Here is a 71057-nt window from a genome sequence, read left to right as displayed (position 1 = left end):
GCAGACACCAAAGAACAAAAACCAATACTGTGTGATCACCTTCCCCACATAAACGCTGAAGATGAATGTGTGCATAAGTAAGTGTGGTGAAAAAGGCTGATGGTGCCCGGCTATCAAGTGATATAGCGTCCCGGGTCTTAAAGGCTTGAAAGTAAACAAGCAGGCCCTGAAGCAACAAAGCCCACATGGAAGCATCACACCAACATGTGTGATCATGAAGTGCTGAGGGGACCAGTTTTCAAGCAACAAAGGCGGGAGGGGGAGTATATCATCGTGAATGAGGGGAGTGCATGACGGGGGACCTATGCCCACCTGTAGACAACTGCACATCCCTTGCGGAGGGGTAGTGGGAAGGAGATGAGTCACTCAGGGTTCAGTGTAGCAATAATGAAACCCACAACCTTCCTCTAGTTATTAAACACATCCTCCCCCCACCTCTCATGATCCCAATTCTACCTTGCAAACCTGGTTAGACCAGAAGATACACAGCGCTACAGATGGGAACTAGAAACACAGGGAATCCAGGACAGATGAACCCCCCCAGGACCAGCGGTGAGAGTGGCGATACTGGGAGGGAAGTGTGTGTAGAAATGGGAAGCCGATCACAAGGATCTTCATATAACTTCCCCCCTGGGAGATGGGCAACAGAAAATTGGGTGAAGGGAGACGCCGCGCAGTGTAAGATAAGAGAAAATAATAATTTATAAATTATTAAGGGTTCATGAAGGAAGAGGAGCAGGGTGAGAGGGGGAGAGGGGAAAGGGGAAATGAGCTGATTCCAGGAATCGAAGCGGAAAGCAAATTTTGAGAATGATGAAGGCAACAAATGTATAAGTGTGCTTTACACAATTGGTGTATGTATGGATTGTAATGAGTTGTATGAGCCCCAATAAAATGATTTTAAAAAAGAAAAAGAAAGAAATGTCTATAAATGAATGAAGGCAACATATGTACAAAATGCCTGATGCAATCAATATGGATTGCAACAAAATTTATAAGAACTCCAATAAACGATTTTTAATAAAAATGTATATATAATAAATATTTTCCTAATTTATATAAATGACTAATAAGAATAAAATTAAGCAGCCTGGTTTTTTTATAGGAAAAAATAATGATAAAAGAACAAATGAGAGATTCAGCAGGAAGCAATAGATAGGAAAATATTATAAGGAAAGTTTTCTCTTATATGGAATGTACATTCTCTTACATGACAACAATCAGAATATGCCATAAGAACCTCAGACCAATACTAGAATAAAATAGAGGAAAACATTCCCAACCCTTCAATAAAATGCTATATGCTTTTGATGATTTTTACAAAAGGTCAAATTCTTTAACAAAATATGTTGTTCATTCAAATTTTTAATTATGCATAAATTTATGTCTACTTGCATTACATCTCATAAAAAGGCATAAGAATTGTTTTTGCTCTATCTAAAACTAAATAGAAGATAGTGAAGGTGAAAAAATAGCTTTCGTGAATGTTGCTTTGAAATACAAATGGCATTGTCCTAAGAAATTATAATGATTTAATTTTTTTTTAACAATTTATTGTGGCTGATACAATTGTTTACACAGTTCATACATATACATACATCAATTGTATAAAGCACATCTGTACAGTCTTTGCCCTAATCATTTTTTTCTCTTTTCTTGTTTTACATTTTATTAGGGACTCCAACAACTCTTACCACAATCCATACATATACGTACATCAATTGTATAAAGCACATCCATACATTCCCTGCCCCAATCATTCTCAAGGCATTTGCTCTCCACTTAAGCCCCTTGCATCAGGTCCTCTTTTTTTTTTCCCTCCCTACCTCATTTTATTAGGGACACATACAACTCTTATCACAATCCATACATGCATCAGTTGTGTAAAGCACATCCGTACATTCATTGCCCTCATCATTCTCAAAACATTTGCTCTCCACTTAAAGCCCTGTCATCATGTCCTCATTTTTCTCTGCCCTCCCTGTTCCCCCCTCACTCATGAACCCTTGATAATTTGTCAGATCTTACATATTTTGTCTCCCTTCACCCACTTTTCCATTGTCCATCCCCCAGGGAGGAAGGTATACGTAGATCCTTGTAACTGAGGTCTCAGAGCAGCTGGGTGTGATGCAGGGGAAGCTCTGGAAGCAGCTGCAGACACTGCGGGAGTTGGCAGCCCAACAGTGAGGGTCACTGCATCCGTGGGTACCAGAAAACTGGCTGGGTTTGCATATTCCCCTAGATGCTACCCCTGCCTTGAAGAGAACCGTGACAGAGCCCTGTAGACATGTGTCAGGAAAAGATGAGTCCTTCACTGTTTCCTCTTCCCACAAACTTTTGAGGAGAGCCTGCAGGGCAGGGGCTCGGCTCCCTGGCTCCAGTCACCTGCCCTTCCCCACAGCCACACCCTCGCCAGCCCCAACTCCCCATGCCCTGGATTTGCTTCTTGAATCCAGAGGAGCAGCCTGGGCAAAGACCATGAAGAACCTTGTCCTTCAGGCAGCCCCTTTGATTGGGTCCCTTGACCTCCAGAGTGTGGACACATGCACACTAACTGTTGGGGGACTCAGGCTGTCACCACAGGGGCCAGGATCTGAAGAGGATGCTGGCACTGCAGGGCTTCCTGAGGGAAGCCGAGGACTTGCAGAGCTGGCTGAGCAGCCAGCAGCAGGTGCCCAGAGGAGAGAGGACTATGAGCACACCCTAGTGAGGAAGGGGCTAGGGGCAAAGAAGGTGCCCTGGAGCCGAATGAAGACGGGTAGTGGAGGGGGGCTGCATGCACAAGGGGCTGATGGGGAACTTCAGTCTGGACTGAGGACAGCTGTGGCTTCCTATTCCCCTCTCTGCGTAGAGGGGCAAGTTCTGTGGCTGTTCAGTCCTGCCCTGCCCTGTCACTCACTGAGTCACAGCCCACCAGCCAGGGCCCCCTGTGACCCCTCTCCTCTCTTCTCAGCTCCTCTTAACCAAGTTTGCAATGTTTCGGCACCAAGGGAAGATGGGTGGCCACCAGGGGGCAGCCTGCCCCACTAGCGGAGAGCAGCTGGAGTCCTGGCCCAGCACTGCCTCCAGGGCCCAGCAGTGGTGACAGGACCTACAGTGAGTACCAGCAGCCTGGATCAGGGGTGAGTTTGGGAGGAGGTGCTGGGCATGGGATGAAGAATCTTCCAGGGAGACCCTTGCTGTGATGCGGCTCTGCCAAACCACTGTCTCTGGAGAGGGTCTGAGTTCAGGGAACCCAGGGCAGCCCCTGCTGTCTGCGGCCTGTGGAGGAGGCAAAGCTGGGTCGGTGGATCAGGGAGCCTGGTCACAAAGCCCACTTAGCATGGTCACTTTCCCAAGCCACGGGCTCCCTGCACCTGGAGGGGCGTTCTGGGAAGAGTTGAGCTGGGCTGAGGATGCCCTGCACAGACCCAGGCTGACCCAGGTCACAGTACAAGCTACTGCGTTTCCAGCCCAGATGGAGCTTAGGCGAGATCCCGATTTGCCCATGATCCTAGCCCAGAGGCTGGCCCGGAGTCTCAGGGGGTCGGCATTTGCTGCATGCAAGAACCATGGAGGGGTGCAGCTTCTACCTTTGAAGGGTGTGCAGTCTCCTCCAAACACACAGCATGCCTGGGTGGCACACAGCGTGGCTACCTGCCGTGTGCCGGGCTTTAGAATATCCCCACCTGCTGACTCATGGGGATCCTCCAGAGGGTTTGCAAGTCAGTAAATCTTTCCAGGATCAGGGAACCTCTTATTTCTCCTGAGGAGCAGTTAGTGGGACTGAACCATGCAACAGCACAACACTTCCCAAGCAGGCCTCCTGGAGCATCGTTAGAGCAAGGGGTAAACTGCTAGTGATAATGGGCTCCTGGGAGGAGAGTTTGCAGAAAGGCCTAAAGCGCCGAGCAAGATCTCAGGACGGTGGCCCTCTGGGAGCTTAGGACAAGTTCTAAACCCAGCCAGGAAGCTGAAGGGCTGAACAGACAGAAGCTGAGGGGGAGGAATGAGCATGCTGGGATAACTGCTGACCCCCGCCTGGGGGCAGGGCTGCCTGGTTGGAGCTGTGGGAGCAGACTCAGGCCAGACCCCACCTGCTCTGAGACGCTGAGGCCACCCTCAAAGTTCACAGCCAACTGTCTCACGTGCTCGTCCGTATCCAGGTGTGTTCCTGGGGGAGGGGGTGGCTTCTACAAGTGCTGCCACCCCAGGCCCAGAGTCCCAAACTCAATACCCGGGCCCTTGGCACCATGCTGTCTCAGGAGAAAGCCACAAGCCTCCGAGATGCTGTGTCCCACTGGGTGGAGGCCCCCCTGAGGAGACATGGATCGCACCAATGAATCACACAATCTGCCTCTGACACCTTGAGGCCTCCTCACCCCCCACTATCATCACCCAGGTGCCGCTTCCCACTCTGGACTAGAGTGCATAGGTATTAGCAAGAGATAAAACTCACGACACATGGAACCCAGGAACAGGTATGGGAATAGAGATACCAAAAGGGTAGGGGGAAGGGAGGTAGAGGATGGGAGGAAGGGGAACCGATAGCAATGAATGACATATAACCACACACCCCTCGCAGGGAGAGCAGCAACAGAAACCTGAGGATAAAAGAGACAATGGTCGATGTGAGATATGAAAATAATAACAATCTATAATCTATCAAGGAACCATGAGTGGGGGAGGAGGAAAAAAAGAGGAGCTGATCCCAAGGGCTCAATAGAAAGTAAATGTCTAGAAAAGAATGATGGCATGTTCCAGATCTGTGGGGACACAACCGATACTCTCCCCTGGGTGGGTTAGTACCAGAGGATGTACAGCGGTGCAGTGGGGATCTGGAGGCACAGGGAATCTATGACAGATGAACCCTTCAACACCAGCGGTGGGAGTGGGGACACCAGGAGGGAAGGGCATGTAGAAAGGGAGAACCGATCTCAGAGATCTATGTGAAACCTCCTCTCTGGGAGATTGTCAAGGGGGAGGCGGGTGAGGGGAGACGCCGGGGAGTGTAAGATAAGATATAATAATTATTTATAAACTATCAAGGGACCAGGGGTGGGATCGGGGACGGAGGGGGATGGGGGGGGGGGGAAAGGGAAACCGAGCTAATTCCAGGAACCCAAGTGGAAGGTAAATTATGAGAGTGACGAGTGCAACGAATGTATAAGGGTGCTTTGCTCATTTGATGTATGTACAGATTGTGATAAGAGCCTTATGAGCCCCAATAAAAAGATTTTAAAAAAAAGAAAATGATTAGGGCAAAGAATGTACGGATGTGCTTTATACAATTGATGTATGTATATGTATATGTATGGATTGTGATAAGAGTTGTATGAGCCACTAATTAAATGTAAATAAATAAATAAATAAATTTTAAAAAAAAGAAAAGAATGATGGCAATATACGTATGACTATGTCAGATACAATTGGTGTATGGATTGTAACAAGAGTTGTAAGAGCCCCCAATAAAATAAATAAATTTAAAAAAAACCACCACTCTCTCCTCCTGCCCCTTCATCTGCTCCCGTGTGCTCTGATCAAATATGTCCATCTCCCAGAACTACAGCGTCAATGTCGTCCTTTGGAACATATTCTTTTCGGGGGAGGGGCAGGAATCCACTTAATTTATGGTGCTGGGGCCAGACTCCCAGACCTCTCCAGAGTGGAGCACAGCCTGGCCCACCAGGCCGTGATGATGATGTTCCTGAGTAGAGCAGCCAGTCCACAGAGAGAACAACATGGCTGGCCCCACTATGAGACATGATGCCCCTCAGTGACTAAGGGCGATACAGGGGACAGCACCGTAGACACAGTGTGGGAATTGCACCTGACCTGATCCCACCACACCGAGGCAAATCACTGGGGGAGTGCAGTGGAACAGCAAGGGAATGGAGTGGGAAGGTCCCCAGGGAATGCTGAAAGTGGACTTTGGGGCCAGGGCGTGGTGACCCAACAGACTGGACTGGAAAACGCTCCTAAGGGCCAGCAAACGATCCCTGAACTAACTACAAGCTTTTCTCTTGTGAACTGTTTTGTTCTGTTCTTTGTCAGTGGTTTGTTTTTGTTGTTTTGTTGTCTGGTTGTATACTGTTGCTTTGTTTTCCTCTGTCTAGTTTTCGTGCATGTTAGTGACTCCACAGGTCTGTCTGAATAGGACAGGCTGGATGAATTATCTGGAGGAAAAACAACGGGACCGACAGTTCTGGGGGGACTTGGGGTGGGGGGTTAGGGGGGGTAAGGAAGTGGTGTTAACAAAGCCAGGGACAAGGGAAAAACATGGGACCCCAAATGGTAGAGAAGGGGGAGTGGCAGGCCTGGTGGGAAATGATAAAGGGTAAGGTTGCTTAGAGAAGAGGTATACTCTAGCCCAGGTGGCGATGAAGCATGGTAGTAGGGCAGGAGGAAAGTCAAGGGAGATGGAGGAAAGAGCTCGGAGTCAAAGGGCATTCATGGAGGTCTAGACAAAGACATGTACATGCAAATATATATAGGAGGATGGGGAAATAGATCTATGTGTCTATATTTATAGGTCAAGTATTAAGGTGGCGGAAGGACCTTGGGCCTCTACTCAAACACTCCATCAATGCATGAATACCTTCTTTTATTAAATTGGAACTCTATGATGCTCACTCTCCCGACACGGCGGCTGGAGCCAAAGTGGGTGAACAAGTAAATGTGGTGAAGAAAGCTGATGGTGACCGGCTATCAAAAGAGATAGGAAATGGGGTCTTAAAGGCTTGAAGATAAACAAGCGGCTATCTAGCTCAGAAGCAACAAAGTCCACATGGAAGAACACACCAGCCTGTGTGATCGAGTGGTCCCAAATGGATCAGTTACCAGGCATCAAAGAACAAAAAAATCATATCATTGACTGCACACCTCCATGATAGGATCGCTGAAGACAAATGGGTGCATAAGCAAATGTGGTGAAGAAAGCTGATGGTGCCCGGCTATCAAAAGAGATAGTGTCTGGGGTCTTAAAGGCTTGAAGGTGAACAAACGGCCATCTAGCTCAGAAGCAAATAAGCCCACATGGAAGAAGCACACTGGCCAGTGCGATCACGAAGTGCTCAAGGGACCAGGTATAAGGCATCATGCAAAAAAAAAAAAGATATAAGTGTGTGTATGTATGTGTATATATGTGTATATGTATATATGTATGTGTATAGATGTATATATATATCATATTAAATGAAGGGGGAAGTGCAGAGTGGAGACCCAAGGCCCAAGTGTCGACCAATGGAGATCCCCTCATAGAGGGGTTTAGGAGAGGAGATGGGTTAATTAGGGTGTGAGGTAGTATCGATGAAGAACACAGCTTTCCCCCAGATCCTGGACGCTTCCTCCCCCAACTACCATGATCCGAATTCTACCTTGCAGAACTGGATAGGACAGAGGCTGTACACTGGTGCATATGAGGGTTGGATGTACAGGGAATCCAGGGTGGATGATACCTTCAGGACCAAGGGTGTAAGGGACGATGCTGGGAGAGTGGAGGGTGAGTGGGTTGGAAAGGGGGAACTGATTACAAGGATCCACATGTGACCTCTTCCCTGGGAGAGGGACAGCAGAGAAGGGGGGAAGGGAGACTCCGGATAGGGCAAGATATGAGAAAATAACGATGTATAAATTACCAAGGGCATATGAGGGAGGGGGGAATGGGGAGGGAGGGGGGAAAAAAAGAGGACCTGATGCAAGGGGCTTAAGTGGAGAGCAAATGCCTTGAGAATGATTGGGGCAGGGAATGTATGGATGTGGTTTATACAATTGATGTATGTACATGTATGGATTGTGGTAAGAGTTGTATGAGTCCCTAATAAAATGTAAAAGAAGAAAAGAGAAAAAAAACACCAAAAACCTCCATCTGCACAGTGAGGCAGTGAAGGGACAAGTGTCCCGAGTCCCTCGGCTCTCACACAAGGCCACCAAAGGCTACCTCTAAGTGGGGGTCTGGCAAAGTTGTGGATGGGTGGGCAAAGCTATCAAGCGGCCCATGAGGGATTTCGTTGGGCCTGGAGAACTGGGTGGGCAGGAGGGGTGGCGGGCAGAGCTGAGGCCGAGTAGACACTTGGTAAGGCTGTGGGATTGAGCGGCAGAGACATGGAGGTTTGGACATGAGTGGTGGTGGACTCAGGCCGGCTGTGACGCTGCCTCGGTACCAGGTCCCCTCACCCCGTGCTCTCCCGTGCTCTCCCAGGCTCCAGGTGCAAGACTATGCCTCCTGGGCAGCCAGTGTGCAGTGAGATTTGCAGGTGGTGGAGGAGCCCCAAGACCCCGGCAGTGGAGCCCAAAACTTCAGTGTCCACCAAGAGCTGCGGGCCAAGCTGGAGGCCCAGAAGGAGCTGCACCAGTGCGCCACCCAGCGGGAACAGCAGGTGCTCCAGGCTACAGGGCCGTCCATCTTGGAGGTCGGCTCCCCTTTCTGGCCCTTCCCCAGCCCACTGAACCCCCGCACCCTGGCCCCACAGGGCCAAGCACCTTTCTTTTCTATTTTTTAAATCATTTTATTGGGGGCTCGTGCAATTCTTATCACAATCCATACATACATGCATTGTGTCAAGAACATATGTACAGGCTCTTCCTCTAACTGTAGCGGCCTGAGGTGACCTGCTAAAATGGTTCGCTACTCATTTGACCCAGAAAACCCTAAAAAATCCTGCAAATACAGAGGGTCGAATCTCCGGGTCCACTTCAAAAACACCCATGAAACTGCCCAGGCCATCAAAGGCATGCACATCTGGAAAGCCACCAAATACTTGAAAGACGTCACTCTGCAGAAGCACTGTGCCTTTCCGACGGGACAATGATGGTGTTGGTAGATGTGCCCAGGCCAAACAGTGGGGTGGGACCCAGAGTTGGTAGCCCAAAAAGAGTGCTGAATGTTTGGTTCACATGCTTACAAATGCAGAAAGTCATGCTGAACTTAAGGGTTCATTTGTGGATTCTCAGGTCATCGAGCACATCCAGGTGAACAAAGCCCCCCAGCTGCACCACCGGACTTAAAGAGCTCTTGGCTAGATTAATCCACACAGGAGCTCCCCCTGCCACATTGAAATGATCCTGACTGAGAAGGAACAAATCGTTCCCAAGCCAGATGAGGAGGTTGCACTGAAGAAAAAGATTTCCCAGAAGAAACTGAAGAAGCAAAAACTCATGGCTTGGGAATAAATTAAGCTTAAATAATAAAAGGTTTTTTTTTTTTTTAAAAAAGAACATATGTACATTTGTTGCCATCATCATTCTCAAGAAATTTGCCTTCTACTTGAGCCCTTAATATCTGCTGTTCATTTTCCCCCTCCCTCCTCACTCCCCCCTACCTCACGAAACCTTCATCATTCATAAATTAATATTATTTTATCATATGTTGCACTGTCCAAAGTCTCCCCTTTCCTTCTTCTCTGCTGTCCCTCCCCCAAGGAGGAGGCTATTTGTAGATTCTTGTAATCAATTTCCCCTTTCCACCCCACATTCTCCCCACCCTCCAGGCATCGCCACTCTCACCACTGGTCCTGAAGGAGTCATCTGTCCTGCGTTCCCTGTGTTTCCAGTTCCTATCTGTACCTATGTACACCCTCTTATCTAGCCAGATTTGTAAGGTAGAATTGGGATCATGAGAGTGGGGGGAGGAAGCATTTTAGAAATAGAGGAAAGTTATATGTTTCATCGTTGCTACCCTGCACCCTGACTGGCTCATCTCCTCCCCACAACCCTTCAGTAAAGGGTGTCCGGTTGGCTACCAATGGGCTTTGAGTCTCCACTCTGCACTCACCCACATTTTCAATGATATGATGTTTTGTTCTTTGATTCTTGATACCTCATGATCCCTTCGACAGCTCGTGTTCACACAGGCTGGTGTGTTTCTTCCATGTGGGCTTTGTTGCTTCTGAACTAGGTGGCCACTTGTTTATCTTTGAGCCTTAAAGATCCCAGATGCTATATCTTTTGACAGCCAGGCACGATCAGCTTTCTTCATCACATTTGCTTATGTACACGTTTGTCTTCACTGATCGTATCAGGAAGGTGGGCACCCACTGATACGATTTTTAGTTCTTTGATGTCTGATAACTGGTCCCTTCTACACCTCGTGGTCAGCCAGGCTGGTGTTCTTCTTCCATGTGGGCTTTGATACTTCTCAGCTAGATGGCCGCTGATTTTTCTTCAAGCCTTTAACACCCCAGACGCTATATCTTTTGATAGCCGGGCACCGTCAACTTCCTTCACCACATTTGCTATGCACACATTTTTCTTCAGCAATCGTGTCGGGAAGGTGTGAATCCTGGAATGCCAATTTAATAGAACAACGTGCTCTTGCATTGAGTAAGTGCTTGAGTGGAGGCCCAATGTCCATCTGCTGCCTTAGTACTGAACCTATAAATATATGCACATAGATCTGTTTCCCTACACTCATATAAATATATTTACATATGTACATTCCAGTCTTTGGACCTCTATAAATACCCTTTGTCACCTAGTTCTCTCCTCTATTTCCTTTTATTTTCCTCTTGTCCCAGTATCATGCTCAGCCTTCATTTGGGTTTCAGTAATTTCTCTCGGTTACGTTGCCCTTGCTGAATCCTTACCAGACCACTCACACCCTCCTTGCTACTGATTTTGGATAACTTATTGCTCCCCTGTCCCTGGGTTGTTCAGCACTACCCCTTTGCCACCTTCTCTCCCACTCCCCTATTCCACCGGAACTATTGGTCCCCTTGTTTTCTCCTCCAAACTATTCATGCAGTCTATCGTATCTAGATAGGTCTGTAGAGATAATAATATGCACCAAAAATCAAGTCCTTGCAAGATAGGCAATGAGTGAAAACACAGCAATGACAACAAAAAGGAAACCAATTACCCATAGAAGAATAAATTAATTTTGGAAGGCAAATGCTTTGAAAATGATGAGGGCAAAGAATGTACAGATGTGCTTTATACAACTGATGTAAGTATGGATTGTGATAAGAGTTGAATGAGTCCCTAAAAAATGCTTTTTTAAGAATAAAACAAAAGAAAAAAATTTTAAAGAAAGAAAAACCTATACATAGATGAAGGTCTGGTTTTTAATCTCTAGGCGTGTCCTTCAGTCAGGTCCAATGGGGTACCATGCTTTGGCCCCAGAGTCTGTCCTTTGTACTACCTCAGGGGCTCCTTGCTCTGCTCCCACGGTTGCTGTGCCACACACGTTTAGTGGTTTGCCTCAGTGCCATAGGATCAGTCTGGGCCAGTTCTAACCCTGAGTCTCCAGTGTTGTCCCCTTAGGGCCCTGGGCCATCAATGGACGGTGTGTCTCGTAGTGGGATCAGCCACATTGTCCACTCTGTCCATTGACTGTTCATAGCCGGGATATCGTCCTCCAAGCCTGATGGGCCAGGTTGTGCTCCACTCTCTCTTTCTCCCCCTTCTTTGCTCCCATTTGCTCTGATCAAACATGCCCCTCTCTCCTAGATGCAGCTTCAGTGCTGTCCTCTGAAGTAAATTCTTCTGGGGGCAGGGGCAGTTGTCCACATAGCTGGTATGGGAGCCCAGCCTTCAGGCCCCACCACTGGCTCCCCACTCCGTGCGGGCACACTGCATTCATCTGGCACTGGCTTGATATCTGGTCCCTCTTTCCCTGTGGAAACACAAACAATACCCTCCCCTTGGGTGGGACAGTCAGGCACCTTTTCTCTGGAGCTTCCCTCAGCATCACCTTCGCTTGTGTCCATGCCCATGCCCAGATCCAGGAAAGGCTATGTTCCATGCAGGATGCTTGGGAGCAGGTCTTTCAGGCCTGGGAATGGAAGCAAGGGAGACGGCAGGCCATGCACCGCAAGCAGCTCTTCCTCAGACAGTGTGGAAGCTGGACAAGATCCTGCAGGCCCAGGAGACAGCTCCCCTCACCACACACAGACACCCTGACCCCAGGACCTCCAGTACTCCTGTAGTACCACCCCAATCCCCCTTGCTTCCTGGATCACTGGCTGCTATTCTGATACGGAGCTCAGATAGTGTGTCTTCCCAAGTGGCCAAGGGGACACCTGAGCCTCAGGTCACTCAGGGCCATCTCCTCCCCACACCTGGCTCCGGCCAGCCAAGCCCTATGCGGTTTGGTTGGAAATTGATGGGGCTCCTCCCCACCTCGTCAGAAGTTGGGATGTTCCTAACGGCCCCCAGGTTGGAGTGCTCTTCTTCCTCAGGTTCCTTCCCCTCCTGCTCAGCACCCACCTCCCCACCCCCAGCCGCAGGCCCCTTGATGCACCCCAAGAGAGCCCAGGCTGTAAACTAAGGTTCTGGCAGATGTTGCTGTCTAGGGTTCCCTTTGAACCACCATCTTTGCCCCTGATCCCCCCCCCACCTCTGTGTCACCTCCATGGCTGCCCCAGGTCTTCCAGGAAGCCAGTGCCCTGGAGGGCTCTGTGGAAGAGGTGGATCGACTGATCCAGAAGCATGGCACCTTCCAGAGGTGCTGAGCACACAGGAAAGGGAGGTGATGGCCAGGACGGTCATGGGCGTGACCCTGATAAGGCCGGGGTATCCAGACTGTTGGGGGCACACGGGTGAGGTGTGTATGCACACCGAACCTGTGCTGGTGGGTGAGGGATTACCAAGGAGCCAGGGGCTCAAATCCAGGGCTGGTGTCCAAGCCGAGGTGCACAAGCACCCAGAAGCACATGGGGATGGGTTAGGCCACACGCTGGGGACCACAGATGGCATTTGGATCTGCCCATATCACATGGCCCCTGCTTCCTTCTGCCCAGGAGCCTGGCCAACCCTCTACTGCAGAGCTGTTAGTGAGGGTTAGAGACTTATAGTGAGGGCTATGGGCTGTGAGCCAGCCCCAGCAGGGGTACACTCGGTACTCAGGGCTGGGTCCACCTACCACTTCCCACCTCCCACTACGCAAGCGGCTTCGCTGAGAGAGCAGGCCAGGGTGCTGCCAGGCCCCTGGGTTCAGGGTCTGCTGGGCACGATATGAGAGCGGCCGGCTTGAGTGGAAGCCTTGGGATAAGGTCAGCGACACAGTTTCACACCTCTCTGATTACTGCCGGCTTTCTCAGGGCTGCTAGCCAGGTCAGAGGGCACCCCACCTGAACCCCATTTTACCTTTACAAGTGACCTTCATCCCCACTAGGGGTCAAGGGGCGGCCTGCGGTGGAACCAGATGTGGAGAGTTTAATGGCTTTTCCAGGGGCAAAGCTAGGACTGGAGTCCAGGGCCCTTGATTCTCAGACCCGGCATTCTGATGGGTAGAGTAGACAGGGCCCCAGGGGTGGGTGAGGGGCACCCTCAACATGAGAACCCACCCATGGCTCCTGCCCAGCCACTTCCTAGATCTGAAGACTGATGGGCCTGGGCCCTGTCATCTTGGGTGAAAGAAAAATTATTGTGCTGTCCCTGAGCCTGGTCAGCATTTCACTCCTTGGCACAGCCCGAAGGGTAGACGGGGTCACCGCTTGGGGCCAAGGCAGTATGAACATCAGGGCACTCATGACCCCACCATCACACAGGACGGCGACTGGATCCAGGGGTGGGGCCAGCAGCTGGAATAGCCTGTCCCTCTTGGGGACCAAAAAGAGAAGCTGATGCGGTTTCAGAAACACCTGGCCTATGAGACTGAGACCCCATGGAAGGGAGGCAGGAAGGGAATTGACTGGAAGACCTGGGACCCCTGCTAGGTACTGGTTTTCCATCCAGCAGCCTTGTCCCCAACACCCGCAGTGTCACTGTGCAGACATTAATCAGACTCTGTCACCTGCCTGAGGCCAAGGCCAAGACCAGCCAGGAAGAAAGGATTGATGAGAACCCTGGGCAGAAGGGCAGAGGCCAAGCCTGTAATGTGCCCGTCCCACAGTGTGCCCTTGCTAGGGTCCTGGACCTTGGGAAAGCTCTGGAGAGCATGGAGAGGCTGCTGCACAGACACGAGTCCTTGGAGCTGACGGGCCTCCTCCAAGTTCAGGGGCAGGTATGCCACTGGGTCTAGCATCGGGCCAAGCCAGGGGACCTCTTCTGTGGGACCCTGCGAGTAAGAGCTGAGCCAGTACACTCCCATGCCAGGGGCCTCTTGAGCACAACCTGATCCCCTTCCTCAGCCTCCGTACATCCCCCATATCCCGGAGCAGAAGGCAGCCCTCCTCTGCCAGAGAAGCCTGGGGTCAGCCCGCAGCCTCGGCCACAGGTGCCAACAGTTTATGGACAGTTGGCAACAGCTCCAGAGCAGAGCCCAGAAGTGGTATGGACACCCTTTGGGTCCATTTCTTCACTCCTGCCCCCCTTCAGCAATCAAGTCCCATGCATCTCCTTGACTCCTTGTTTTAGGGTACAAAAGAGACCTTCAGGACAAACAATGTAAAGAAAACATCGATCAAGTCTTAAAAGAGACCACGACCACACAATGACCCAGACACATCATACGTGAAACAAATCCAGGGAGACTCATATGTGTGTAAGAAAGAGGCCTACTGGCGATATCTAAAAAAGATGGAAATAGAGTTACCATATGACCCAGCAACCCCCGCCCCCACCCTTACTGGACAAGAAACAAACCAAGATCAGACATCTGTGCTCCAATGTTCATTGTGGCACAGTTCACAATTGCAAGGAATTGGAAACAACCCAAATTTCCATCACCTGACAATTGGATTAAAAAGCTGGATACCTCTACCAGCAGGGATCAACGATGTAATGTCACACCGGAAGTACTCGGCGCCCCAGCATGGGTCTCTGGGCTTCCTGCCTCGGAAGCGCAGTGGCCGGCACAGTGGGAAGGTGAAGAGCTTCCCCAAGGATGACGCCTCCAAGTCGGTCCACCTGATGGCCTTCCTGGGCTACAAGGCCGGCATGACCCACATAGTGCGCGAGGTCGACAGGCCAGGCTCCAAGGTGATCAAGAAGGAAGTGGTGGAGGCCGTGACCATCATTGAGACCCCTCCCATGGTGGTGGTGGGCATCGTGGGCTATGTGGAGACACCTCGCGGCCTCAGGACCTTCAAGACGGTCTTTGCGGAACACATCAGTGACGACGAGTGCAAGCGGCGGTTCTACAAGAACTGGCACTAGTCGAAGAAGAAGGCTTTCACCAAGTACTGCAAGAAGTGGCAGGATGACAAGGGTAAGAAGCAGCTCGAGAAAGACTTTAGCAGCATGAAGAAGTCCTGCCCGGGCATGCACGCCATCGCCCACACCCAGACACGCCTGCTCCCCCTGCGCCAGGAGAAGGCGCACCTGACGGAGATGCTGGTGAACGGGGGCTCCGTGGCTGAGAAGCTGGACTGGGTCCGAGAGAAGCTGGTGCCAGTGAACCAGGTGTTCGGGCAGGATGAAATGATCGACATCACGGGGGTGACCAAGGGCAAAGGCTACAAAGGGGTCACCAGTTGTTGGCACACCAAGAAGCTGCCCCGAAAGACCCACCGAGGGTTGGGCAAGGTGGCTTGTATCGGAGCCTGGCATCCTGCCCGTGTGGCCTTCTCGATGGCCCACGCTGGGCAGAAAGGCTACCACCACTGCACAGAGATCAACAAGAAGATCTATAAGATTGGCCAAGCCACCTCGTCAAGGACGAAAAGCTTATCAAGAACAAAGCCTCCACCGACTACGATCTCTCTGACAAGAGGAACAACCCCCTGGGCGACTTTGTCCACTACGGGGAAGTGATCAATGACTTTGTCATGCTGAAGGACGGCATGGTGGGCACAGAGAAGCGAGTGCTCACTCTGCACAAGTCCCTGCTGGTGCAGACCAAGCGCCGTGCCCTGGAGAAGATCGACCTCAAGTTCATCGACACCACCTCCAAGTTGGACCATGGCCGTTTCCAGACCGTGGAAGAGAAAAAAGCTTTCATGGGACCACTCAAGAAAGACCGGATTGCCAAGGAGGAAGGCGCATAACAGATGGTACAGCTGGTGGGATCAGAATAAAGACTTCTTTTTCAGTGGGGGGAAAAAACTGTGGTACATACATATAATGGAGTACTACGCATCGCTAAAAAGTAGTGATGAAAATTTGAAGCACATCACTGCATGGGAAGAACGGGAGGAAAGCATGCTAAGCGAAGTAAACCAAGCAAAAAAGGACAAGTACACATTGAGTCCACGGAGGTAAGCTTTAAAAAAAATGCAAAAGGGACATAGGGGAAAAGCTACTGTATGAACATTCCTGTGGTGAGGACCAGGTAATATGGCAGGGACCTGACCAAATTCAGGGATACACATGGTAGACAGATAAAAAAGAGTTGGGGAAAGGAAAAAAATAATAATAATAAATAAATGGGTCGCGGGGTCACAGGGCACTAACCCGCCCAAGGGTGCCACCGTGAACCGGTATATCTCCGATCTGCCTGCCTCTGTGCCTTTGCCTGTGCTCACCCTTTCTCTACTTGGTTCGGTCCTACACCTGTTCTTTTGTGTCTGGCTTATGTCATTACCAGCAGCCCTGCTGGCGTAGTGGTTATGAATTGGACTGTGATTTGCAAGACCGGCAGTTCAAGTCCACCAGCTGCGCCCTGTGAGAAAGATGAAGCTTTCTATGTCTGTAAAAGAGTTGCCATCCCCGGAACCCGTGGGGGCAGTTCCACTCTGCCCTTTAGGGTTACCATGAGTCAGAGTTGACTGCATGGCAGTGAGTTGGGAATTTTATTTATTTCATTCCCAGCATGTCTTTCCAAGGTTCATTTGTGACCTGACATTTATCCCCCTATTTTAATGAAAGGACACCACTCCGTTCTAGAACTCGAACTCACTGACTTGGTCCATCCATCTGTCCACGGACTCAAAGGCGGCTTCCACCTTTCGCTGTCGTAACTATAATGCAGTGATGTCCATAATTTAAAACAAAACGTTTTGACATGATGTTTTTAGGGGACACAGTGAGACCAGAGCATTTGTCCCTGCCAGTGAAGGGACTGGAGGTCAATCCTTTTTTTTTCCTTCTTTTTTAAGTGTCTCTATTCCCATCTACAAAAGATGGGCCCCACTCAGGACTGTATATGGTTTCTCTCCTTGAAACAAAAAAATCCATTGTTGTGCCCATTACATAGAGGTGGGAACGAAGTTTACAAGCTAGTGCCCAGAACCAACACCCACAAGGCTGGTGGCTGGAGGAGGTCTGTGTGCCCACTGTGGCTGCAGGAGGGACAGAGCGGCCTGCAGGGGGGCCACAGGGCCTCAGAGATCTTCCAGGCGAGGCTACAGGAACTGCAGCAGCTCTGGGGTGAGCTGAGGGCCAACTGTAGGAGGAAAGAGACCACGCTCCAAGAGGCCTGCAAGGTAGGACTGTGCATGCCCTGGGCCAGGTTGGATGGGACCCCAGTTTGCCCAGTGCCCACTGCTCACCCCACGTCCTGCCCCAGGCCCTGCATATGGGGGAGCATCTGGGAGCTGGAGAGCTGGCTGCATCCTGCGAAGGGGGAGCTGCGAGTCCCTGGCAGTGGATAGGACCATCCTGGGGTGGATGAGCTCCTGGGGGCACAGGCAGACGTGGAGGCAGCAGTGGCTGAGCATGCTCAAAGGGCACGGAGCCTGCTGGCCCGGGCCTGGGCCTTCATTCCTGAAGGCTCAGCCTCAACGTGGAGGATCCTGTCCAGCTGCTGCTTCAGAAGTAGATCTGCCTGTGCCCCTACTCCTTCCCTGCAGGAATCCCACCCCTGTCCCCAGCACACCCACTCCCAGCGCTCCTGTGACCAGCATGAGGAGCTCACCTTAAGACTGTCACCCCTGCACCACCACCACACCCTGACCCCCCCCACCCCCATCCCTCACCCCCACCCCCCGCACTGACAGCAAGCTAGAGACCCTGCGGGAGCCCTGAGGCCCGGAGCCTCCTTTCCCAGTTCTTTAGGGACACTGATGAGGAACTGGCTTGGGTGCAGGAAAAACTGGCCCTGGCCACAGCCCAGGACAACGGCCAGAGTCTGAGCGAGGTGCAGCACCTGCAGCAGCAGCACCAGGTGCCAGCCCACCCCAGGATCAGAGGGGAGGGTGTCTGCCCCAGCAGGGAGCAAGCACAGGGCCCTGAGTGACCACTGGAGACTACGAGAAGACACAATGTGGGGCCCAAGGAGGAGCTTCTGCCTCAGCAGGCTTTGGTACATCCTGGGCTCTTTGCTGACCATGGAGACAGGGTCCATGTCTATGGGGCCCCATAAGGCTTCAAGGGAGTCCCCCAAGGAATGGCCTGTTCACATAGCAGCCCTGGAGACCTTGCGTACTCCACAGAACTTGGAGCAAGAGCTGCACAGCCGGTCCTGGCCAGGATGGTGGAGGACACAGGGCACAAGCTGCAGGCCGGCACTTTGCCACCCAAGAGGTGGCAGCTGAGGTGCAGCAGCTGGAGAGCGCTATGCGCTGCCTGTGCGCAGAGGCAGAGCAAAGGAGGCTGAGGCTACAGCAGGCTCAGGAGGCCCAGCAGCTGCAGATAGATAGAGGTGAGGGGCACGAAAAGTGGGGGTCTTCCCGGTGTCCAGGGCTCAAGGGGACTCCTATGGGGCACCCAGACTCTCGATGTGCCTAGCAACTCCTCTAAGCGCTCTCTTGTTCCAAGGCCTCTCTTCCACACGTGTCCAGAGATGAGACCCACTGGGTCCTTTAACTTTGCTTTCCTACTGAGGCAGAATGGACCCAATGGCAGTGGGTGTGGGGGTGTCTTCTAAGCCGGTGGCTCTTCTCAGTCGGTTATTGCATTCGAATGTCCTGGAACTTTGAAAAGATATGGACATGCAGCCTCCCATCCAGACAAAATCTGGATCTACAGGGGTGGGGCCTAGGCAGAAGCACCTTTTAAAGCTCTCCTGCCAACCCGGCGGGGAGGAGGCAGCACACCCAGGTCCAGTGGGGAAACAGATAAGCCACTCTGGACAACCGTCTGGCCGGAACCACCGTGTTCTTGTGACACGGGAGAACTTCGTGGGAAAGGGAAAAGAAAAGGCCACAGGGCTGCAGGGGACCTCGGGGAAGGAGCTGTCTTGCTTCCTGAGAACCAAGACTGCCTTCAGAGTAAACTGTGGGAAATAAAAAAGAAACAGGGGGCGGGCTTCTAAAGAGCAGCCAGGTGGGCCGGTGCACTCCTTCTCAAGGCTGAAAACCCAGGTTGGAGGCCATGGCCCGCCCGGCTGTCACCCCAACTCCTGGAGGCAGAATCCTGGCTGGCAGAGCAGGGCTGTGCCCTGGACGGCATGAACACGGGCCTCGTGCACCCTGATGCCATGGTTGGAGGCCACCCAGAGCGAGCTGAAAGGGTTCTGCGGGCACCTGGAGGATTTTCAGAACTCAGACAGGTTGGCAAGGGGTGGGAAACCTAGGGAGCAGGGGGTGGGCAGCCAGAGAGGAGAGGGCAGCAATCCCCCGTGACTTTCCTGATGCAGCCCCACAGTGCTGTCCAGCTGTGGGCGGTGAGGGAGGTCCACGCAGTACGACTATGGGCAGCGGAGGCCCAGGGGTAGAGTCAACTGGAGGGAGAAGCCCTGCTCCTCCACGCCTGGCTGTACAGCAAGGTGGCCACTGCCGACTCCCAGGACTGTGGGCAGGACCTTGAGGGTGTGGAAGTGAGTCGTGCTGGGAAAGTGGATGGAGGAACGGAGGGTAGGGTAGATGCTGGGTGGGCTGCGGGGGCAGGAGATGCCCTGCGGAGTTCTAGAACCAGGACTGAGGGATGTGGGAGCTGTTGGGGCCAGCTGGCCCTTTCATGAGTTTTAGGAGCTGCCTGCACCCTATCCACATTGACCCTCTCCAGCCCCACCTTTGCAGATGCTGGAACAGAAGTTCAAGGTCTTCCGGGAGAAAGGGCAGAGTGTGGGGCTGCCAGGGTGCAGGCTCTGAGGGAGCTGGCAGGTGTCCTGGAACTCGACTCCCCCAGCTCCATGGCCCAGAGTCAAGTCCACAGGAGCTGGGTTGAGGCCACATGGGTGAGGCTGGACAAGGCAATGAAAGCCCGCACAGAGGTGGGTGCCTAGAGGGACAGGCCAGCGACAGCCAAGGGGCTCGGGACACAGGGGCCTACCCCAGATGTGTGTGCGTGTGTGTGCGTGTGTGTGTGTGCTCATGTGTAGGGGTGGGCATGTGGGTGTGTGCATGCGTACTTCTGAGTGTATTCTCGTGTGTGCATGTGTGTATGAAGGGGCATGGCTGACTCCAGCTCCCAGCATCAATCAGCCTTCCCTGTCCAACCATGCTCCTTCCTGCCCCCAGTTTGGAGTCCTTCAGCGCAGGTCACCCCTTGTGGCAGGAGCACGAAGTGGACTCTCCCAATGCTCCCTGAGCACAAGCTGCAGTTTCGTTGGGGGCACAGGCCCTGCTGGTCTTCTTGCTGACCGCCACTCTTAGAGCTCCCTGCCTCCCCTCCCCACACCCTCCTTTCTCGGGATCTGGTGTCTCAGTGCACTGAGCACCTGACAGGTCCTGCAACCGAAATCCTGGGGCTGGGTGGCCCCGGGGCCAGCCCTCTCCACACTGACTGTTGGAGGTGCTACAGGCAGACCCCCTGACAGGCAGCCCACTCGTTCCCTGAGCCGCCGTCCTCATGTGCTCAGGGCTCCCCATATTTTTGCCTTCCACCCAACATGTGTGTCAAGACCCTTTCCTCCCTCGGGCCCTGCCTGTGGCCCCCGGGCCTCATCAGGAACCTGCTGTGATCAGAGGAAACCATCTTCTAACCACCAAAGGGCCAGAAGGCGCGAATGTACAGCGATGATAATAGGTAAAGGTCACGGTAAAGTCACAGAGGACAGGAAAGACAGGGGCAAGAGAATACAATACAGAGTCAGACATGTTTTATTAGGCATTCTCACTTCAGCTCCTCTTGATGGACCACGTGGAACTGGGAGAAGTGGAACCTTTGCTATCTTGGGACATGTATAGGGAGCCTGGAGACACACCTCTTCAGTATTGACATGGGTCACAAGGTGGGTGGTATCTATCATAAGGCCCCTGTACTTGAGCTCACCAAGGTGAGGAAAGCTAATACCTGCATTGGGGGAAGCTACAAAGGGGGCTGGGTGTCACGGTGGGAAGAGAGGGCAAAAGGATCATATCTGCTTCTACACAGAGATACAATCAGCCATGTGCTCACGTTAAGGCAGCCTAGCTGTTAACGGAGAATCCGTGAGAATGATTTTTAAAGTAGGACAATGTACTTGGACTTTACCTCTAACTTACCAAAGTAGAGGCTTTCCTACCGTGGAACACCAGCTTTCCAGATTCTCACTGTTATAAGTTAGGGAATAGAGTCTTCGTCCTATTTCCCTCCGTGTTAACGCCCCACAAATCCCCAAGCCTTTGCTCAAAAGGAGGTGGCCCTGTTCTCAGGGAGAAAGTTGCTGGCCCTCCTTCCCGCTGTGCCCTCGACTTCCACAAGGCGGCGCTCGAGCAGTGGGGCCACATGCAGAAGGTGGTCCTGGTGGAGGGTGCTGTCCTTGGCCACGACCTGGCGTCTGTGGAGGTCCTGCAGCGCCAGCACCGCCTCTTGCAGGGAGGGCCCCAGTCCCTCCCCCCCACTCCGCGTGAACCCCTCTTTGTAGGCAATGGATGGATGAGGAGCCCTCGCCCCCAGCTGACCTCAGGCAGTACTGCAGCCTGCCCCTGCCCCCTCTGCAATGGGGGGTGACGAGCCTGGGCTTGACCTAGGCTGGGGTACAGCCAGGACGGCCTGCAGAGTCCTGGGTGGAGAAGCATTCAGCCTGCTCTTTGCCAGCTGCAGAGGGAGCTGGTGGCTGTGGACGAGGTGGTGGTTCAGATGGGGATGGAGGCCATTCAGGTACACCCTGCGGTCCAGGAGGGCCTGGCCGGGCAGCTGGCTGAGGTGCAGGAGGCCTGGGCCACCTGGACATGAAGGCCTGGGAGCAGGGCCAGCAGCTGGAGTGGGCAGCCCATGGCCATGCCTTCCTCAGGCACTGCCAGGAACTGCTGTATGTGCCACCCCACCTGGATGGGGGCTCGCTCTGACCCATGCGGGTGGGGGCATCCAGCTCTTCCCTGCTTCCTCCCTGTTCTGCCCTCCTGGCCCTAAGACCTGTTCCCATGCCCTGTCCCCCACCCAGCACTCGGGCTCAAGAGAAGCAGGCACTAGTCTATATCCTCAGAAGGGCCAGCTGGGGCCAAGGAGACACTGGGGCAGGAGCTCTGCCTGAGAGCCCAGGCAGTGCGACCGGCGGGGTAGCAGCTGCTGGACACCAGCCACGTCATAGCCCCAGAGATGTGCGCGCTGAGGGCTAGGGCCAGGGTGGTGCGTGGCCAGAGCCCCCTTTCCTGCTTCTCCCTGCTTCACGGTAACCCAGTCCTGCCCCACCCAGGTGACACCCTGCCCCCTCCCAACAGCCCTCTGCCCCCCAGGTCACAGCGTCTCCGGGAGCTGAACAGGCAGCTGCAGGAGCTCCGGACGACCTGGGCCCTTCACCAGGAGCACTGCCTGGTGAGCCAGGACCAGGAGGAGCTTCGGGGAATGCTTGGTCAGGCTGAGGTCTGGCTGGCCTCCTGAGAGGACCTCCTGCTAGACCCTGACTGTGGGGTGAGCAGGGATCCACCCCTTAGAGGGCCACATGCCTGGCACCAGGACATGAAAAGGCAGCTGGCGGCCCAGGAGGAGAAGCTCACCCAGCTCCGGATGTAGGTGAGGGTGTGGAGGGCGGGACTGAGGAGGGGTCGAGGGGCCTCAACCTGCGGTGGAGTCCCCAGAGCATTGATCTTCCCTGAGGGGCACCCCTTCGAGGAAACAGCCACAGGGTCCTGTCCTCCGTGGGCAGTCTGGCTCTGTGGGATCCATCACAGCTTCTTCTGCCCAACTGCTCCCTCCCCTCCTCCTCCTGGTTTCCCCCTTTGAGAGCTGCCCCCAGAGCAAGCCCTGTGGGACACAGAGGGTCACTATGGGTGGAAACCAATCAATAATCTCATGGGTGCAGAGCACACTCTGAGGAACACAGGGGAGGTGACACTAGCTACAGAGAATCTGAGTGGAGCGAGGGTTTGTAATCCTTGTGTAGGCTGGGGGCGGGGCTGATAGGGGGGGGTTGATACCACAGGATCCTGTGGGACTGAAAGTGAGGACCTGAGGGTGGATGGGCAGAGGGAGTGCCCCATTCTCTGAGGCAGGAAGGTGGTCAGCTAGGGTGAGCACGGAGGAAGATGAGCAGGGGCTCTGCAGTCACACAAATGTCACCTAAGAATCTCACTTTAGTATAAAATGTTTGTCTCCATTGCAAAGCCACCTCTAGCAACTAGGATCCCCTCTCTCCCCATCTGGAGCAGACGAGTGAAGAAAATCAAAAACTGAAGCAAAGCAGTCCACAGGACTAACGGACCACCAACACCACAGCCCTCCATCCTTGTCCTGGAGACCAGGAGAGTTAGATGGTGACCAGACACCGCCTCAAACTGCTCTGGTTGAGCTCAAACTGGCAACTTGCGCACAGCTTGAAAGCCAATGGAAGTCGACTTCATGAAGAGAGGGCATTACAAGTTTGACAGGGACTGCTGGAGCCCCGAACCAGGGCCCTTCAAATCCAAAACAGAGCCCAGCTCCGGGAATCACCCCTGCCCAAGCAACAGTCGAGCTGATAAAGTGAACGCATGGCACCTGTGAGGCACTTGCTTCCCAGAGCAAAGGGGAGCATTTGCCCTCAAAGTTCAGGAGGGAGGGAGGGGCCAGGGAGGAGGCAAGAAGAGTGCTGTGTTATATTATGAGGGCTGCAAACAAAATGTGTAGAAATTGTTAAACTGCTCTGCATGTTTTCACTTAAAACAAAAACCCTCTATATTAAAATTCATATATATATATATGTGCATTATATGTGTGTATATATATATATACATATATATATATATATTAGTCAAACCCAAGGTCAGAAAAAGGCATGCCCCGGGCTTCTGCTTGTGGCAAGGTAAGTGGTCTGAAACCCATCAGAAAGACGCGGCTCGGCTGTCTGCTCCCGTAGTGACAGCCTCAGAGAGCCGCAAGGGCCGTCGTGTGCTGTCCTACAGGGCCTCCATGATAGAAATCGACTCGATGGCAATGATTTGAGTGCTTTGAAGGTCAGAAACTGTAGACAGTGATCTATAAACGTCCTTCTCTCCTGTAAGGTGTCTGTAACACAATCAAAGGAAAACAATCGGTCTGCTCCCCAGATCTTCAATGGGACCATTTCCAGGGAGCCTGGCCACACATTTCCAGGCTGTGCCTTCTCAGATCCGCTGGCACTGCTAGGAAGGTTGTGGGCCCTGCGGGGGTGGGGGACTCTCCAGCCTGCTCCCCAGCAATAGAGGCACTAGGCCAAGACTGGAAGAGCCCCGGCGGGGGGAGAGTGGGGAGGTTGAGGCAGTCACTGTGCCCTGCTTCTGACACTCTTCATGTGGCTGTTATGGTCACCCTTGACTTCAGGGAAGGCCAAGGGTCACCAGGGCAGAAAACACTTCCTTTTTATGGTGAGGGCCATATCGGGTCTCAACTCCACTGCTAATTAGCTGTGGTCTCTAGCAAGTAACCCAGCCTCTCGGTGCACCCAGTCTCCCCAGTGCTATCTGGAGTCCCCAGAAGGGCCAGGTACAGCGAGGCTGCTTGCAGCTGGGCCAGAACCAGCAGCTGCCCTCACCGTGCCCTGAAGCCAGAAGCCCAGAACTCAAAGGCTGAGCTTTGCTGAAGGTCGTCCGACAGGGCCTCTCAGCTTAAGTAAGCGGTCCCAAGCTCCAGGCTGCACAAGTTGCTCCCTGGAACACGTGGCCCAGGCCCCCAATGTGGGCACACAGAAAGCCAGTTCACCTCTCAGGACAGTGGTGGTGTGACTGGATGTGGACACGCCCGCATCGCCCACTCGGGGCTCCTGGAGCAGGGTCCCCATCTGCTCTGCACCTCCCGCACCAGACACTCACTGCCCTGGGACTAAGAGAAGCCTCACCCCCACCCGCCAGGGCAACCCATAGTCCCCGGGCAGCTTCTGGACCATGTCACTCCCTTCCCCAGACTTGACGGCTGTCCCACCCACGGGCTCAGCCCTCTGTACTCATGCCTTTCCATGTGTGCATGTGTGTGTGCGGGCGCACCTGTGATAGATGTTCACGTGTTTTTGGTAGATGCGTGTCCATCGGTGTGGTGTGTGTTCATCCAGGTGTGTTTATGGTATACATGCCTGTGGTATGTCCATCCATGTGTGTGTGTCTGTGTGGTGTGCGTCCATGGGCACACACACACATCTGCAGACCCGTGCGATCCTTCAGCTTCCTGCTGCTGGCTGGTCTGCGGAGAAGAGCAGGCCCTCTCATAACGCCTTGCCTACTGGAGCAGCACGGGGTTAGGGCAGCCTCTCTTGGCATAGTCCCAGCAAGCTTGCCTGGACTTGGCCTCCTGCAACTGTGCCCTTTGGCCTGCCTTCTCCTCTTCCCTCTCCAAAACAACCTCGGCTCATGGGCAGCCTGCTGCCTCCCCGTCCCTTGCTGTCACAGTCCCCTGCAGCTTTCCCAAGGCACAGGCCCTGTCGCCCTCCAAGGGGAGAAGAGAATCTAGTCAGGGATCAGAAGGTGGAGGCAGAGAAGGCAGGGCAGGGCAAGGCTCTCTCTCTCTCTCTTTCTCTCTCTCTCTCTCTCTCTCTCTCTCTCTCTCACATGTGCAAGCAGGAGCCCCTGTTCCCCCCTACTCCCACCCCCCAGAATGTGCAGCACCACTGAGCCCACCACCCTCCACCAGTGGAGACATCCTGGGGCACCATCTCTGCTGTAATTGCCCACCTCCACGCACTCTCCCATGGGGTCCAGTTCATGAATGGGATGAATGGCTGGGGTGAAGCCTCATCCTGGACACAGGGGTACTGAGCAGTCACTGACTCTCACTCTGTGCCCAACCTGGGAGTCACTCAGCCATGCATTGGGGGGAAGGGGGAAGGGGAGTGTCATGGGAATCCACGTGGTTACCAATGCTAGAGGAACGTGGGGTATTGTCAGGGAGGTGGTGGTGGGGCAGGTGTGACCCAGGGACCCAACATTCATTCACTGGGCCTCGCTGCTCCTCCACAGGGGTGGGTGGGGCCAGAAGTGACCCTGGGGCTGTAGGTGAGTGGGTGGGCCCAGAAGTGACCCTGGGGCTGTAGGTGAGGACGTGCTCCATCCAGGTCACCACATGGAACCAGCCACAGACTGCCCATGCAGGCTCGCCACAGTCTAGCCAGGCCACCACGCAGCACCCTGGGAACGGGCAGCTCCGGGTAAGAGGCAGCCCTTCCGAGGTCACACCTTCCTAGGCTCTTCCTCAAGGTGCTCTGACCCCCACCCGGCAAAGAGGGCAGCTACTGGCTGGGAGGGTGGCGCAGGTGTGCCCGAAGCAGACACCTCCTACGGGGCATCCGTCTGGGAAAGGGTGGCACAGCACCAAGAGGCTGGCAACTCTTTGCGGGGCGAGGGAGATGTGTCCTTGTCTTGTTTCCTAAACTGGTCTTTGATGGTGGTACCAAAGGTCTCCCCATTCGTAGCAGCAATGACATCCTCAGACCGTTGGTGGGACGAGTCCTGTAATGTGTGCAGCCCCCGAGTCCCTGCGTACAGCATTCAGAGCAGCAGGGCGGGGGAGCCTGGGACCCTCCCCCCAGTGCCAGCACTCTACACCGGGCCCAGCCACCCCGAACCCCAACCCCACCCCATTTGCACCCCGGCTGCCACAGCACCTCTGCACCCCACCTCTCCCGGTGCTTGGAGAAGAGGCCCACTGTGGCCTGCTCCAGGGCCCAGGGCCCAGGACCAGAGCAGCTGCTGAGCTGTGGCAAGCCCGTAGTCACAGCTTCAGTTCACAGTGCAGATGGCCCTCTGTGAGGTGCTGGCAGCCCCTGCCCCATCTGGGGTACCAGGGCATACACCCAAGGCTAGGAAGGATGCTGCTGGGGCCAACCAGGCCCTCCGAGGCCCCAGAACACTGGGGGATGGCTCTCTGAGGCTGAGGCATGGCGTCACTCGGGGAGGGCTGTCAGCGCTGCCTCCTCTTCCGCAGGGCCTCGCGCAGGGCAGCCGGCAGCCGCTGCTGGTTGTTGCAGATGTTGTAGTGGGCCAGGCCCACAAGCTTGTCCAAGTCCTCTTGGCTATAGGTCACTTTCGAGTAGTGGTAGGGGGAGTCAGACGGAGACAGGTTCACCCGGCCGGCCTCCTGCTCCTCGGGTGTCCTAGGGACCCCTGTGCAGAGAGCACATCGTGGGCATGGAGGGGCAGGGTGCTGGGGTGGAGGGCGGGTCTGCTGGGTCGGGGAGGCTGGGACACCAGGAAGGGGGTGGTGGCAAGCTGGCTCACCAGGGGCTGAGTGGTCCCAGAAGGAGTCGTTGACCAGGGGCAAGTGCAGAATGACTGGGGCCTCAGGCCGCCCGGGATCAGAGAACTTGTGGCACTCCCGAGGCTGGCGCTCCTCATCAAGGCTGGGAGAGATGGGCGGGAACGGGATGCACTGCTCTTGGCACATGCGGCCCACCAGCTGCAGCTGCTGCAGGGGCACAGAGGGCAGGAGAGGGCTAACCTTGGGCTCCCTTGGTCCTGGACACTGACGTCACATAGGACCAAGCATCAGTCGGAGTGGACAGCCGTGCCGCAGCCCCTCAGAGTTCCACCAAACGGACTGTAGCCATCGCTGAGGCCAGCCATGAAGGGCACACACCTCTCACTAAATTAACACAGAAACTAAACGCTGGGGTGTCGACGGCCTGCAACCAGCCGGGGTGCAGGTGCAGCCAACCAGATTCACCATCACATACTCTCCCCATTGCGGAGAAAGCCCCCTGATGGAGCGTGAATGAAACCCCAGTTCTTTTCACAGGAGCGCTGGTGGTGAAGCAGTTATGTGCTGGGCGAGGTTCTGCAGGGTCAGCACTGGGAAACCACCCGCTGCTCCATGGAAAGAGGGCCGAGCACCACGTTCCTGAACTTGTGCCTCCACGTTGGTAGCCACAGACTCTCCCTTAACAGCCATGCTGCCTTCAAGTGAGCACATGGCTGGTCTGATCTCCCTACAGAGGCAGACATCCTCTGGCTCTCGCTTCCTGCTGTCGCCCAGCCCCCCTCTCAGCTTCCCCCAATGCAGCTGTTAGGCTTCCTCACTTGTGAGCTCAGCGTTACTGTCGATCCCACCCACCTTGTGGCGTATGTAACTACTGAATATGCATGTCTTAAGGCTACCTGTAACTACCCCAAGATAATACAGATGCTCTCTCTTCCCCCAATTCCACGTGGTCCATCAAGAGGAGCTGAGGTGAGCATGCTATCATAAAACGTGCCTGACTCCTTTATTGTACTCTCGCTCCCCTATCTCTCCTAGCCTCTATGACTTTACTAGACCTTTACTATTTTATCGCCATACAATTGTGCCTACTGACCCATTGGTTGTTAGAGGCTGATTTCCTGTGACAAACTGCTCCGTGGGCATTTTTACTCCCGTAAGCAGTTCGATCTCGGAAACACACCAAGGGGGACCCGGTGAGTCAGCATGGACTCCATGGTGGGGATCCTGGTTTGGTTGTTTTGACATGGTGTGGTGGTTAGATATTATGTCCACTTGGACCTGCGTGAAAGTGCAGGGGTGGAGTCCCACCTGTCACTCAGGTGGAAGCCTGGTGATCCCTCCTTGGTAGGAAGGGGAGATGGTATGAGCCTCTTCCTCCTCGCTGGGATTCTGTCTCCAGGGACGGCCCCATGGGGCCACCAGCCTGGAGAGCCGCCGACTTGGCCGTGTTCACGCCAGCCTGGGCATTATCTGCCTGCAGCTACACAGAGGCTGAGGAAGGTTCTGACTAGCATGGTCTTGAATCACACTGGGCTGGGATGCCTTGCTGATCTAAAATGACTTCTTGATCTAAAGCTCTTTCTTTCTACACAGAGGAGTGTTGCTGCTTTTGTTTCTCTGGACAGCTCAGCCCATAGCATGTGGGTCCCTGTCTCATAGGGTTGGGAGGAAGCCAGCAAGGGACACACTGTGAAGCCGCCCTAGCATCCTCGGGTGCCACTCATCAGCTCCCCCACCTGAAAGGCGGCATTTAAGTTGTAGTCCAGCGACAGGATGAGGTCCACGTCCCGGGTGGGCTGCAGGAGGGGCGGGCAGCTGGTGTTGACAAAGTAGCCCACGTCCAGCAGGCACAGGCGGGGCTCCCCAGGGGTCAGCTGGTTAGGGAGTTCATCCAGTTTGGTGTCTGGAGAGGTGAGCAGGGTGGGAGGGCAGCCTTGAGCACGGGTGCTGAGGACACCACGCTTGCTCCCCTGGTCAGTGGCAGTCACTGGCTGCTCCTGGAAAAAGACTCCGCCCCAGCCCCACCCACCTGGCCCCAGCCCTGAAGCAACCTCCAGCCCCAGCTGAAGGAGAAGGCAGGAAACTCTACTCCCCACATCCCGTGGGGCCACACATGGAAGGCCTGGAGCCAAGGGGTGAGGTGAGGGGCCTGGAGCCAAGGCCCACAGCTCTGGGAAGACATCAGGGGGCTGGGCCCCGGTGGGAGAAGCTACCTTTCCAGGAGGAGAAGTGAGGGTGCTGGAAATAGTCTTTGTGGAACTGGAGACCACGCAGAAAGTTGTGGGTGGCCTGGGCAAGCGGGCGCCACGTCAGGAGGCCAGAGAACAACTCCCCGATCCTCCCAGCCAGGCTGGGTGGCACTTCCATCTTCAGCACTGGGACCTGCTCCTTGTCTGCACAGCCAGGGAGTGGGGCTTGGGTGCTAGCCCAGTCTGAGGGCAGTGACCCCGGAGAGGGAAAGAGCTGAGACCAGTGCCCCCACCACCACACACACACAGAGCTGGGAGTCACATGCCCACCCCCAGCACCAGCCCCGGAGCCTGGGCACCTACCCAAGCTGGTCAGGGTCTGAGCGTAGCGATCCCAGAACGGACTGGGCTCCAAGGACCAGTATAAGCTGTCTTGGAGGCTGGCTGCATATAGGTTGGTCCAGATGCCTGGGAGCGCAGACACAAGGGGACGAGAGCCACCATTCCTGTCACAGCCTGACCCTTCCCTGCTGCCCGCCTCAGTGATGGGGCTCCCCCAGAAACATCCTCCCCTCCCCCATTCTCTCTCCAAGACCCCCTCACCTTCCAGGAAGCAGATGCGGGACTCAGGCATCCTCTTCATCAGCCGCCCCATGAAGAACTCAGAGCCGAAGAGCTCGGAAGGGATAAAGGCACCTTACTTGGAGAAACCGAGCTCGTAGGGGGAGAAATCACACCACTCTGCGGTGGGAAGGGACCGCTGTTGGCCACCACCCTCCTGCCCACCCGAACCCACGCAGGGCAGCCACAAAGGACGGGGCGACTCCCCTCCAGTCCAAGTGACTCTGGGGTCATGGGTGTCTGGATTCACTTGGGTCCCGGACCAGAGTGTAAGGAGAAGGGCATGAAAAACTGCCTCCCCACACCATCCCAACCACCCCTTCCCCCGCCCGGGGCCTCAACCAGCTGCCTCGACCTGCCTCCAAATTCAAAGGTGGACAGGCCGTGCCCCTTAGTGTTGAGGGCATAGTACATGGGGAGAGGTTTCTGGCCGTGCCTCAGAGCCTGTCGCTGCTCCGAGAGCTTGTGGACATCAGGCTGTAGGGAGATACCTCCGTGTAAACCCATTGCTGCCTGGTCTCTGGAGATCTCCCCTCGCCCTGCTACCCAGCAGGGCTGCCTCCAGGTCCAGGCCCGTCCCCGTGGGCCGCCCTTCTGTACCCCATCATGTCGCATGGCCTCATTGATGAGGGCCCAGAAGTTGGTGAAGCAGGCCGGGTGTCCCAGGCGAGCGCGCTCCTCCAGCTCCTGGTAGTACCATTGCAGCTGGCTGGGAGCCAACACGCCCAGCTTGTTCTTGGTCACCTGCGTCTTCAGCAGTACGGTGGCGCCCCCCCAGGTCCTTCTGCGACCACTCTGGATCCTTGTAGAGGTTTTCTAAGGTCCTAGGCAAAGCCAGAGGTCGGGGGCAGACAGGTTCCTCTAAGAGTCCCCCGAGACCTCACACCCCTTCGGACCTTCTCTCCCAGGGCAGCAGCCCGCAGGTGCCTTCCAGCACCATGGAGACAGCCAAAGCCCATGGGGCACCTTGGGCATATCGCACCTGCCACCTGCCTCCTCGCAGACCTTCCAATCTAGTCAGGGAGGCCAAAGGGGCACTGGAGAAGCCTTACCACAGGCACCCCTGCCTCTGCCCACTCACCACCAGATCCCACACTCAGCCTGCTCACCAAGTGGAGCCCGAGGCCCCTGTGATGTAGAAGATGCAGTCCAAGAGGCCCAGCTCCCTGAGGCCGGTCAGCTGCCCATACAGGGAAGTCATTGCCCGGACCCCTCCACCAGTAGCCATGATTGCCACCACTGGGACCTGGAAGGGCAGAGTACAGCTGGGCTCAAGGGAGGCCCTGCGGGGACTTCCAGTTGGTGGAGGGGAGGTCAGGGTGCGCCGGGCAGTAAAAACCACAGGAGGAGAACACAGCAAGTCAAGTGGCCACTCAGTCCCCTGCCCCTGGCCCCACCACCAAGTTAGCGTAGGTCAGAGTCTGGTGGGGACCCATGGAGCGGGTCTGAGTCAGAGCAGCTGAGGAGAGTCATGTCAGGATAAGCTCCTTCAGCAGGGTGGGTTCTTTCGGGTTTTGAAAACTCCAGGGAGCGTACAGGCCACAGGCCTTATCTCCCCATCCCCAGCCTGGGGAGTACGGCGGTCACTTCTTAAAAGACGCAGGCTCACCTCAAAACCCCCAAATCAGCGTCCCTCTCCCCTTGCAAGGAGCTCATTTCCTTAGGAGCCAGCCCAACCAGCAGAGAGGCCTGGCCAGATGTCCACCGAGTTGTCTGAGAGGCCCAGTCTTAAAATCAGCTCCAGGCCAAGGGCCAACGCCCAGAGAAGGGTAGCTACCCCTGGTGGGGCCCATGGTTCTGACACTGCTCAACCGCATCGGGCCCAAGATAACATCAAGAAAGCTCCGGGAAGTACAAGGTGGGTAGGTGGGCAGACGAGAGGCAAACACAAGTCCGCCTTACAACCAACCCTGGTCGGGCAATGGAAGTGTGGAGGCCCACTCAGCTCAACACTCGGCCTGAGACCCCCACACTCCTGCCCAGCCTGACAGACCTCGTCCTCCTGCAGGTCTCCCTCCAGCTGCAGGGCCTGCTGCAGGGCCTTGGCCACCACCTGCTTCCTCCTGCTCAGGAAGGCCTGCTCCTCAGCACACAGCTCGAAGCCCAGGCGCACGGCCAGCTCCCCTGGTCTGGGGGTGGGGTGGGGGGATGGACGGAGAGTGAGACAGTGCTCATCCTCGTCAGAAAAGAGGACACTGGGCCCATCTCCCTGCAAGATCCACGTCCATCTCTTCTCTCCCTTCAGCCTGTGTGCTGAAGCTTGGAGAGTGCGGGGGGGGATGGTGGGCCCAGAGCCACACCAACACGCCCGGCATGACAGCAAGGCCAGCCGGCAGATGAGGGTGTCCCTGTGGCCAAAGGTGGCCCTGAGTCTCAGCTTCTCCCTCCCCTGCAACGCTGGACCAGGGCTACACTGGGGAGGGGGCACAGGGGCTGAGTAGGAACAAAGGCCTTTAAGTTGGGGCTGCTTATGCTCCTAGACACCGAGGGCCAGCAAAAGTTCTTGAAGGCCCAGCCACGTTGCTTCCACCCAAAAGGTTGCTTCCTTCTGGTCTTTGTGCTCCTCAAACCAGGCGTGTTACTCTCCTCAAACCCCACCTCTCTCCCACCCAGTGAGGCCACACGCAGACTAAAAGGCTGAGGAAGGACCCTCTCTGCTCTGAGCACCTTCCCAAGACTGGGAGCTCCCTGCTGCAGCCACCCGCGTGCTTCCGGTCCTCCAGGCCACCCAGCTGCACATAGCGCCCTCCCTCCCCCGGCTGCTCTCCCCCAGCCCAGCCTCTCACCTGTCTTCTTTTCTCAGCTCCACCTTCATCAGAGGCTCCTGCAAACCAGCAAAATACCACTCAGACAGGCTGGCACCTCCACCCCATCTTCGGCCCTGGGATGCCCCAGTCATCTCCACAGGGATGCACCCCCAGAGCCCAGCCCAGGGGCTTGGCCCAAAAGAAAAGGGAGAGAAGGAGTCACCCCCTGCCCCCACCCCCGCACTGGCCTGAGGCCCTGTCCCACCCCCACATCAAGGTCTCTTCCTCTGAGTGAAGAGTACCTGGGACGTAGGGAAGACCAGCCTCACGAGCTGGTCTGATGGCAGGGCCCTGAGTGGCACCTTCAGTTGCTCCTGGGGGGCGTTCTGCAAGGGGACCAAAACTGTACACTTACCCGAGTCTCAGAGCAGGGGTACCACCCGGCCCTGTGGGCCTGAATTCCAGGGGGTCAGTGGGGGGGCACCCTACCTGCAGGTGGATACTCAGCTCCTGCTCCCAGCAGGTGGGGAAGTGGAAACGGAAGGAGTCGCTGCCTACGGTGGCCTCCTGAGATCCCTCGTAGGACCCGGGGACCACAAGCTGAACTTTTCCCTTTGACTCTGGAGAAAGTAACCGAGGTAGGGGTGGGAGGGGGTTCCCTGCCCGTGAGGTGTCTCCCGCCCCTGTGGCTGGCAGAGGCTGGGAGGAGTTACCCCCAGCCCAGCCCCCTCGGAGCAGGGTCATGGGAAAAGACCAGGTCTTGGTAAGCCCGGGCAGTTTCACCCCCAGCCCCTAGCCTTCGGAGGCTAAAGGTGGCTGGCAGCTTCTTCCAGGATGGGCAGCTGAGGAAGGGGGAAGACATAGGCTGAGGGCCAGGGCTGTCCTGGTGACCTGGGAGACTCACCCTTCTGGTCCCCAGCCTCCTTCAGCCGCACATGCAAGCGGGAAAGCTCACGGGCCTGTGTTGGGAAGAGAAGATTCATATGCCGCCCCTCACACGCAAGGATACCTCACCACTACCCTTTCCCCTGCAGCCCGCGGTTCCTGCTCCTCAGTCCCATGTCCTCTGGAAATCATAGCCCCTCCCACTTTGCTCTTTCCTGGTCCAGACAGACTTGCAGCCAGGAGGGCAGGTGAGCAGATGGCCTGAGGGAGGGTGTGTCACTCACCACTACAATCCCAAAGCACTACTATGATCCCAAATCACTACTGTGATCCCAAATCACTACTATGATCACAAAGCACTACTATGATCCCAAAGCACTACTATGATCACAAAGCACTACTATGATCATAAAGCACTACTATGATCCCAAAGCACTACTATGATCACAAAGCACTACTATGATCACAAAGCACTACTATGATCACAAAGTACTACTATGATCACAAAGCACTACTATGATCACAAAGCACTACTATGATCCCAAATCACTACTATGATCACAAAGCACTACTATGATCACAAAGCACTACTATGACCCCAAAGCACTACTATGATCCCAAATCACTACTATGATCCCAAATCACTACTATGATCCCAAATCACTACTATGATCCCAAATCACTACTATGATCCCAAATCACTACTATGATCCCAAATCACTACTATGATCCCGAATTAGTACCATGATCCTAAGTCACCATTACCATCCCAAATCACCATTATGATCCCGAATCACTACTATGATCCTGAATCAATCACTACAATGATCTGACTCACCACTAGGACACCGTTGCTGGTGAGCTGCTCCGCACAGTCTGTCCTGGAAAAGCCATGAGCGGGGGTCAGGTTCTTGCCCCTAAGGAAGCCTAGGCAGTCCTTCCAACCACAGAGGGTCCCCGGGGAAGGACACCAGCCCTGAGCGCACGAGGCTCTCTCCTTCCAGAAGGGACAGATTTGACCCAGAGCCCCTCTCCCTACCTCGCAACCCCAACTCCCCGGACCCCCGCAACCCCCAACTCACACACTCCGCAGGCAGAATTCAACGTCAAACCACTCCCCACCCTGAAAAAGCAAGTTATAAAGGTAAGACGTGTGCATGTATGTGGGCATGCATGTGAGTGGTTGTGTGCACATGTGAGTGTGTGTGCATGTGTATCCACATGGCTGTGCATGTGTGAGTGTGACAGTGGTTGAGTGCGTGTGCTTGCGTGTGAGTGTACCTGTGTATGTGTGTGAGGCTGCGTGTGGGTTGGAATGTGAGTGTGAGTGTGTGTGTCAGTGTGGGTATGTGCAGATTCCAACCTAGTGCCAGCCAGGGGTGCCAATGCGGGGAGGGCTGCTGTCCATAATGTGGCCCCGAGGAGGGGGCCGCTCCTCGGGAAGCAGGTCCTGGTTGACAAGGGCCTCGGGCACCAGGGAAACCTGACCTCATGGTCTGTAAACAAGTTCTTTGAAGAGGGGCATTTAAGCAGCATCCCGTTGGTGGTACCGAGGGTGGCCACCCATGTGGAGTCTTGCCTGCAGGCTCAGCAAGAAGCTCTGGCGCCGGAACTCCCCAGGCAGCAGAGTGCCCACGTCAAACAGCACTGACAGCACGGGGTCGTCGCTGGTCAGCAGGTCCTGGTCAAAGACTTTCAGCTCAACCATGTTCTGGAAGGGGAGCAGCGGGACAGGGACCATGGGGTGGGGGGTGGGGTGGGGGTGGCACTGGGGGTACGCAGGGCTGGGCTGAGGCAGGCCCACCTTGATCTGGCTGTGCACCCGGAAGTGGAAGCTCTGGTTCCAGACAGGGTTTCTGTAGTTGTTGACAGTGCGCGTCTGGAGCCAGTGGTTGCAGGCCGTGGGCAGCCACAGGGTCACACAGAAGTCAGGGAGGGTCACTTGGAGGAGAAGAAATGAGGGCCAATTCTCCCCCAAGCCACGCAGAGTTCACCACCAGAGGGATCCCTGGGGACGCACCAAGCCCCACCCTCCATCACCAGCCCTTGCCCATCACTCTTTGCAGGCCCTCCTCCCAGGACCTCGCAGGCCCAGCCCTCCTGCCACCTCCCACCGTCCCTGCCCTGCTCCAATTGCAACCTCAGTTCCCTTCTCCTCTCTCGGTCAACTCACCCACATCCCTGGCAGGCAGGCTGTGGGCCTGCAGCACATGAATGGTGTGCAGGCAGGTCCCGGGCAACTTGGCCTGCAGAGCAGCGGGGAGGGGACAAGCTTGCTGTGGGATGACATGACCAAAGGCCGCAGGCGATGGAAGGGAGGTTGGGGCACCTGTGAGGGCTCACCCTGCACCAACAGGGCCAAGGCCACCCAGAACCCCGAGTCTAGAAGAGACAGGGCATGTCCATAGGAACTTACACAATGCCCATGACAGGTCTGTCCCAAGGGCTATCCATACATTAACTCAGCCGACTACTACGCTGCCTCATGAGGAGGCGGAGGCATGGAGAGGTGACCCAGCAACTGGCCGGAGACCTAGAGGCAGGATCGCTGTGCTCTCCGCTTCCCTCTCCTGGAACCAGCAGGCTCCCATCTTGCCACCTGTCTGCCCCAGCCCATGCCCTCGCTTACAAAGCTCTGGGTGGGCATACAGAAGGGCATGGAGGGAGAGGCCTGCTAGGACTAAGCTCCTGCTTGCTCACTCGCTCCTCCCTGTGCATCCCACCCCTGGTCAGGGGGCAGTTCTGGAAGCCACCTCTGTGCTGGGGCAGGTGGGAGGTGGCCAGGCCAGGCAGCCCATGGGCGCCAAGCCCTGCGCCCTCGAGGTTCTCCGAGGGCAGAGAAACAAAGGACCCCAGGACTCCATCCCAAACCACCCCGGGCTCTGGGCTGAAGCCCTGCCAGGTGCGCTGGGGCCAGGGAGCGTGTGTCAGCACACCCTTTCACTGGCCTCCCAGCTGCCATTGGAAGTCCCAGCTGCATGCGCCCAGGGGTTCCTGGCAGAGGAAGAACCCGGGAAAGTCACCCATCTCATCAGTCTCTGGCCCCGACAGCCCAGGCAACTGACTCAGAGGGAGCAGGGGAGCAGCCAGGAGCCTCCCCCTGCCTAGAAGCTCTGTGGATCCCCAGCCCTGCCATGCCCCTACCCAAAGCTGGCAAACACGCCCCCTACAACTGAAGACCACCGGGCCACAGCCCTCCAGAGAAAGCCTTAGCCAGGACTCAGGTGGGGAGCAAGGGTCAGAGTGGGCTCCAGTGCCACGCCAGTCTTACCAGAGCCATGAGGCTGGGGGTCCCAGGCGGGGCGAGCAAAGGCAGCAGTAGCCACTGGGCCGAGGACTGTGGGGTTTTAAGCCAAAATCCAAAATGTCCCAACTGGCCTCCCTAGCCCCTCCCACCTGCATCTTCCGCTCCGCCCAAGCCCCACACCCTGCCCAAGAAATGAGGCACCTCAGCCTATACTGGGGCTACTGACACCCTCCCATGGGCTCAAGGTCCCCCACCCCTGCTGGGTTCCTGGAAAACCCACTGCCCCCAGCAGACACCACCTGGGCCTGCCCAGCCGGGTCCTGCTTCCAGGACAGCTCACCAACCACCCGTGTGAGCAGGACAGGAAGGCATGGCTTGGAGGGGCCACAGGTATGGGCAGCCGCCAGAGGTAGGGCAAGGGCAGAGTCCCCACCAACAAGGCTTGTAGCAACATCCAGGTACCAGTAGGACAGGAATGCCCAGTCTCCATTTAAGCAGACCCATAGGAGGGGTGTATCCGGAGCCTATCATCACAGCAGGGGAGTGGCTGTTACTAAAAACAGCTCTTCAAAGCCAGGGCCTGGGCCACCTGGGTCCCCAGAGATGGCCAGGACTGGAGCTCCAGGTGGGCACCCAGGGGAAGGGGGCTCATCTCCCCTTTTGTGGGGGCAGCATGAGAAAGCCAGTTCCTTCTGCAGAGGAGCAGCCCAGGGGTGGGGGTGGGGCAGGTTCTGTCCCCTGGTCCCTGTGCTGGTTAGGAGACACAGGCTCGTCCCCAGGCCACCAACCCCATCGCGAAGCAAACCAGAGTCCCAGTCAACGAGCCCTGGCAGAGAGTTAAAACAGGGTTGGCCTGCCGGCCAGACCGGAGTACAAGCTGTGGTCCCTGGACAGACAGGGAGCTAGCTCCTCTCTCTGACGTTTCCATCTGAACCCTCCCCGCCCTCCTGGAGACACAGAAAGCCACAAGAGGCAGGTACCACATGGAGCCTCCCCGGCTTTATTGAGCATGTCCTTCGAGCGAGCGAGCGGGCCCTTACAGAAACCCTCTCCAGGCCCCAGGGCAGCCAGAAAGGTAGGGACCATCATTATATCCACTTCACAGATTTACAGAGGAGGGAGGACGCAGCAGCTGGCCTCCACCCACGGGGCTGCTTCACCTGCGTGGCAGCTTTCTGGGAACCCTGACCTAGACACCTGCCTGGCACTTCCTGGTCCTCCTCCTATCGCCCACGATAGCCTCCAGGGTCGGTCCCAACCCAAACGGGGTTCTGGGTCAGACAGATTGCAGGGTGTCTCTGTGGGGGCCCATCTGGGGAGGAGCCAGAGTGCCCCCTGAGCTGTGGGGGGGCACGTTCCCTGGGGGCTCCACTAGTCCAGGCCTGAGGCCTTGGTGAGGGTGTCGAGCAGTTGGAAGTAACTATACTTGAGGTCATACTCCATGTCGTACCAGAAGTTCACTGTGGGGAGAGCAAGCACAGGAGTGGGTGGCCCAGCTCTGACCCAGAGCCTCCCCAGCCCACCCGCTGGCCGAGGCCAGCAGCTCCTCACCAGCAATGCAGCCCTGGGACTGCTGCACGTGGTGGACCCACAAGGCCAGCAGGTAGAGCATCTCGCCGGCCTGCATGGTGCAGCGGAGGGCCTGGGCCCCACGGTACTGTGGGTACTGGGACAGATCTGGTGTCAAGGGATCCAGTGGAAGCCAGGGCACCTGGGGACGGAGCAGGACCGGGGAACTCGGCCTTTGGCCTTGCCAACGGTAAGGGCCAAAGGTCCCCCTCCATCCGCCCTGGGAAGCCAGCCCCAGAAGGTGGGACCTTACGGAGGAAGGGGCCACCTTCCCAGGACTTTTGGGGCCCACTTGCTCCTCGGAGATGGATGAGCTCGCCCCTCCCTGAGGCCCAGGGCCAAGATGGACACCTTCTCCATGGCCTCTTCATCCACCACCTCAAAGGTGCCCGCCTCAGTGAGTCGGTAGGTTGCTGGGGTGTACAGCTCTGATGCCAGAGAAAAAGGGGGAGCTCAGCAAAGGGTGCTCCCAGCCCCTCACACCTCCTCCCAGCCTCTCCTGTTGGCTGCCTGGCCCCAGGGACACAGGCAGGGAATCCTCGCTACCCTTCCTCTGGTTTGGGGCCCATGCATAAGGCAGGTCCCAGCCCTACCATAGGGGATGAAGGGTCGGTCGCTGGGCGGGTGTAACAGGAAATGTTTCTCTCCAGAGAGGACACAGTAGAGGTTTTCGTAGTGGTCCTTGTGCACTGCCAACACAAAGAAGGTCCTGGGCAGATTTGGCGGAGCAGGGCACATGAGAGGCAGAACCTGCCCACCCAGAGCCTTGCGCCTCAAGACAGCCAGGGGTGTAAAAACGAGAAAGTCCTGCGAATAAAGATTTCAACCTTCCATCCAAAGTGTCCCCTGATGTCTCCTTTATGCCCAGTACTAGTTCAACTTAGCCAGTAAAGGATCTCCATCCCTCTGCCATGAGCATGGTGTTCTTTTAAACTCCATCCGGGCTCAGACTGAAAACAGCCTCTTCAAAGAACAGCCAGGATCCTGGAGGACAATGAATTTATAAGGGGGGAGGGGGAATCCCATATTTTCTACACAGTTTCTGAAGCCCCCTCATTTCCCTCAGGGAGAAGAACTCGGGAAGGGAGGGTGAGAACGTTTGAACCAACTAGAGGGACTGAATCAATGTCACTGAGCTGTCAGCGTAGAAGCTTGGTGTGTGCTTTTGCTCTGTGTATTCTCAATGACATAGTCAAACCAGACTCCAGGAGATGCCCAGGGGGGGCTGGGGTGGAGGGCATTCCAGATCCCAGCCACCAGGGACTTGGCACTCACCACACACCCCATGCGGGTCATCTCTCCAAAGAGGTAAATATCCACGCATAGGGTTCTCCCAAGTTCACCTCCGGGGCCAACGTGCCCTCTGAGAGATGTCTAGTGCGCCCCCACACCAAAGTCATCCCACCCACCACGCTGCAACGCCGCTCCTCCTCTGTTCGCAGAATTGTAGACCGACCCTCCAGGCCAGCCCCCCACCCTTGGCCCCATCCTGGCTCCTCCCTGTCCCTGCATCCCAGAGACACCTACAGGACGTCACTGCAGCCGCCTCCCCCAGCCAGAAGTTCACCGCCTCTGGCATCTTCCCTGCAGGACAGAGGAGGAGAGTTAGGAGCGGTTGTCCCCTGCAGGTTGGGTCTGGGATAACACCCAACAGGATGTGGGCAGCGGTGCTGCGTGCGAGCGAGGGGCATCCCAGGGAAAAGTGGCGAAGAGGCCATGGTTTGGAGGGCTTGGGGAGTGGGCCCAGCCCCCCACAGGCAAAAGTTAGAGCACTAATCCTTTGCAGTCGGTCAACAGTCAAGGCTTCCAGGACGGCAGGGCCTGACCCTGGCCATGGGGTGGTGGGTGTGGGCCAAGACAATCAATGTCACTGAGCTGTCAGTGTAGAAGCTTGGTGTGTGCTTCTGCTGTGTATTCTCAACGACTGCCCTCTGCCCCAGTCGACCCCTCTCACCCAGAGACTCGGAGACCCAGGGCACGTGGGGCTCCAAATTGGGCAGCAGCTGGGGCAGCTCGGTAAGCAGGTTAGAGCACTGCTTCTGCACGTAGAGCACGCCAGGGTGCCGGGCCCTGCCCTCCAGGACGTCCAACACACCTCACAGGGGCAGCAGGCGCTCGGCTGGCATCACGAAGTGGTCTCCGCGCACGGAATCAGCATAGCCATCTGGGGTCACCGCTACGCTCACCTCCGTGGCGCCCACCGTGGCCCTAGGGGAAGGGACTCTAAGAGCATGCCCACATGCCACAAGACAGCTCGCCCATCACCCTAGCCCAGCCCAGGGCTGCACCCATCTCAGATAGGGGAGTGACCACTTCTGCAGGGCATTACGCACAATGCAGGGCCTGCTGGGGCAGACCCAGTCCCGGTAGAAGTGCAGTGGCATCGGGGCCTCATCCAGGTAGGGCACGGTTGGAGGCACGCCCAGCTCTTAAGTGGGGTGGGAGGTAGATGTTGACATAAACAGCACCCAGACACTTACGGATGAGATGCCCTCTCTGAGCAGGCCACAGGGTATCACTGGGCAGTGCTCACTGGGGAGGGACCAAGAGACTCTGGACCACCAGAAATAGAAGGGGATTTTCAAGGAGGAGGCTGCCGCACGCCTACTCCAGGAGGGGCCACACAGCCCAAGAGCACGTGAGCAACATACTCTGGTGTCAACTTGTGGAGGGGTGGAGTCTAAGCTGTCATTCAGGTTGCAGCTTGATGACCTCATTTGGAGGTGCCCACAGAAATCAATAGCTCCCTTCCTGTGAGACATTCCTGCTGACAAGACACACAGAGCTACACTAGAGCCCTGGAGCCGCAGGGCTCACTTGGAGACCCCTGCTAGCGCTGGGATGCCTCCACCACCACTGGGTCCACAAGGCCTTCCACCCACTGAGCTGTGATCTTCCTGCATCAGCATCATTGCTTGTGTTTCATGAGTAGGAAGAGGGATTTATAGACTGGTATCGGACATATGGGCTAATATCAGACTTAAGGACTTGATCTGGACTGGGCTGGGATGTTTTCTTAATATACAATTTTTCTTTGATATAAAGTTCTCTTTTAAAACACATATAAGTGTCTATGAATTTGTTTCTCTGGTCAACTGGGGCTAACAAAGCGGGACTCCTGCTTGGCCCAAACCCCAGTCCTCCCTGGGGCCAGACCCTTGGTTAGCTTCCCTAGCTGCGGTGGCGGACCTCTAGCGAAGTATAGAAAAACAGCCTCAGGCACCACGCAGGGAGCTCCCCGGGGCTGGGGGCAGCAAGATGAAGGAAGAATGCCTTCCAACTGCGAATATTCACTGAATATTTTGGAATGTGCTCAGCACTTGGCTTGGCCAGTGTGAATGGGTCCTTTCAAGATGCTGACAGCCTCATCGGGGAGACATGCCTATAACCTGAACGCCCTGGGTCTTCCATGATGGTACCGTGCTGTGTGCTGCCTGAGTGGCTTTCTCTTGCTGCCCTTCATAAACATCACTGACTCCCTGTTGTGCTCCTGGCTGGCTCCTCGTCTCACCGAGTCTACCTACAAACACTCCCAACCTCCCTCGCCCTCACCTTCTCCCTCTCCCATGCCACCTCCTTTGGGGCCCCTCCACTCACAAGTCACCCCAAGAGCCTTCCTTCCCCCAGCTGGCTATCCTTCTTCTTTAGGAACTTGTGAACCACACCACCCACCGCCCATCCCCTCCTGGCCCCAGCCCACAACCATTTCTAGTAAACAAACAACAGTTGCCCTCGAGTCGATTCTGGTTCCTGGTGACCCGGGATGTCAGAGTGGACCTTTGCTCCACAGTTTGTGGCCCTGACTTTTCTGAAAAGGATTGCATTGCGTTGGGGGTCCTTTAGGAGTAGGCAAAGTGCACCGACCTTCCCATTAGTAAGACAAATGCTTAACCATGGACACCACCCCGGGGCTCTGAAAAACTCCTCGTTCCCTTCCTGCGTGCATGTCCACTTGACCACCTGCACCGTCAAGCACACTATCTACGGGCCCTGGTGGTGGCACGGTGCTTAAGCACGTGGCTGCTAACCAGGAGGGGGTTGATCTCAGTCCACCAGGTGCCCCTCGGGGGAGACACGTGGTAGCCAATCTGTTTCCTCAGACACAATACGGGGCAGTCCTACGACTCCAGTGACAGGTTTGCAAACAGATTAATATACTATCTACTAAATTGATTTCCACTGGATAGCTGTCTCTGTCCCCGGCTAGAATGTGATCTCCATGAGGGTGGGGGTGTGGGTTACACCTTCCCAGGATGGAGCACAGTGCCCAGCACGCCCATGATACCCAGTACACACTGGCTTAATGACTGGATGAAAGGCTTACAATATCTCCTGCCACAGTGAACTAACTGGTTCCCCTGGCTTAACTCCCCTCCTTCCAAAAGCATTTATCACCCCAGCTCCAGACATCTTCTTGAAAGGCAGTCTCATGTTGTCACTCTGAGCAAACCTCCTTTGATGACTTACCACTTGGAGAATAAAGTCTGCCTGGCCTTGGTAACGGGGCCCAACCCATTCTTCTCCTCTGATGAGCCTCTGCCTGGAGCCGGCCCCTTACCACACACCCTCCCTGCTCCCTGGCCCTGCAGCTCCCTCCATTCTTTCCCTTGGGTAGAGCGGAAGGTCCCCCCTGTGCTTCAAGGCCACTGCCCTCCCCCTGAACCACAAGGTCGCGCGCTTCCGGTGAAGTCATCCGATTAGTCTCACGGTCAGTGGGAAAGTGGGGATGTCTTTAGCTAGATCAGAAATTGGAGCTGAATAGGAAGGTCCCAGGGGACCTGGGAAGGTGGAACGGGAAGAGCTGATTGGTACTTGAAAGTCACTGGCAAAGAGGCAAGAAGGATCCTGCCTAGTAGATACAGGAACGCGGAGGGGTGACACGTGGCCAAGCTGTGCCAGCCCACTGTAACAGGCACCGCGGAAGATGACTCAGTAAACCCCTGAGATTCTCACAGAAATTCTTAACAGAGGTGCTAACTGCTATTTTTAGCCCCTTTATGTTTTCTACTCTTCTTCCATTTTGATTTTCTTGCATTTGAATAGATTTCTTTTGGGGTACGGTCACTCTTCTATCCCAGGGCTTTGAAACGAGAGAATTTCAAAGGAGATCTAGACAATTCCTTTGACCCCATAATTCCACTGCTAGGAATTTAACCAACCAAAATACACATGGGAAAAACGCTTCCCTCTCCCGAGCGCACCAACCTCTCTCCGACTCAGGGTGTTTGCCTTCCGTGAACTGCCCCCGCATGTGTCTGCACACTCCCTCCATCCCTGCCCTTGAGTCTTTGCCCAAGAGCCACCTCCTCATTGAGGCCCGCTCTACTCACCCTATTGAATCTCCATCCCGGAGCCCCTCATTCCACTTAACTGATTTCCCCACATTTATCTTCTAACCTACTGTCTCTTCATTTAGTGTGCCTACGGCTAACTGTAAGGAACCCCGGTAGCTGCTAACAGCAAGGTCAGTGGTTCAAACCCATCGGCCACTCCTCAGGAGAAAATAGACGCTGTCTGCTCCCTTAAAGAATTTCAGCCTCACTAACCCACCCAAGGGGAGCGGGTATTGTTTTTATCTCCACAGGGAAAGAGGGACCAGACTTCAACCCAATGCTCCAAGATGTGAATGCAGCATGCCAGCATGCAGTAGGGAACCAGTGGAGAGGTTTGAGGGGCCGGTCCCAATCCCAACTACTAAATGGACACCTGCCCCTCCCCCCAGAAGAATTTATTTCAAAGGGCGGCATTGAATCTGAAGCTCCGGGAGAGGGACATATCTGATCAGAGCACACGGGAGCAGAGGAAGGGGAACGAGGAGAGTGGAGCACATCCTGGACCACAAGGCCAATGGGACGATATTTCCAATTAGAACAGTCAGTTCACAGAGAGGACCACATGGCCAGCCAAACTAGGAGACATGGCGCCCCTCACTGACTCATAGCCCTACAGGGGACAACAATGGAGACACAGTGTGGGAATTGCACCCAATATGATCCTGCCACACTGAGGCAAAACACTAAAGGGGTGCAACAGCAAGGGATTGGAGTGGCGAGGTCCCCAGGGAATGCTGAAGGTGGACTTTGGAGCCAGCATGGTGCCCCAACAGACTGGACTGGAAAACACTCCTAAAGGCCAACAAACAATCCTTGAACTAACTACAAGCTTTTTTTTCTTATTGTGTTTTGTTTTGGTTTTTGTCATTGGTTTGTTGTTGTTTTGCTGTATATTGTTTCTTGGTTTTGCTCTGTCTTGTTTTTGTGCATGTTATTACCTCCTCATGTCTGTCTAAATAAGATAGGCTGGATGAACAATCTGGAGGAGAAAACAATGGAACCAACAGTTCCGAGGGGACATGGGAGAGGGGGAAGTGGGGGGAAAGGTAGTGGTGTTAACAAACCCAGGGAAAAAGGAACAAGTGACCCAAATCGGTGGTGAGGAGGGTGTGGGAGGCTTGGTAGGGCATGCTCAAGGGTAATGTAACCAAAAGGAATTGCTGAAACTCTGGTTGGGACTGAGCATGATAGTGGGAAAGGAGGAAAGTCAAAAAAGGAAATAGAGGAAAGAGCTGGGAGGTAAAGGGCATTTATAGAGTTCTAGACAAAGACATGTACATAGGCAAATATGTTTATATATGAGGATGGGGAAATAGATCTGTTAGGTAGCTTAGCCTAGGTAATTGGGAAGTCCATTTACGCATGCCCAGGAGAACCAGCAAAGCACAAAGCTGGATTTTCCCGCCAGTGGGTGGAGATGGGCGTTACACCTGGAGCAGCCGACCTGGGCCAGGTTACTACAATTCAGCCAATGGGATCGACCTGGGGTCGTTCACCACGCCTCCCCCAGGAACCCTTAAGAAGGCAGGAACCGAGAGGGAGAGGGTCTGGTCATCTCCGTGGGAGGGGAGAGATCCTTGCGTGTCCCGGAGCAGTCTCTGCCAGGCCGCATGGTCAAAGGAATCCTATGGGTGCCGCGTAAAACCTGATGCTTCTTTGAACTTTCATTAAATTCACTTGGATCACGAGCCCGGCTTCAGCATAAAATCTTTCTCGCGCGGAGCCAAGGACCAAGGCTGAAATCTAGTCCCGGAGAGAGAGACCTTACAGATCTATGTGCATATATTTATAGGTTTAGTATTAAGGTAGCAGAAGGACTTTGGGCCTCCACTCAAGTATTCCCTCAATGCAAGAATACTTTCTTCTTTTAAATTGACACTCTATGAGGCTCACCTTCCTGATACAACTGCTGAAGACAAAGCGGGTGAATAAGCAAATGTGGTGAAGAAAGCTGATGGTGCCCGGCTATCAAAAGATAATAGCATCTGAGGTCTTAAAGGCTTGAAGGTAAATGAGCGGCCATCTAACTCAGAAGCAACAAAGCCCACATGGAAGAAGCACACCAGCCTGTGTGATCAAGAGGTGCCGAAGCCATCACTTATCAGGCATCAAAGAACAAAAATTCATATCATTGTGTGCTCACCTCCCTGATTTGATCGCTGAAGACAAATGGGTGCATAAGCAAATGTGGTGAAGAAAGCTGATGGTGCCCGGCTATAGAGTCACGCTCTTAAAGGTTTGAAGGTAAACAAGCAGCCATCTAGCTCAGAAGCAAAAAAAAAAGCCCACATGGACAAAGCACACCAGCCTGTGCGAACACGAGGTGTTGAAGGGATCAGGTATCAGGCATCATCAGAACAAAAAATTATATCATAGTGAATGAGGGGTGGAGTGCAGAGTGGAGACCCAAAGTCCATTTGTGGGCCACTGGACAACACCCCCTTACAGAAGGGTCTCGGGGAGGAGACAAGCCAGTCAGGGTGCGATGTAGCAATGATGAAAAATACAACTTTCCTTAAGTTCCTAAATGCTTCCTCCTCCCCCACTATCATGATCCCAATTCTACCTTGCAAGTCTGCCTAGACCACAGGATGTACACTGGTACAGATGGGAACTGGAAACACAGGGAATCAAGGGCAGATGATCCCTTCAGGACCAGTGGTGTGAGTGGTGATGCTGGGAGGGTAGAGGGAGGATGGGTTGGAAACGGGGAACCAATTACAAGGATCTACATGTGACCTCCTCTCTGGGGGATGGACAACAGAGGGGTGGGTGAAAGGAGATATCGGACAGGGAAAGATATGGCAAGATAATAATTTATAAATTATCAAGGGTTCATGAGGGAGGGGGGAACAGGGAGGGAGGGAAAAAATGAGGACCTGATGCTAGGGGCTTAGGTGGAGAGCAAATGTTTTGAGAACGATGAGGGCAATGAATGTACGGATGGGCTTTACATAATTGATGTGTATATGGATTGTGATGGGAGTTGTATGAGTCCCTAATAAAAAGATTCTTTAAAAATATGTTGTGCTTCCATACACCAGCAGCAAACAATCGGAAAAGGAAAGAAAGAGAACAATTCCATTTCTAATACCATCTAAACAACTAAAGGACTGAGGAATATTTTTTTTAATAAATCGTTTTATTGGGGCTCATACAACTCTTATCAGAATCCATACATACATCAATTGAGTAAACACCCTTATACATTCGTTGTCCTCATCATTCTCAAAATTCGTCTTCCACTTGGGTTCCTGGAATCAGCTTTATCCTTTTTTTCCTCTCCCCTCCCTCTCCGCTCCCCCTCCCCCTCCCCCATGAACCCTTAATAGTTTATAAATTATTATTTTATCTTATCTTACACTGCCCCGCGTCTCCCCTTACCCACTGTCGCATTGCCCATTTCCCAGAAAGGAGGTTACATGTAGATGGGACTGGGGAATAATTTAATGAGGGAGACAACTACTAAAAATACTTCTGAGGGAATTTAAAGAAGACATAAATAAATTAGAAGGCTTAATATTGTTAAGATGACAATATGACCAAAGTGATCTGCAATCCCTATAAAAATTCCAACAGCTTTTATGTTCCTTTTAGGGGAACGGAAAGTCAATTCTCAAATTCACATGATTGCAAAGGGCCTCAAATAGTAAAAATGATCTTGAAAAAAAGAAGAACAAAATAGGAGGTTTCAAAATAAAATAAAAAATAAATTTTTAAAAATAGGAAGTTTCATCCTTTCCAATTTAAAAATGTACTGTAACGTTGTTAGGCAGACTAGCGCAGGGATGGGATGTCCCTTAAGCCATGCCCAGAGAGCCAGGCAAGGGAACAAAGAGCGGCACACTGCACATGCTCAGAGGCTCAGGTTTCCCACCAGTGGGATTGGGTGGGTGCTAAACCTGGATCGGCCCACCTGAGCCAGGTGAATTCAGTTCAGCCAATGGGGTCCATCTGGGGTCGTCCACCACGCCTCCCCCTGGAATCCATGAAAAGGGAGGGGTGGGGGAGGGGAAGGGGGAGAAGGGAGAGAGAGAGTGAGAGAGAGAGAGAGAGAGAGAGAGAGAGAGATCTAACAGAGAGCAGAGAGTCGCAGGGAAGGAGAGATCTTTGCGTGACGCTGAGCAGCTTCAGCCAGGCTGCATGGTCGGGAGGAGTCCTATGGGTGCTGTGTAAAACCTGAAACTTCTTCTACCTCTCATCAAACTCACTTGGATCACGAACCAGGCTCCGGCGTGAATTCTTTCTAACGAGGTACAACTCGATCTCCCGAGAGATCTAACAAAGCCACAATCATCAAAAGAGTGTGGTATTCCTAAGAGGGCAGTCCAAGGAGTAGAAATGAGAATCAAGAAATACACCCGTACACCTATGGTAACTTGTGATTTGACAATTATGTGAATGGGGGAAGACCCACTTATTCAATACACAGTGCTATGACCACTGAGTCGCCACATGCAAAGGAATGAAGGCAAATGGACCGATACCTTACATCATGTATGTGGAATTATAAAGAGAATTCTCCCCAGATTTGTCTCCCCGAAGACATGTCAAACACTAGAGCCTATTTGCCATCATATCGTGGGAGACCAGATGCTTGGAGACATCCTCCCTGAAGGCAGTCATTGGCCAGACAACTGTCTGCTCCCAGGGCAGGTAGAGGTCCACCCCTCCCTGCTGTTAAGGACAATGGGCTAGTTCTCCCTAAATGCTTGTGACCATTAGCTTGGTTCCCATAGGAAGAGTTTACACCCTACTGATAATGGTTTCTATGGAGACCCAGAAAACAAGTCAAACCAGCTCCGTGACATTCAAAGTTAGGCTGCCATCCTGAATCTAGGATCTGCCCTTGTCACATGTGTGCCCCCAATCCCTCCTCTTCCTATTGTGTATATCCCTATATTGCCCCCCTCTCATTGCTGTATACCCTATAGTGCAACCCCTTCCTGTGATGTATGTCTTTACCTGTAATTACTGGTCTTGCACATCCCCCAAAGATATATAGGCCTGGGTTATGTGTCTTTGTAGTCAGAACTCCAGAGCCTCGGAGCACTCTGCTGATTTTCTTTAGATGCCTTTCCTCCCACATACCCAACAACCCGTTCCCCTATTTTAGCATTGAAAGTCCCTCCACCCAGGCCAACTGGTTTGATCATGTATTCGATTTGCATGCAGACCCTCCCCTCTCCTGAGGGGTAGCCTCAGTGAAGGCACTGACAGGCTCAGAATCTTGGTTTCCTGACCTGTGCGTGTGCTGGAAAGTTTACATGGGATGATAAATAATAACACGGATCGCAATGAACAATTATAAGCACTTACTATGGGCCAGACGTTGTTCCTCAGTGCTTCTAGCAGGCACACAAATGCCATGTCCTTGGGGCCTACAAGAACTCAGATTCCACTTCAGCAGATCTGAAGCAAGCTGTGAGAAATGGAGTTTCTACAACAGTGAGGACCAGGATTCTACGAAGGATTGAGGCATTCAAATGACCGTGATGGCAAAGACCATGTATTGAGTATACTGTGGGTGGCCAAAAGAATGAGCAAATCAGTCCTGGAGGAAATTGAACCAGGACATTCTTCGAAGAATGTTCCTAGAAGATAGAATGGCAAAATTTTGTCATGCTGATTTTGGACATGTCGTTAGGAAAGACCAATTGCGAGACGAGAACAGCATGTTTGGTAAAATAGTGGATCTGGGGAAACTCTTCATGACACAGACTGGCACAATAACCGCATCAATGACCTCAAACCTGCCAATGGGCAGGAAGATTGCATAGGATCTAGCAGTAATTTGTCCTATCCGGCATAAGGTCACAAGGAATCAAATTTGCTTTGCTGGCGACTAACAACAACAAGGTCTTTCTATCATTCAATCTCAACCTCGAACACACAACCTAAGAATTATTTTTCACTTCCCTTGTACACACAGCAGAACAAAGGGGGTTCAATGATTTTTCCGAGGTTATAGAGCTAGAAGGACATAGAGCCAAGACTGGACAATGGAGCGATTTGACACCAGAGACATTAATCTTAAGCAGGACCTTTGTCTCCCACAAAGATCATAGGCATATCCATAACGGACTTGGCACAAGCTCTTCCACATGGCAACCTTTCAGCAGATAGTTGATATCTTAGTGCCATCCAGTTGACACCAAATCAGCAACTGTATAGGGCAGGGTAGAACTGTCTATGTGGGTTTCTGACACTAAATATTTACAGCCGTAGAAATCCTCAACTTTCTCCCACAAAAGTCTGTATGATCGTTATTAATTGGGTCAGAAGTCACTTTAATGGTGACCAAATCCTTCCTCTTCTTGGATTCAACATTATACCCCACTGCTTCTAATAGCTCCTCTACCCAAACCAAAACAGGCATGAGAGAGTTGATTCTGACTCATGGTGCCTTATGTGTGGATTCCATAGGACTTTCAAGACTATAGGCTTTAATCAGGTTTCCAGGCCTTTCCTCCATGGTGCCCCTGTGTGGGTTCCAACTGCCAATGATTTGTTGAATAGTTGAGTGTGGAACTCTTTGCCCTCCTCCAGGAACTCCAATACCCTTGAAGCTCTCTATTCACAAAGGACTGTCCTTCCAACCTAGGTTCAGAGTGCTTGTCTTCTCTCTCTCGTTTTCCTTTTCATCAAGTTGTTTGGGACTCCCCAGGAGTTGGGTCCCAGGGATATATTTATATGTAATTATGTCCCTGTCATCTACAACATGATCATGATAAATGGAGAAAATACTGAAGTGATCAGTGCTATCTTCTTGCTGCGATCCACAATAAATGATCACGTGAGCCCAAGTCAAGAACCCAAAGGACGTATTGCATTGGGTAAATCTGCTCTATGAGACCTCTTCCTTTTTAAATTTTTTTTGCAGCTGGGAAAGAGAAAGGGGAGATGGGCTCTTCTCCCAAATTGGCATCCCTGCCAGGGCACCCCTACTCAAATCTGGCCAACTTCACTCCCGAATAGAGTTCCCTGCTACTCCTGTAGAACTGCCCCGTGGAAGGACCAATGGTCTAAAGATTCAGAATGGAGAAGACAAGTACCAAAAGCCATAGCCTAGCCCTTCACAGCCAGAGTGTGACCCCACAAGGGCCCCCACAAACAGACACTTTCTAGGGATCTTAAGTTGTTGGGGCTTAAGGGGAGGGGAGTGAGGCTCTAGCAAGCTAGGATCCCATTCCAGGCTGTGGGCACATATCCCGAGCCCTTGATGGGGAGGCCTCACATACCCAGTGGGTCCAATGGAGTTCTGGGTATATGGGCCTGTGGGAAGGAAGCCACCTTGAGGGCTGGACCAACCCATAGTATCCCAAATTGGATGGGGTGCAGGGGCCTGGGCAGGATCCCCCCTCCTTTCCATCCCTCATGACCAACCAGACTAACAAAGTCTTGGGCAGGGAGGGGGCCTGGAGCAGGACCAGGGTTGGGACAGGGGGCCTGGAGTGAGGTCTCAGGTGGGTGGGCCAGGCAGGGCAGGAGTTCTGGTGCCTGGGCAGGCACCAGGTGGGCTGCAGACCCACATCAGGGGTCATAGTGGCAAGGCCCGGGTGGGCAGGAGTCTGGGAGAGGGCGGGGAGTCCGCAGGAACCACACCTGGTCTGTGAAGCCCTAGGCCTTGCCCATCAGGTCATTTTGGCGCATGGAGGTGGTACGGCTCTGAGACTGGCTCACTCAGCGCTCAGAGCTTGGCCTGCTCAGGTCCTGAGCCCTTGGCCTCCACAGAAAGTGCTGGCTGGCGTCTTGCCTTGTCCTCAATAGTGGCTCCACCTGCTGCCATATAGGCCAAGGCTTAAAGGGGCCATGGGCTTCCACCTGTGCACCCCGCCTCTTCATCCTTAAAGGGGCCATGCGTTGCAGCCAGAGACCTCTTTCAAAAGTGTTCTCCAAAGTGTTTAAGAGCAAGGATGTTACCATGAAGCTTAAGGTGTACCTGACTAAAGCCATCTGAGTCATATATTCAATGGCCTTGTATGCACGTGAAAGTTGGACATTGAAAAGGAAGATCAAAGAAGAATCAATGCATTTATATTGGGATGCTGGTGAATAATATTGGAAGTACTATGAACTGCCAAAAGAACAAACAAATGTGGGTTAGAAGTACAGCCAGAATAGTCCTTAGAAGCAAGAATGGTGAGACTTCCCCACACGTACCTTAGACATACTGTTAGTGAGAGATCAGTCCCTGGAGGAGTAAGGACATCCTGCTAGGTGAAGAGAGATAAGCGAAAATGAGGAAGACCTTCAGTAAATGGATTGACACAGTGGCTGCAACAAGGGGCTGAACCATAACAACTATTGAGAGGATGGTGCAGGACTGGGTGGTGTTTCGTTCTATTGTCCATAGGGTGGCTAGGAGTTGGAATTGACTCAATGGCATCTAACAACAGAAAAAAAATCTACACCCACTACTAACAGGACAGGAAGTTTTCCAACCCCTCGCATCTCTCAACCCCAGGAACAGAGATGCCACCTTCCTTCTAGCTGTATAACCAGTATCTAGAACAGAGCTCAACGACGAAGTGCCTAACAAACCTGAAGTAGCTGTTACTTAGCTCTATGCCTCATAGGTCTCAGTTCCCCAGCCCCAAAACAATAACATCGGTGTTGTTGTTTGTTGCCATCAAGTTGATTTCTACTTACACCTGACTCACACCTGCCTACCTAGTAACCCACCTTATGAAAATAAGGCAGAAGAATGATTCTTGCCCACGGTGTCTGCAGACTATGACTCACCACTCTGAAGGCACTGTCATGTAAATGTTGAATTGCTAGCTGAAAGGTTGACAGTTGAAACCCACCAGCTGCTTCAAGGTAAAATGGTGGGGCTGTCTGTTCCAGTAATGTTGTACAACCTTGGAAAACTTACATAAGGAATTGACTGGACTGCAATGAGTTTGCTGTACCTGGAATGATGATGTGACCAGAGAAAGAATGAGAGGGAAGCCTGAACAGAAAGCACTGCCCTGCCCTCCATCTGGCAGTTTTGTGATTTTTTGCAGCAGTTGGTTCGAATGGAACAAGGAATAAAGAGGCGGAGTGCATGGCAGTTGAGTGCTATTTGCCATTCTGACCAAGTGCCTCTGTGAGAAAAGGGGGAGGGTAGGGTTGATCTTGGTCTTGATCAAAGTCCAAGAAAATATTTGCATTTCCAGAAAGTGGGAGGTTTCCCAAACCAGGGTAGTAACAGGAGCTGCCAGGTCTCACATCTGGCCCTGTGGACCCTGTTCAAAGAATCTCCTGCACTGGGTAAGAGGTTGGTGGTTAGGCAGAGAGACAAAGAGAGAGAGTTGAACTTCCTCAGGTTGTGTCTGGTCTGAAGGGGTTTGTCGACAGGCATCTTGGCTCTTTCCCAGCCAGAGCCCTAGAGCCTCCTCAAGTCCACGCTCCCGCTTCCCCGGCCCCCCACAGGGACACCTTCCAGAGGTCTTCCTGTACCCATATGTGGATTTTGGCTTTTCCTTCTTTTGGCTCTGCTCAGTGGCAGGGCATTTGAAGGGTGGTTGTGGGCTTTGTACAGTTGTCATAAGGATAAATGCGTGATAATTTCCTAAATTTCTCCTCCCGCAGCTTTAGGCTGTGTTTCCAAACTCCCGGTCCTCACAGAGGCTCTGCAGAGGGGGCAGTGGCTCTGATTCCACCTGGCAGTTCCTAGTTGAGCACATGGATGTCCCATCCCAGTCTAGCCATGGCACCAGGGATCACGGTGCTAGGAGAGGGGCAAATGGGTCCTCCAAAGGAGATGTGTAGTGACCACAAAAGTGACACACTTATGGTTATCTACTAATTGTACATGGTGGTGCTTGGCCCTCTCAAGGTGGAAACATACAAATTATCCTATGCTCTAAAAGCAAGGGTCCCTGCTTGTGACATGAGGTTTTGGAAAGTTATTTCATGGACACAAAGAAGGGTGGCTGATCCAATCCTTCAGCAGCTCATCAATCATTGAGTATCTCAAGCTGATTTAGAGTAGTGTCCAGAGATCTAGTGGTGAAATGGGGTAGAAAGCTGCGGGGCGCTAGCTAGGGAGAGAATACGGAGTAATTTGAGCCAGAAAGAGTTATGAATGTAAGGCAGAATGAATATAGAAGGGATCTGGGAAATGAGTTTGGATCTATCTACCTCTTGAAGGATCTCACCCTTCTCTTTTCTCAACTGCTTCCAATGCAGCCTCGATCTGCCTGCTCTGGGCTTCCAAACCACACAAGCAACAATGCAGACACACGCACTCACAGGCACGCACACGCACATGTACACACACATGTACAAATACACTCCGAAGAAGCAAAACCTACTTCTGGTGAATCCAGCCAATTCAGATGCATAGCAATCCTAGAGGAAATAGTAGAACTTCCTGTGTGGGTTTCTGACACCATAAATTTGTCCATTGTCAGACGGCCTCATCTTTCTCCCTCTCAGAACAGCTAGTGGGTTTGAACTGCTGGCCTTGTGATTAGTAGTGAGATGCTTAACCCACATCATCACCAAATCTCCTTAGCAAGAAGGATATTACCACAATCACCACCACCTTTTTCCTACTTTTCTGGGGGTGAGTGAAGGAAAGAGTACTGTTCAGCATTCGACTCCCTTTAAAGAAAATGGGAGGTCCAGGGTGATGACAGCAGATGGCTGGAACATTCCAGCCTGGCATCCTGGGTCACCCGGAAAGATTCTCCCTTGTGGGCTCTATGAAGCAGGCACACTCAAAGACCACAGAACCTCGTTCTCAGCTGTCAGCCTCGGGTCTTGTGTTTCTTTGGACCTGCTGGTGGGAGAGGGCTGCTCGATGGAGAGCCTCATCACTTAGCATCATGGCTGCTCCGACATGATACCTCTGAGTCATGTAATTTATATTTCATGCACAATTGAAGCAGCTAATGGTGTCATTCTCCAAGGGGGAAACAAGTTGTTACAGTGTGAATTTCATTGCAGGCGTGTGCCCTTTCCTTTGTGCCCAAGTGCCCCAGGGGAAGTTCCCAGGTAGCTGTCTTGTGGGTGTCCAAGAGAGTGGACTGGCCCCAAGGTGTCAGGGCTAAGGAGTGGTGGCAAGGCCAAAAATGCTTTCTCTGACTTCTTTTTGTGTGCATTGAGGCGGTGGAAGTAGAGGTGGCAGCTAAAACTGCCCAGTGGTCTCAGCATTTTTTTCTCACCTGTACGTGTGGGATTGGGCAGGGCTAGAGTGTGACTCTTCAGTTCTCATGCTAACATTGATCGATATTGGACAGTGGAGATGATGTGTAGGGAAAGGGATGCAAAATCCAACCACTTGTAGTCAAGACATCAGCAGAGGGTGGAGCTAGCCTGTTGTCTCTGAGGTTGGTCTGCTGGGATATGAATTCTAGCTCCCCCTTTGATAAACTGGTCACCTCTGGGCTAGATTGTTTCACTTTTCTGTGAATTCATGTTCTCACCAATAGACGGGAGCTGATGCACTCACTACCAATGGGTCAGTCAATTCCAATTCATAGTGAGCCTGCAGGAGAGAATGGAACCATTCTAGAGGTGTTCCTATAAGCTGTGACTTGTCCTGGAAAAAATTGATGCATCATTCTCAGGGGAATCTGCTGAGGGTTTTTCTGAGCTTGTGGTAAATAGTCAAGGGCTTCTCTATTGCCCCACCAGCGCTCCTCTTAAAAGGGTTGCAAAAGCCACCAAAACCCCACTGCTCTTGAGTTCATTCAGACCCATAGCAACTCGGCAGGATAAAGTAATAACTGTCCCGGCAGATGTCCAACCTTGAACATCTTTATGAGAGCTGACAGCCCAATCTTGATCCCGAAGAACAGCTGGTGGATTTGAACCACCGACATTCTGGTTAGCATTTCTAATGTTTCACCCACACCGCACCTGTGGGATGAAATTAGTGAATGAACATGCAAGGCTTAGAACACTAATACATAACATGCACTTAGCAATTTTGAGATATTGTGGTAGGAGGGGAGTCCAAAAACCAAACCAACTCACTGCCATCCAGTCCACTCTGACTCACCATGACCTGAGTTCTACCTTATAGGACAGGGTCCTACTGATCCTGTGGTTATTTGAGACTGTAACTTGGTAGGAGTGGAAAGCCTCATCTTTTTCCCTGAGAGTGGCTTTTCGTTTTGAATGTTGACTTTGGGATTAGCAGTCCAATATATAATCACCCACGCCACTATTAAATGAGAGCAACGAGTTTCTGACATTTTCTGTGAGGTGGTAGAATTATTTGTCATTTCTATATTTGAATATGGTAAATCGACTGAAACACAGCAATGGTCATGACTTTACAAAGAGAGGAGAGATGTCAATTTTAAGGATATATAGAGCTGGAAGTCAATCCTGGATAGTACAAATGGTGAAAACCCTTGGCCATTAACAGAAACGTAGGAGGCTCAAGCGCACCCAGAATACCTTGGAAGAAAGTCTGGCCATCTGTTTCTGAAAGGATATGCCCATTGGAAATCCTATGAATTGCCATGAATCACAATCAACTCAGTGTCAAATGGTCATTTTAAATTTCAGAATGATTCCTGGGATGAAAGAAAAAATCTAAGTTGTCTATTGAAGAGGTGGTTTGTGAGAGCACCTGGCCCATTTAAATACAAAAATGGATGAGGAACCTCGCTGGGGTCACTGTACACAGACCAGGCCATGCTTTCTCCACATCTAGTTGTGTTGGATGCTGTCAAGTTGGTTTCAACTCGCAGCAACTCTTTGTACAACCGAAAGAAACACTTCCTGTTCCTGTGCCATTCTCAAAAATTGTTATGTTTTAGACTATTGCTGCAGAAACTGTCCATCCATCTTGGTGAGGGCCTTCATCATTTTGGTGCCCCTTTACCAAGCATGATGGCCTTCTCTATGATGTTGCTCCTCATAGCTCCTGATGTTCAAGTATGTGAGACGAATTCTAGCCATTCTTGCCTCTAAGGAGCATTCTGGATACACTTCTTTCAAGACAGATCTTGCTCCTCAACTGAAATTCTTGCACAGAGAGTGAAAGCAAACCTGATTTACCTAGAGTCACGTTTCCCACAGTGGGCAACACCACCAACTGCTTGGCATGGAAAAATCCAGGGATCTACAAAGCAGATATCTACATTTTATCCTGGATGGTGAGTTATAGTACAAAATTATTTCATTACCAGGGGTCCCTGAGTAATTTCTTTTTCTGAAAAGAGGGCAGTAGGCAGAATAAGTTTCGGAACTTTTGGTCTAAAGCAGGAGCTGGAACCTTGTTTTTCTGCCAAGGATCATGTGATTTATAATGTCATTCATGGGGCCATACAGGTCAAATATTTAATGAACTCACCCCTAAGGTGAGTTCAAATGCTTCTCTTTGCTTCCCTTTGGTGAGATGTGTGATGCTGGCAGGTATTGATGATTTGGGGGCCCATATACAGCCCTCGGGCCAAATGGTCTAGGGTAGTGGATCTCAACTGGTGGGTCACGACTTCTTTGGGGGTCGAATGAGACTTTCACTGGGGTTGCCTGATTCATTCCAGTAACAAAATTACAGTGATGAATTAGAAATGAAATAATTTTGTGGTCAGGTGTCACCACAAACTGAGGAAATATATGAAAAAGTCACGGCATTAGGAAGGCTGAGAAACACTGGTGTAGGGAATGGTTGGGATCTCAATGTAGGAAAACATGAACTTAATAGGCATTCAGGCAGTGTAGCACGTGGGTTTCATTGGAGAGGAAAGAACTATTGATCTTGTTACAAGGACAAACAAATCTGGAAGTAAATGCTTTTGTGGATGAAAACAAAACATAAAACAAACTCTTGAAAGATTTCTGTATGCTAGAGATGAATTGCAATCAAGAAAATTAAATGATATCTCTGAGGGTTCCAGCAGAAAACAAACCATTCTGAAGTTTTAATTAAAGAGAGTTTAATAAAGACTGTTCACAGTGGTGCGGATGGGGTTAAGGGAACCAACGAAAGATAGGGAGGCCCCAAGGGGTTAACAAGAGCATAAAGCTGTTGCCACATGTCCTATGGAATTTCCTCTACAGCTCTTTGACTTCATATCTTCTCATTGTCTTAGCTACTCTATGATGTAGAGCAATTCTACCTCATAGGAATTTTTTTTTTTTAATACATCTGTCCTCTCCCAATTTCCATTACTTTCCAACGTCATGTGTGTTAAAACATGCAGTATTTAATCAGATTTATTATGCTCTAAACCAGTGGTTCTCAAACTTCGTAATTCCTTGGCACTATAGTGAAGTCCCTGATGTTGCGGTGAACATCCATTCATAAAATTATTTTTGTTGCTACTTTATACCTGTAATTTTGCTACTAATAAGAAGAGGCCAACCCCTGTGAATGGGTAGCTCAAGCCCCAAAGAGGTCCTGATCCACAGGTTGTGAACCGCTGCTCTAAACTAAGAAGTGTTTCTTTAAGATGTAGTTCAGTATATTGTTAGACGCCCAAGCCCTGTTGTTGCTGTTGTTAGGTGCAATCGAGTGGGTTTTGGCTCACAGCAACTCTATGTACAATGTACTGAAACGCTGACCCATCCTATGCATTCCTCACAGTGGTTCTTTGCTTGGGCTCTATGTTGCAGCCACTTAGCTATTCCAAATTGTAGGGGCTGCCTCTCCTTTGCTGCCCTTCTACTGTACCAATATTTGTGTCATCTTCTAGACAGTGATCTCAACCTTCCTAATTCCACAACACTTTCCAATGTAGTGGTAGACCTTCAAACATAAAATTATATTCTTTGCTACTTCATAACTCTAGTTTTGCTACTGTTATGAATAGTGCCACCCTGTAAAAGGTTCGTCTAAGCCCCAAATTGGTCACGACCCACATGTTGAGAACTGCTGCTCTAAATTCAGAGGAGTTTCTCTTAAGGTCTGCTTCACCATACTGTTAGAAGCTCAAGTCCATTTGTTGTTGTTGTTAGGTGCCGTAGAGTGGGTGTGTCTCATAGCAACTCTATGCACATTATAAAGGAACGCCTCCCTGTCCTGTGCCCTCCTCATAGTGGTTCTTTGATTATGTTCAGCCACTGTGCTAATGTATCTTGTTGGGGACTGCCTCTCTTTTCCTGCCCTTCTGTACCAAGATTTGGGTCTTCCTTTAGAGCAGTGGCTCTCAACTTTCCTAATGCCATTTTCTTTTCATACTGATTCTCATTTAGTGGAGACCCCCAACCATAAAATTATTTTCATTGCACATTCATAACTGTAATTGTGTTACTGTTATGAATCATGACACCCTTGTGTAATTTTCATTCCACACTACAAAGGGGTTGTGACACGCAGGTGAAAATCCTCTGTTCTAAACTAAGAGGAGATTCTCTTAAGATAGAATTCAGCATATTAGTAGATGCAGAAGTTCTGTTGTTAGGTACCATTGACTGGGTTTTGGCTCATAACAACTCTATGCACAATGCAAAGAAACACTTTCCCGTCCTATGCCACAGTGGTTCTTACACTTGCGCTCATTGTTGCAGCCACTGTGCTAAACCAACTTTTGGGTAGCTGCCTCTTTTTTGTGGCCTTTCTACTGTACCAAGAATTGTGTCTTCCTCTAGGGCAGTGGTTGTCAAATTTCCTAATGCCATGACCCTTTCATACAGTTCCTCATGTAGTGGTGACTCACATCATAAAATTAATTTCATTGTTACTTTGTAACTGTAATTGTCCTACAGTTATGAATCGGGTCATACTTGTGAAAGGGTCATTTGACCGCCAAAAGCGGTCGCGACCCACAGATGGAAAACTGCTGGTCTAAACTAAGAGGAGTTTCTCTTAATATCTATTTCACCCTATTGTTAGAAGCCCAAATCCCGTAGTTATTGTTGTTAGATTCTGTCGCATAACTTTCGACGTACAGCTACTCTAAAAACAATATGGTGGAAAGGTGTCCTGTCCTGTGCCATCCTCACAGTGGTTCTTTTGCTTGCTCGGATTGTTACAGCCACTGTCGTATTCCATCTTGCTGTGGGTTGCCTCTTTTTTGCTGCCCTTCTACTGTACCCAGATTTATGTCTTTCTCTAGGGCAGTGGTTCTCTACTTTCCTAATGCCACGACTCTTTCACACCATTTCTCTTGTACTGGTGACACCCCCCAATCATCAAATTATTTTCCTTGTTATTTCATAACTATAATTTTACTACTGTTATGAATCAGGCCACCCATGTGAAAGGTTCATTAGTCTCCTCAAAGGTGTCACGACACTCAGTTTGAGAACCAATGTTCTAAATTAATAGGAGTTTCTCTTAAGGTCTACTTCAGATTATTCTTCGAACCACAAGTCCTGTTTTTTATTGTTAGGTGCCTTTTAGTGTGTGTTGGCTCATAGCAACTGTATGCACAATATAATGAAACCTGGCCCCATCTTGTGCGATTCTCACAGTGGTGATTTTGCTTGTGCTCATTGTATCAGCCTTTGTACTAATCCAACTTTTGGAGTGCTGCCTCTCTTTTGCTGCCCCTCTAATGTACCAAGATTTGTGTCTTCCTTTAGGGCAGTGGTTCTCAAATATGCTAATGCCATGACCCTTGCATACATTTCCTCATGTAGTGATGAACCCCCAATCGTAAAAATTATTTTCATTGCTACTTCGCAACTTTAATTTTGCTGTAGTTATGAATTGGGCCTACACTGTGAAAGGGTCATTTGAACCCCCCCCCAAAGGGGTCGCAACCCACAGGTTGAGAATCGCTGCTCTAAACTAACAGTAGTTTCTCTTAGGATCTACGTCACCATATTGTGAGAAGCACAAGTCCTGTAGTTATTGTTGTTAGGTGCTGTCCAGTAGTTTCGGCTCACAGCAACTCTACGCACAATATAATGAAATGCTGCCGCCACTTATGCAATCCTCACAGTGGCTCTTTGCTTGCGCTCATTGTTGTAGCCATTGTGCTAATCCATCATTTGGGGGTCTGCCTCTCATTTGCTGGCTTTCTACTCTACCAAGATTTCTGTCTTCCATTAGGCCAGTGGTTCTCAACCTCCCTAATTCCACAACCCTTTCATACCATTCCTGATGTAGTGCATACCCCCCAATCATAAATTTATCTTCATTACTACTTCATAACTGTAATTTTGCTACCGTTATGTACTGGGACACCCCTGTGAAAAGGTCATTCATCACCTAAATGGCGTCCTGGCCCACAGGTTGAGAACCTCTGCTCTAAACTATCAAGAATTTTTCTATAGATATATTTAAACACATTGTTAGAAGCACAAGTCTTTTGTTATTGTATTTAGGTGCCATAGAGTGGGATTCAGCTCACAGTAACTCTATGCAAATATAATGAAACACTGCCCTGTGCCATCCTCACCGTGCTTCCTTGCTTGTGCTTTGTGTTGCAGCCACTGTGCTATTCCAACTTGTGGGGGCTGCCTCTCCTTTGCTGCTCCTCTACTATACCAACATTTGTGTCTTCCTCTCAGACAGTGGTTCTCAACCTTCCTAATTTCATGACACTTTCATACAGTTCCCAATGTAGTGGTGGACCCCCAGTCATAAAACTTTTGCTGCTGAAATCAGGGAGGTAGGTAGTAATAGCGGGAACCACTTACTACTCCCATAGTTCCCATAGCAACCTGGACCAATTGGTGGGAGGAATGGGGGGTTTTGGTGCTTGGTGGAGGTGAAGGCTGACGTGTTTAGAGTGGAGAGAGGAAAACAGCCAGTTGGGGAAATGTTATTGGAGATGGCTTTGAGACTAGCCTCTGCTGGTCTCTTGCTCCTCACTCTCCTCTTGGTAGCAGCACGTGTGTTCCCCTCCCCACCATGCCTCATCCCATCTTGGAGCCCTTCTGGCTATTATTTCCTTATGGAAAAGCTGTCAGCTCATTATCCTGCTTTCTTCCATTCATGCTTCTTTAGCTCTGTGTTGACTTCTAATAGGAGAGAATCAGAAAAGTTAAGTCCCCACCCCACAGGGCCTTTGCTGAAGGAGACGGCAAGCTGAGTATGGAATATCTCCTAACTCACTCTCTCACTTCTCCCTAATAGATTTTTCCTGCCATTGCTCCTGGCTGGAGGGGATGGAGACTTCAAGTGATGCCACAGAAGTCACAGCAAAAGAACCAAGGCACTTGGCAAAGACCATTCATGAGCTGGAATATGATAGAAGCTCTTGAATGGGAAGGCACCATTCTGGCAGTAAACCTGCGACTATGGACCCTCCCAGTTCTAAGGCTTTAGTGCAGTCCCACCTGAATGAGTTCTCCCTGGGTGAGTTCCTCCTGAAAGCGAAAGAGGGCTTATCCTTCTTTATCTTTGAAGCTATGCCTTCTATACCTACTGGATCCAGATATTGAGGATCTTCGCTTCCTGATTCCTGAACTCAACTGTACTGATTGATAGCTGCATGGCCAAGGACCCAGACACAGCTCTGGATTCTCTGTTCGCTCTCTTTAGCCACCATTGGTTTCCTTTTGTCTAATTGTGCAACAGAAATCTCGGAGGATGCTTTATTCTACAGTTCTTCCCCTTTCCTAAGGCGGGTATAGAGAAAGGAAAAGTTATCTGGAGTATCTCCAGCACACACTGGAACCCCAAGGGGGCTGCATAGGTCTCATCCAAAAGTGGAGATCTGCTGCCTCACCCCTAGCCTGGGAACCCATCATGGGTAGGGGCCAAGTGCTGTTTCTATCTGGACCTTCAGGGTCTTTGCAGTGCCTGGCTCATAGAGGAAATGAAAAATGCTTGTTTCTTCTTAACAAGACAGAGATTTACTATTGTTGTTAGGGTCGGTCCTGTTGGTTCCCACTCATAACAACCCTATGTCAAACAGAACACAACGCCACCCGGTACCCTCATCACAATTGTTCTTATGTTTGAGCCCATTACTGCAGCCCCCATGTCCATCCATCTCATGAGAGCCTCCCTCTTTTCCATTGCCCTTCCACTTTACCAAGCATGATGTCCTATTCCTGGGCCTGGTCTCTCCTGACAACATGTTGAAAGTACATGTCCAAAGGGTGACAAAATCTGGCCATCCTTACTTCTAAGGAGCATTTGGCCTGTGCTTCTTCAAAGACAAGTTTATTGGTGCTTCTGGTAGTCCATAGTACTTTCTATGGTTCTTTTTTCCTAGCACCATAATTCAAATGCATCGATTCTTCTTTGGCCTGCCTTATTTAATCTCCAAATTTTGCATGCATAGGAAGTGTTTGAACATACTATGGCTTGTGTCAGATGCACCTTAGTTCTCAAAATAACATCCCTGCTTTTCAATACTCTAAAGAGGTCTTGTGAATATTTAGCCAATACAATGCAATGCATGTTTTAAGCTCTTGACTGCTGCTTGCATGAGCGTTGAACATGGATCCAAGGAAGAGGAAATCCTTGACCACCTCACAATTCTACATCTAAGCATATACCTCAAAGAATAACAAACAGAGACTCAAAGAGATAGTGGTATACAAGTACACTGAAGCACCACCCACAATAGCTGAAAGGTGACTATTACCAAAGTGCCCAGGGCCCGAAGAATGGATAAACCAAACAATATCTAAGTCATACAATGGAATATTATTCAGCCTTTAAAAAGGAATGATGTTTTGGAACATGCTACACTATGCAGGGACCTTGAACACCTTCTGCTGAGTGAAACAAGTCAGACCATAATGAGATTGATATAAAATATGCAGAATCCATAGGGAAATCCACACACAGCAAGCAGAGTCACGGTTAATAAGGGTTGGGTGACGAAGGCAATGGGGAGTGACTAGTTAATGAGCATTGACTGTGTCTCCTTTCAGAGTGATCCAAATGTTGGCCTGATCCTATATTCGGTTTGCATGTAGCCCCTGCCCTCTCCTGAGGGGTAGCCTCAGCAAAGGCACTGACAGCCTCAGAATCTTGGTTTCCTGACCTGTGAGTGTGCTGGAAAGATTAGATAGAGTAATAAATAATGACACTGATCACAACCAATAATTATAAAGCACTTATATGGGCCAGACGTTGTTCCCCAGCCGTGCTTCTAGCAGGCACACAAATAAAATGCCCTTGGGGCCTAACAGAAACTCAGATTCCACTTCAGCAGATCTGAAGCAAGCTGCGAGAAATGGAGTTTCCAATGGGGAAAACAGTGAGGACCAGGATTCTCAGAAGGATTGAGGCATTTGAATGGCATTGATGGCAAAGACCGTGTGTGGATTATACTGTGCGTGGCCAGGAGAATGAGCAAATCTGTCCTGGAGGAAATTGAGCCAGGACACTCTTCACAGAATGTTCCTAGAAGAGAGAATGGCAAATTTTTGTCATGCTGATTTTGGTCATGTCGTTAGGAAAGACCAGTTGCGAGAAGAGGACATCATGTGGATCTGGGGAAACGCTTCATGACACGGACTGGCTCCATAACCGCAACAATGACCTCAAACCTGCCGATGGGCAGGAAGATGGCATAGGATCTGGCAGTGATTTGTCTTATCAGACCTACGGTCAAAAGGAGTCAAATTTGACTTACTGGAGACTAACAACAACAACAAGGTCTTCTATCTATTGATGCATTCAATCTCAACCTCGAACACACAACCTAAGCACTATTTTTCACTTCCCTTCTACACACAGCAGCGCAAAGGGGGTTCAATGATTTGTCCCAGGTCATGGAGCTAGAAGGACATAGAGCCAGGAGTGGACAATGGAGCGATCTGACAACAGAGACATTTAACATAAGCAAGGCTTTGTCTCCCACAAAGATCATAGGCATTACCATAATGGACTTGGCACAAGTCCTGCCGCATGGCAACCTTTCAGCAGATAGGTGCTATCTTAGTACCATCCAGTTGACAGCAAGTCAGCGACTGTATAGGAAAGGGGATAACTGTCTGTGGGTTTTTGACACGAAATATTTACAGCAGTAGAAATCCTCATCTTTCTCCCACAAAAGTCCCTATGATTGTTAGTAATTTGGTTAGAAGTCACTTTATTGGTGACCAAATCCTTCCTTTTTTGGGATTCAACATTATACCCCACTGCTTCTAATAGCTCCTCTCCCCAAACCAAAACAGGCATGAGAGAGTTGATTCTGACTCATGGTGCCCCCATGTGTACATTGCATAGGACTTTCAAGACTATAGGCTTTAAGGAGGTTGCCAGGCCTTTCCTCCATGGTGTCCCTGGGTGGGTTCCAACGGCAAATGATTTGTTAAATAGTTGTGTGTGGAACTGTTTGCCCCCCTTCAGGAACTGCAATATCCTTGCAGCTCTCTATTCACAAAGGACTGTCCTTCCAACCAAGAGCTCAGAGTGCTTGTTTTCTCTCTCTTATTTTCTTTACATCAAGAAGTTTGGGACTCCCCAGGAGCTGGGTCCCAGGGACATATTTATATGTAATTATGACCCTGTCATCTACAACATGATCATGATAAATGGAGAAAAGACTGAAGTGATCAGGGCTATCTTCTTTCTGGAGTCCACAATAAATGATCATGTGAGCCCCGGTCAAGAACTCAAGGGATGTATTGTATTGGGTAAATCTGCTCTTTGAGATCTCTTTCTTTTTTTCTTTTTTTGCAGTTGGGAAAGAGAAAGGGGAGATGGGCTGTTCTCCCAAGTTGGGGTCCCTGCCATGGCACACCCCACCTCAAACCTGGCCAACTCCACTTGGGAATAGAGTTCCCTGTCACTTCTGTAGAACTGCCCTGTGGAAAGACCAATGTCCTAAAGGTTCAGAATGGAGAAGACAAGTTTCAAGAGCTACAGCCTAGCCCCTTACAGCCAGAGTGTGACTCAACAAGGGCCCCCACAGGCACTTTCTAGGGATCTTAAGTAGTTGGGGCTTAAGGAGAGTGGCATGGGGCTCTAGCAAGCTAGGAGCCCATCCCAGGCTGGGGTTACATATCCCAAGCCTTAATGGGGAGGCCTCAGGTAAGCAGTGGGCCCATGGAGTTCTGGGTATGTGGGCCTGGGCAAGGGAGCCACCTTTGGGGCTGGGCCAACCAAGGGCATCCCAAGTGAGATGGGGTGCAGGGGCCTGGGCAGGGTCCCTCTTCCTCTCCATCCTCCATGGCCAGTCAGGCTAACACAAGGTCTTGGGCAGGCAGGGGTCCTGGGGCAGTGCCCAGATGACCCAGGGGCTAGCTGGGCAGGGGGTGTTTCCTGGGTAGGCAGAGGGCCTCGGGCAGGGTCTTTGTGGCAGGCCCAGACCCAGGTGGGCAGGGACCTGGAACAGGATCCCAGGTGTGTGCCCGGCCTGGACTGGACCCAGGGTTGGCAAGGTCCCTGATGCAGTTTCCTGGGTGGGCAGCGGGCCCAGGGCAGAGTCTTGGTGGTGAGCAGGCCCAGGGTGGGGGCAGCGGGTCTGGAGTGTGGTCCTGGGTGGGTCAGCTGGGAAGGGCAGGGATCCTGGTGGCTGGCCAGGTGCCTGGTGGGCTGCAGACCCACATCAGGAGTCATGGTGGCAAGGCCCTCCCTGGTGGGCAGGAGTCTGGGAAGGGGCAGGAAGGCTGCACAGACCACACCTGGTCTTTGAAGTCCTAGGCCTCGCGCATCAGGTCATTATGGCCCATGGAGGCAGTGCGGCTCCGAAGCTGGCTCACAGCCTTCAGAGCTTGGCTCGCTCAGCTCCTGAGCCCTTGACCTCTATAGGAACTGCTGGCTGGCCCCCTGTCATGTTCTCAATAGGCTCCAGCTGCTGCCAAGTAGGCCAAGCCTTAAAGGGGCCATGGGCTTCCACCTGTGCGCCCATCCTCCTCACCCTTAAAGGGGCCGGGTGCTGCCGCCAGAGACCTCTTTCAAAAGTGTTCTCCAAAGTGTTTAAGAGCAAGAATGTTACATTAAGGTACACCTGACTAAAGCCATCTTAGTCATATTTTCGATGGCCTTCTATGCACGTGAAAGTTGGACATTGAAAAAGAAGATCAGAGAAGAATCAATGCATTTGAATTGGGAGGCTGGTGAAGAATATTGAAAGTACTATGAACTGCCAAAGAACAAACAAATGTGGGTTAGAAGTACAGCCAGAATACTCCTTAGAAGCCAGGATGGTGAGGCTTCCCCTCACGTACCTTGGACATACTGTTAGGGAGAGACCAGTCCCTGGAGGAGGAAGGACGTCCTCCTTGGTGAAGCAGAGAGGCAGTGAAAATGAGGAAGAACTTCGGCCAATGGATTGACACAGTGGCTGCAACAAGGGGCTCAAACTTAACAACAATTGAGAGGATGGTGCAGGACAGGGTGGTGTTTCGTTCTATTATCCATAGGGTGGCTAGGGGTTGGAACTGACTCAATGACATCTAACAGCAGAAACAATGTCTACACCCACTACTAACAGGACAGGAAGTTTCCCAACCCCTCTCATCTCTCAACCCCAGGAACAGAGATGCCACCTTCCTTCTAGCTGTATTCCCAGTATCTAGAACAGAGCTCAGCAATGAAGTACCTAACAAACTTGAAGTAGCTGCTACTTAGCTCCATGCCTCATAGGTCTCAGTTCCCAAGTCCTGAAACAATGACATCAGTGTTGTTGTTTGTTGCCATCAAGTCGATTTCCAGTTACACCTGCGTCACACCTGCCTACCTAGAATCCCACCTTATGAAAATAAGTCACAACAATGATTCTTGCCCACGGTGTCTGCAGACTATGACTCACCACTCTGAAGGGATGTCATGTAAATGTTGAACTGCTAGCTCAAAGTTGACAGTTCAAACCATCAGCTGCTTCAAGGAAAACGATGAGGCTGTCTGTTCCAGTAATGTTGGACAATGTTGGAAAAATTACATAGGGTCTCCATGAGTTGGAATTGACTGAACAGTAATGGGTTTGCTGTACCTGGAATGATGATGCGACCAGAGAAAGAACGAGAGGGAAGTCTGAAAAAGAAGCACCGACCTGCCCTCCATCGGGCTGTTTTGTGATTTTTTGCAGCAGATGGTTCGAAGGGAACAGGGAATGAAGAGGCGGAGTGCATGGCACAGTTGAGGGCTATTTGCCATTCTGACCAAGTGCCTCCGTGAGAAAAGGGGGAGGGGAGGCTTGACCTGGGTCTTGATCAAAGCCCAAGAAAATATATGGATTTCCAGAATGAGGGAGGTTTCCCAAGTCAGGGTAGTAACAGGAGCTGCCAGCTCTCACCTCTGACCCTGTGGGCCCTGTTCAAAGAATTTCCTGGACTCGGTGGGAGGTGAGTGCTTAGGCAGAGAGACAAAGAGAGAGTCGAACTAGGAACTCTGGCTCTTTCCCAGCCTGAGCCTTAGCCCCCGAGCCTCCTCATCTCCACTCTTCCCCTTCCCCGGCCCCCCACAGGGACACCTTCCAGAGGTCTTCCTGTACCCATATGTAGGTTTTGGCTCTTCCTGCTTTTGGCTCTGCTCAGTGGAGGGCATTTGAAGGTTGTTTGTGGGATTTGTACAGTTGACATTAGGGTAAATGCGTGATCATTTCTTAAATTTATCCTACTGCAGATTTAGGCTGTGTTTCCAAACTCCCTGTCCTCACAGAGGCTCTGCAGAGAGGACAGTGATTCTGATTCCACCTGGAAATTCCTGGTTGAGCACAGTGATTTCCAGTCCCAGTCTAGCCATGGCACCAGGGATCAGGATGCTAGGAGAGGGGCAAATGGGTCCCCAAAGGAGATGTGTAGTGACCACAAAAGTGACACACTGGTGGTCACCTACTGATTGTACATGGTGGTGCTTGCCCCTCTCAAGGTGGACACATACAATTTCGCCTATGCCTCTTCTCTAAAAGCAATTGGACCTGCTTGTGACATGAGGTTTTGGAAAGTTCTTTCATGGGCCACAAAGAAGTGTGGCTGATCCAGTGTCTCAAGCTGATTTCGAGTAGTGTCCAGAGAGTTCGTGGTGAAAGGGGGTAGGGAAATGTGGGGAGCTGGCCAGGGAGTGAACACGGAATAATTTGAACCAGACAGAGTAATGAATGGGAGGCAGAATGGATATGGAAGTAATCTGGGGGACGAGTTTGGATCTGCCTCTGTGGGTTTCTGACACTATAAATTTGTCCATTGTCAGACGGCCTCATCTTTCTCCCTCTCAGAGCAGCTAGTGGGTTTGAACTGCTGGCTTTGAGATTAGTAGTGGGATGCTTAACCCACAGCATCACCAAAACTCCTTAGCAAGAAGGATATTACCACAACCACAGCCACCACCCCTTTCTCCTAATTTTCTGAGAGATAGGGAGGAAAGAGTGCTGTCCAGCGTTCGACTCCCTTTAGAGAAAATGGGTGGTCCAGGGTGATGACAGCAGGTGGGTGGAACATCCCAGCCTCGCATCCAGGGCCACCCGGAAAGATCCTCCTTTGTAGGCTTTGTGGAGCAGGCACACTCAAAGACCATAGGACCTCGGTCTCAGCTGTCGGCCTCGGGGCTTGGGTTTCTTAGTTCCTGCTGCTTGGGGAGGGGCTGCTCGATGGAGAGCCTCGTCACTTAGCATCATGGCTGCTCAGATGTCATACCCCTGAGTCGTGTAATTTACATTTCATGCACAATTGAAGCAGCTAATGGTGTCATTCTGCAATGGGGGAACAAGTTGTCATAATGTTAATTACATTGCAGGCGTGCTCCCTCTCCTTTGTCCCCAAGTGCTCCAAGGGAAGTTCCCAGGTAGCAGTCGAGTGGGTGTCCAAGAGAGTGGCTTTGGCTCCCTCCAAGGGGTCAGGGCTGAGGAGTGGTTACAAGGCCAAGAATTCTTTCTCTGACTTCGTTGTGGGTGTGTTGGCGCAGTGGGAGTAGAGGTGGCAGCTAAAACAGCCCAGTGATCTCCCCATCCTTTTCTCACCTGCGCGTGTGCAATCGGGCAGGGCTGGAGGGTGCCTGTTCAATGCTCAAGCTAATTTTGCTTGATAGGGGACAGTGGAGATGATGTGTAGGGAAAAGGAGGCAAAATCCAACCACTCTTAGTCCAGATATCAGCAGACGGTAGAGCTAAGCCTGTAGTCTCTGAGGCTGGTCTGCTGGGATTTAAATTCCAGCTCCCCCTTGGATAACCTGATTACCCCTGGGCCAGATGGCTTCACCTCTCTGTGCATTCGTGTCCTCACCTACAGACGGAAGCTAATGTACTACCAATGCGTCAGTCGATTCCATCTCATAGTGAGCCTGGAGGACAGAGTGGAACCATGCTATAGGCGTTCCCATAGGCTGTGACTGATACTGGAGCAAATTGACGCATCATTCTCATGGGAAGCTGCCGAGGGTTTCGCTGAGCTGGTGGTAAATAGTCAAGGGCTTCTCTATTGCCCCGCCAGCGCTCCTCTTAAAGGTGTTGCAAAAGTCACCAAAACCCCACTTCTCTTGAGTTCATTCAGACTCATAGCAACTCAGCAGGATAAAGTAATAACTGTCCCTGCAGACGTCCAACCCTGAAAATCTTTATGAGCTCAGACAGCCCCATCTTGATCCCAAAGAACAGCTGGTGGTTTTGAACCACCGACCTTCTAGTTAGCAGTTCTAATGCTTCACCCACACCACCACCAGTGGGATGAAATGAGTGAATGTACAAGCAATGCTTAGAACACTAGTACATAACATGCACTTAGTAATTGTGAGCTATTGTGGTAGGAGGGGAGTCCAAAAACCAAACCAAACTCACTGCCATCGAATCCACTCTGAGTCCCCAGGACCTGAGTTCTACCCTATAGGACAGGGTCCAACTGCTCCTGTGGGTATTTGAGATTGTAACTTTATAGGATTGGAAAGTATCATGTTTTTCCCTGAGAGTGGCTGGTGGTTTTGAACTGTTGGCTTTGGGATTAGCAGCCCAATATGTAATCACCCACGCCATTATTAAATGAGAGCTACGAGTTTCTGACATTTTCTGTGAGGTGGTAGAAGTATATGTCATTCCTATATTTAAAGAAGGTAAATCTACTGAAACAGAACAATTGCCATGGCTTTCCAAAGAGAGGAGAGATGTCACTTTTAAGGATAAATAGAGCTGTGAGTCATCCCTGGAGAGTACAAATGGTTAAAACACTTGGCCATTAATAGAAACTTAGGAGGTTCAAGCACACCCAGAAATACCTTGGAAGAAAAGCCTGGCCATCTGTTTCTAAAAGGTTATGCCGATTGAAAGTCCTATGACTCACCATGAATCGCAATCAACTCAGTGTCAAATGGTCATTTTAAATTTCAGGATGGTTCCTGGGCAGAAAGCAAACATTCTAAGTTGTCTATTGAAGAGGAGGTTTGTGAGAGCACCTGGCCCATTCAAACACAACTGATGAGGAACCTCGGTGGGGCCACTGTACACAGACCAGGCCATGCTTTCTCCACATCTGGTTGTGTTGGATGCTGTCAAGTTGGTTTCAACTCGTGGCGACCCTACATACAACCGAAAGAAACACTGCCTGC

General features: G+C 52.0%; 1 protein-coding gene and 1 pseudogene across 1 annotated transcript; both read right to left on the bottom strand.

Annotated features, from left to right (window-relative positions):
- Window positions 1-26883: 26883 nt before the first annotated feature.
- LOC142435793 (cytosolic phospholipase A2 beta-like) lies at window positions 26884-36902 on the bottom strand (annotated as a pseudogene).
- A 1190-nt stretch (window positions 36903-38092) lies between these two features.
- Window positions 38093-40822, bottom strand: LOC142435800 (bifunctional peptidase and (3S)-lysyl hydroxylase JMJD7-like). Its single transcript, XM_075539920.1, has 8 exons — window positions 40749-40822; window positions 40539-40646; window positions 40393-40508; window positions 39966-40022; window positions 39032-39127; window positions 38790-38866; window positions 38421-38580; window positions 38093-38181 (listed from the first exon to the last, which is right to left on the bottom strand). Exons 1-8 carry the CDS (start codon window positions 40820-40822, stop codon window positions 38093-38095), a joined length of 777 nt encoding a protein of 258 aa, XP_075396035.1.
- Window positions 40823-71057: the final 30235 nt, after the last annotated feature.

The sequence above is a fragment of the Tenrec ecaudatus genome, assembly GCF_050624435.1.
Source record: "Tenrec ecaudatus isolate mTenEca1 chromosome 1 unlocalized genomic scaffold, mTenEca1.hap1 SUPER_1_unloc_15, whole genome shotgun sequence".
NCBI classification, from domain to species: Eukaryota; Metazoa; Chordata; class Mammalia; order Afrosoricida; family Tenrecidae; genus Tenrec; species Tenrec ecaudatus.
The sequence above is the reverse complement of the archived record's forward strand: the minus strand, read 5'-3'. Positions and strand labels throughout refer to the sequence as shown.

Excerpts from the sequence above, each read along its gene's own strand:
- LOC142435800 (XM_075539920.1), bottom strand. The coding sequence starts at position 40,822 with ATGCCACTGCACTTCTACCGGGACTGGGTCTGCCCCAGCAGGCCCTGC. Across the intron at positions 40,509-40,538 it reads GCCGAGCGCCTGCTGCCCCT|GGCCCGGCACCCTGGCGTGC; the intron begins GTGAGGTGTGTT and ends CCTGGAGGGCAG. Across the intron at positions 38,581-38,789 it reads ATGAAGAGGCCATGGAGAAG|GTGCCCTGGCTTCCACTGGA; the intron begins GTGTCCATCTTG and ends CTCCGTCCCCAG.